This window comes from Taurulus bubalis, assembly GCF_910589615.1.
Source record: "Taurulus bubalis genome assembly, chromosome: 4".
Classification (NCBI taxonomy): Eukaryota; Metazoa; Chordata; class Actinopteri; order Perciformes; family Cottidae; genus Taurulus; species Taurulus bubalis.
The window spans coordinates 17,892,416-17,952,039 of NC_136592.1; the positions used below are offsets into that span (position 1 = coordinate 17,892,416).

A 59,624-nucleotide genomic window follows, 5' to 3' on the forward strand; every position below is an offset into this window, starting at 1 on the left:
AAAAATAATCAATTATTTTATTCTTCTCATGATAATAAAAATGTGAGTGGTGCTGATGAAAGCTCAAGCAAACAGGCTTAACAAAAGTGTAATATTATCATTTGATAAACTAATAGCAGAAACCACACTGTACGGCAGTCAACATTGAAACGTATCGATAATAACTAACTTCCCAGCAGATGGCGCACATGCTATTTGGAAACGTAGCTCGTTGTTTTTACATAATCTTATGGTAAAAAGCAATATCCATTACTTCCCAGTTTCACTCGAACAATTTTCACTGAAACATTTCAAGGGCTTACCTAAATTGTTTGCCCTAATTACTAATGATATATTTTTATTTTTATTTTGTGTTGCTCTGTCAGAGCTCTGTACTCAAGGGGGATGCTTAAAGATCCCGAGGTATGTTACAATTCAGTTTACTGTTTTGCCAACAGTAACAATAGCATCACAATACAAGTTGTTCTGCATAATCACTTAAAGCATTGTCGTAACAGTTTTACAAATGGCCAATATGAAGCAAGTGTGTATAAATGTGTACATGCAGTTGCCTGAACACATACAAAAAGAAACACAGGCTAACATTTGAAAATCAAAGTGCTATAAACTTGTAAATGGATTAATTGACATAACATAAAATTAAGTACAAACATTTTCTCTAAGTCAGTTTCTCTTAGTATCGCAACAGAACATGTGCGATATTGGTGCCAATATATCAGAAATAGAGCGCCAGCAGAGGCATTATCATAATATATACTGAGATAATGCATATTGGGATGTATTGGAATAATCTATTTGTCTGGGAGAAAGCTTAAAACTCGATGTGGGTGTCAATTCCACCTTATAGTGCACAATCCATGCAAGTATACTGTTCTTTAACTAAATAAAAAAACATGTATGTACAGTAAATATAGTATAAAGCAAATCAAGGCATTACAGGAACCCAGGTTTGATGGTAAAATCATGGCATATGACCATATTCATGTTGGGTTTTCATGTTTCAGAAGTTGTAGTTTAACAGGGTATATTACACATAAAAACAAAGACAGACAATGCAATTTCTGGGCATAACTATAAATGAATATTGCCCTCTAGTAAAATGAAGTCAAGTAAAATGTACATTTGACTCAACAAAGTCTTTATGTGCACATTGCTGCACATAAAGAAAATTAGCACAACATCAGTTTGGACAGCCTATTAAAAATAGGAAAGAAAGGGCAGATAAGCTAATAATGTATGAATTACATTGAATAATGTCCTAATATAATTTTACAAGGTCATACACTTGGCAAGCCTACACAAGAGCCACAAGGCTTCTCACATAAATAAGAGTGGTGTGCACGGCACAGCCAAACAAGTTCAATTCAATTCAATTCAGTTTATTTTGTATGCTGACGGTTCTTTCTGACCTTTCTATGTGACCAATGTTTAGACCTCGTATAGGTTTTTGAGATGATTGCCACAACTAATTAAGCAAGTTTTGTTGAAAATGTAATATTTTAAAAACAAAATAAAAATGTGCAGTGACTCAGAGTTCTACTTCTTTTGTTTCATCAGATACTGTTACACACAGTCGGAGGAAGATGCTAAGAATAAGATTGAAGCTGTGTGGCAGGAAGAGAGTCGCCTCAACAGGTACAGTGTCACAATGTATCCCCTCATTTTCAATGATTTACTGTTTGAAGAGAGATCAGCCTAGTCATATCCTCATTTCTGATGTCTATTATATTGTCTTCATCACATTCCTAAACCTGTTTTCCTAAAATAATTGTCATTGATTCGACCCTATCAAGTTTCTTATTTTCTTGAAGAATCTCAACTTGAAATATACTGTACATTGCTTATCTGACTCTGTATCATGCAGGTACATGCTGTACAACAAGTTAACCAAGGTGCTGTCTGCAGAGTACCTGTGGTCAGACTACGATTCAATACCAGCAGACATTAAAGTCATCAGGATCTCCCAGTTGGTCAAGAACTATGAAGAAGTGCGGCCCAATGGTGGACACTGATGTCCAGTCAATGACATTCAGAGAAAAAAAAATTACATAAAAAAAAAAACATAAAAAGATGATAGCTGGGGATAGGGTTGCTTTATCTTTTCACTAATGTGTATACTTAAAGGTGTGCATTCATTATTAAATCAAAATAAGTGGATTTCAATATTGATCTCTGCGGGTATATATAATCAATTTTGTGGCCAGCAAATTAATTTATAAACCAAACCACAGATCATTTTTGGTGGCAGATGAAGTTGGACCAAGGTAAATTGAACTGCAGATATTACAATGTGCTTTGTATTGTGGCGTTCTTCACCTCACCTGGCCTTGTCAGTTTTTTAGACATATACTCTGGACTTTGATGGTAAACTTTGTGCAACAACACTGTTGTTTTAGTGCACCTACATATATTTTGCTGGGATTTACAGTATATTGCCTATTATTGTTATGTTCATATTTGTAGGGCATTGCGTTGTGTGTATTGTATTATGGGTTGAATTACATTTTCCTTGAAAAAAAATAATGTGGGTTTTCTTCACTTGGTGACAAATGATTATGTTGTGGTTTGTGGGGTGAAGATCAATGTAATTCAGTTCCTAATCATTCTGAGTACATTTCAAATGTACATATCTAAATGAAATGGCTCCAAGACCCTGCTTGTATCATTTAATTACATACAATTAAGGGTCTGTTGTATTTTTTACTTTGTTGTAAAGGAAGTAAGTTACAAATCAACAACATTGGGACCCTTCTGCATATCACAGTAGCTCTCAATGTTAAGCAGGGTTTCATTAGCAAAATGTGCACTTGTCTTTACAACTGTTTTACTGTCCTACAGTGCCCCAGGAAACGATGAAAGTACTTTTGTATTTTTTTTTATTCAGTCTGTATATTTAATATTCTTCTTTACTGTTTTTTATTGTTTTCTATTACTAATTATTTCTATTACTTGATTTTTTATCTTTTATTCACTTGTGAGCAATGCTGCTGTAATCCTGTAATTTCCCCACTGCGGGACTAATAAAGGATTCTCTTATCTTATCTTATCTTATCTTATCGTAACCTTGTATAATAAGTTGTGGACAGAAGGTAGCATACCAGCAAGGTGGAAGGAGGCTGTTATTGTCCCTATAAAAAAGCCAGGGAAAGATGCGAGTGACCCATCAAATTATAGACCAATTGCCCTAACATCACATATATGTAAATTTATGGAGCGGATGGTAAATGAAAGATTAATGCATTTTGTAGAGAAACAACAGTTACTGGTAGGGTGCCAGAGTGGATTTAAGAAAGGTAGGGGAACCGTAGATTCAATTTTATGTCTAGAAGATAAGGTAAGAAAGGCGCAGGTTAATAAGGAAACTGTGGCAGCAGTGTTTTTTTTATGTAGAAAAGGCTTTTGACATGCTATGGAGGGAAGGTCTTTTGATAAAAATGCATTTAATGGGAATTAGGGGGAAATTAGGGGTTTAATTGGGTAAGGGACTTTTTAAATAAAAGAACTATCCAGGTAAAAGTAGGAACTGAAAGGTCAAAGAGATATGAGGTAGACAATGGGACACCACAAGAAAGTGTGGTAAATCCTATTTTATTTTCCATAGCAATAAATGACATCGTTGGAGCAGTCTCACCAGATATGGGGAGGTCGTTATTTTCGATGATGGGGCCTTATGGAAAAAAGGTAGAAACTTGGAACATATTGTTCAGAAACTACAGGAAGGGATAAAACAAGTTGAATTATGGGGGAAGAAATGTGGATTTAAATCCTCATCGGAAAAAAACTAAGTAATGTTCTTTACAATACGGAGAATTGGGGGAAACTATCAGTTGAATCTTTATGGAAACAAATTAGAAATAGTAGAGTCATTTCGTTTTTTAGGAGTGCACTTTGACAGAAGATTAACATGGAAAGCCCACGTTAAAGGTGTTGGTGATAAGTGTAAAAAAGTTATAAATGTACTGAGATGTCTGGTAGGGTTGGACTGGGGAGCAGAGGTTGCATCCCTAATACACATATACAAAGCTTTAATTAAAGCCAGATTAGATTATGGTGGTATGGTTCAGCATCACAAACTACACTTAAACAGCTGGATGTTATTTTCTGTAGGTGCAGTAAGAACATCACCGGTGTGCGCCATCCAAGTAGAAACAGGAGAAATGCCATTATGTCTTCGCAGAAAACAACTGTTAGTTAATTATTGGGTAAATTTGCGAGGTCATGAAGACAATCATCCAACAAAAAAAGTACTAAAAGCATGTTGGGAAAGGCAAACAGTACCAAAGACAAGTTTTGGCTGCATAGGAGAAGCAGCAGCAAGAAGCTTAAGAGTCTCTGACATAGAGCTTATCCCTACTGTCGTTTGGCCAATAACTCCTGTGTCTGTACTTAAATAACTAGAGGTGAACATGGAGTTGCTGCAAGTTAAAGTAAAACGAAAGAACGCTGATCTAGTGAATGAGTTCTATGAATACGCATATGAAAAATACGCAGAACATGTGCGTGTTTTTACAGATGGATCAAAGTATTTAAACGCACGTTGAATTGTCTGGCTGTGTACACAGTTGAGTTATATGCAATTGTTTAGGCCTTAGAATGGCCTTAGAGTTGAACAGTGCGAGCCAGGGAAAGTCCTTATTTGTAGTGACTCCATGTCTGGACTCGCTAGTATGAAGGCGGGTAGGTCCATTACTCGGCCAGATTCGATCTATAAAATAATGTCTTTGCACTCAAGAGCGGTAGAACGAGGCACTGAAATTATATTTATATGCGTACCGGCTCATGACGGTATCAGAGGAAATGAGAAAGTGGACAAACTAGCTAAGCAAGCATTAAAGGAAAACCAAGTACACGTATATAGTAAGCTATCCAAAGCAGAGGGGAAGAGCATCTTGATGGAAGGAAGAGAGCTGGGGAATGTAATAGAGTGGGGAACAAGTAAGGCGGGAAGAAGGTGCTTGATAAACTTTTTGCGAGCAACAGGACTGATGGGGAGGATGTAGGAGTTGGGAACCGAGAGATGGCAGTAGTGCAACAGAAGGATGCAAGCTGCCGTTAAAGCTCACCGAAGAAGAAGAAGACTGTCCTACAGTAGCCTAGTAGCTTGAGTAGTACAGGCCCAATCTCAATCTCCACCCTTACGGACTCACGGACATTGAGGCACGCTCCCGCGAAGTCCTTGAGGGTTTAGGGGTGTCCCATTGTCACATCGTAGAGTGCTTGAGGGCTCTCTGGCAGACATTTTGAGCCCTTTTCGAACTCTTTGCCTAAGGCAATTACCCACAGTTCATTGCAATGTGACGTTAAACAAGCAGTTCTCAATGGAAGCATGAAGACGTACAAAAATAAAAGGTAAACAAAGAGACACGTGAGCGTTCAGTCCGATAAAATACATTTATACTACATTATGGATTAAAGATGGAACATACAAACACATAAAAACAGAGGAATGCAAACAGAAAATATATATATAAATATTTTTTTACATTCATCAAACATGTCGTTTTGACAAAAACGAGTAAATAGATCATTTAAAATGACTTCAAATCAGTGAATAAAAAGTATAAAATAAATATACAATTGTACACAACATTGTTTTATGTCGTCACATGATATGTTGCAGCAAAGTGCTGCCATTCATATTCACACCAGTTCAAGCCCTCACAGCCTCTCACACGCAGCCATTTAGCAGTTGACGTCAGTAAATCGTCAGTAAAGTTTGAGGGTTTAGGGGGAGATTGAGATTGGGCCATAGAGTAGAAGCAGTAGACTGGGCCGACTGAGGTTGCGCTCCATAATTGCGACAGTGTCGTAAAGCGCCAATGTTATGGTCGGAAATTAGAACCGGGGTCGTCCTCTGAGCTGAGTTTTCAGTCGCCCTTCAACGGAGAAAGAGTGCTTTTCTTGGCCATAACAGACACCAGCCCACCGTTAAACCATGGCAGGGACAATTGCACGGAAAGCTATTGACCATCTGAAGAGCAAAGAGTTCAGGGAATATTTGACAAGGTATGTAAATATGAAAACTGTTAGATTTTCCATTAGCACTTATGCTAAAGTGACGATTGCTAGTTAGCGTTATTTAGCTATCTAATGGTTACAGCCGGTTGAATGTACTGTCCCGATTGGTTCAGACAACGTTTTAATACAATCCAATGACTATTTTAAGAAATGTGTTTGTTACTATTTGTTTCTCTCATTTCTTCGCTTGATTTCAAGGACAATTGTGGTTTCTGTCACATAACGTTAGAAAGTAACCCTCAGTTAGCTTGTGTCTCCACTTTATGAGGTTGGGTGTTGATAAGGATGTTTATTGTCATGAAAAGATACAACACAATTGAGTTGGCGACTCAGTCAGTTCAGTTCAGCAGCAACAAGGTAAAAAGACATCACTGATTCAAAGCAAGATATTTAATACATATATAAGACATTCAATATATATATATATATATATATATATATATATATATATATATATATATATATATATAAAGATAAAACACAGGCACCAACGGCTTTAAAGTGACCAGGGCGCTTTGTTTAGTGTGTCGTTTTATTGCTTATTTTTTATTTCTCTGCAGCATTGTCCGGTGTAATGGAGAGAAAACTGTAGATTAACTCCTTTTAAAGAAAATGTCTGTTTTAACTACACGGGACATATGCTATCAGTTGTTGAAACAACCCCAAACAATCTGACAACCTTGACAGTGGATTGCCAATTTGCGAGCGTCTCTGAAAGTGTGACAACAACTACTTTGCCTCTAACAAATACATTCAACAGGGTTGTGCTTTGAAGTTGTGGCCAGGCTCAAATCTGAATTTAGAGATAAAAGGCAAGCAGAGATAGCTGCTTTTATACTTTTTGACATGTTGTCAAAACGTTGGTTAATATGTACATGATGCCTGGGTGGTGTGTGCACTTGCCACAGATTACCAGCATGCTTGTAATGTAGAGTAAAGTTTATATTATGACACAGTGACGCAAGGAGCCATCTTTGTTTACATTTGTAACATACTGAAAGTCAATCAAGTAGAGAGTCAAACATGCACTGTAGATATGGTGAGGAATTATGTGTAGCCTTTAGCAGCAGCTCTGGGGTTTCGTTGGCTTTCTGACACAACAAGGAGTTTGTTGTGGTCTTTTGTCATCAAGGAGAGAATCAGTAATCAATGAGTTTACCTTTGACTTGTGTCATAGGCTCTGTGGGCAACAGTTAACTGTAGGTACTCTAGGTACTGAAATGTTTCCTATTTCATTATGACCTAAATTAGTAATGTGCAACCAAAGCAAGATGAAGCAGGTGATGTTACTTCCTGCAGGACCTGAACTCTTTAAAATGTACTGAAACAGACCCATGCTCTTAGTTGGCTGCAGCTTGAGGTCATATCAGTATGTTTAATCTGTATGTTCTTTTCTCTTCTATGTGGCCCTGGAAAAAAAAAATGTTTAACAGCACGGTAAGTTTGTCATATTTGTTTCTATCTGTCTCTTCTCATCCATGACTGCCTGTTGGTTACCCAATATGGGTGTATCATTTTTACCTCTTTAGTGACTGACATGATTTTCTCATTTCTATTTCTGACATCAGTACTTTTTAGAATTTATATTTTTTGGGGGATTCATAATACAGATTTGACCATTTAAGTATGTATTCATGTGATTATAATTATATAGTTCTGTTTTACTGTTCAACCATCTTAAGATATTGCCCAAACCATAAATAGTCTATGGTTCAAATTGTATTTTATCCCTTTGTGTGTATCTGCACAGCATTTCTGGGGTCCTGTAGCAAACTGGGGGCTTCCCATAGCCGCCATCACAGATATGAAGAAGAGCCCTGAGATTATCAGTGGCAGGATGACCTTTGGTAAGACACGGACACATGTGCTGATTAACCCAGATGTACACATGAAGGGTTCACACAATACCCCCATTCATTTCTGGTAACTTTTCTAGGGTTAGGTTTGTCATTTCCACTTTTCTGTAAAGTAAACTACAGCCGCAATTTTTGTTAGTCACTTTAGATTCATTGATATTATTATGTTTCAACTATTTATCTGTAATGGTTTAACCCCCCATTGAGATGCTTAATATAATATAAGTAACAGGTTCATAAGAAGTCAGTGCTGTAATAAACTATGAACTGTGTGTTTTATCCTTTCTCTCAGCTCTGTCCTGCTATTCACTGCTCTTCATGAGGTTCGCTTACAAGGTACAGCCACGCAACTGGCTACTGTTTGCTTGCCATTTGACCAATGAGTCAGCACAGCTAATCCAGGGAGCTCGTCTCATCAAATACAAGTAAGCAATATTCTATGATGTGATTTTCTGTTGTCAGTGTAAACAAATCAGGTGTCATGAAATACTTTGACAAAGTGTTCACAACTTCTCAGCTGTATTGGATTCATGTCCTGGTCCACAATAAACCTGTCCCTAGAGAAACTTCACTCTGTTGGTCATAATTTCACTTCAGCGTCTGTGAAAGATTTAAGATATATAAGTGATGTTACGTAGGTTAGCTGGCTACTAGCTTCAAGCTTGTGTGTGTGTGTGTGTTGTGTGTTGTGTGTGTGTGGGGGGGTTTGGATCATGATGTAATTTTTTTTTGCCTATTGTTTGACATAAGGAACAAAAAAAGTAGTTTATTTCGAGCTATTTTCAACCTGGTCTTCATTTTTGCCTCCATGGCTTTTGACCGAGATCACTATTTTACCAATGACTTAATGAAAGAGTTTGGATCAAGAGCAATGTTATCAAAGTGAAACTCAGAGTGACAATCTGTCAGCACTTGGTATGATGACGATGTAGGTTTGTAAACAACTATTTCTATGTTACTACAGCATGGAGAAGAAGAAGCAGCAATCTTAGTGGCAGAGTGCAGCAGATGCAGAACGTCCACTGCAGAGTGGCACCATGCTGCTTCAACAGCCACCTAAACCTGGACATCAAAACTAATCCATACAAACATCTTATCTAATCTTTTAGACTGTGGCACTTGCACCATTTCTTAACCTATTGTCACCATGATTGATCATCTTCATGAATTTTTCAGTCACTTTTCCTACACGAAAAAAGATGATGCTTTTCCTCCCAAGAATTTAGGTCAACTGCTATGTGTTTTTTTTGCAACATTCAATTTCAACACTGTGATACACAAAAATGTGATGTGGGTGAATGTACACTTGGCTAACTAGCCTGACAGTTCACTGCCTTGCACACTGGCTGTTGGACATTTTCAGCTAAGCAATCTTTATTTGTCAATCATCTCATTTTAGGTCATCAGCATTATTATTTGTATTACTTTCTTACCTGCTTAGTAATTTAAATATTAATGTTATTTAATGTAATGTTATTAACCTTTACTTAAACAGGGAGGACACAAAGAGAGCTACGCTTTAGTGTGTTGTGCAAAATGTTATACTTCACAATAAAAAACGATGTGTCTAGAGGACCCAATTTGGCATGGTTTTATGAAAGTATAATAAATAAGACAAGCTGCTTCTGTCAGTGCTGACCAAACATGTACTGTGTGTTGTTATCATATGTAGTTCACATTAATTTATTGCCATTGTATAATTCATATTATTTTTCCCTGATTTAATGATTTGATTATATGGGTTTGTTCAAATAAACTGGCTATTAGGAACTTGAACATAATGAAGTGATTTATTTGTAAAGATTGTTTAACATGAAGTTCAGTGTTGCTTTTGCAGTTATCATTTGAATCTTGTCTTAAAGTCCTGTTCCATAGTTATTGATCGGGATCAGGGGACCTTTACAATGTCAGATATTAAACTATGATCATGTCAAGGAGGACTCTGCTCCATGCTTAGACTCAACACTTTGCTTTTCATCGTAATGCCCTGTTAAATTAATACTAAACACATCTTATCAATAAAGTTAGAAAGTACACCCCAGCTTAAGTTTTTATGTGAAAAGGTAGCTTCAAGCTGGATGAATATATTTAAAAAAATGTCAATCAACATTGTCTCAACCAATTGTGGAAGCAGTAGATTATTAAATAAAGTAGTGTAAAAAGTACCGATAATAATAAAAATTCTTATCCTGCAATTTTACTCAACTAAAAGTACAGAGGTGTTATCAGCAAATGCAAAATGATCTTGTATAAGTAGAATTGTTATTTTGTAATTAAAGTTAGGGTGGAGTATACTGTATAAAGTATAAGTGGACAACACTAGCTAAAAGAAAAAATGTAGTTTACTAAAACGTACATATGTGTTTTCCTTCCATACCTGTGTACATATCTACTCGCAGATACTATAGGCTTCGGACTCGTTCGCACATCAAGATCCCTCCTCTGTTATTTAGCCCACTCGCTCCACACAGACCCAAAACCTCGTCACTGCCAGTCAGCTAACCGCAAGGCAGACTTCATCTCTGGCTTCGCTATCAAGCAATCGCTGGACTTCCTGGCTCTCACTAAGACTTGGATCACACAAGACAACACATCTACCCCTGCTGCCCTCTCCTCTGCCTTCTCCTTTAGCCACACACCTCGGCCCACTGGAATTAGATGTCCTCCTATCAAACTTCCCAGAACCCCCCTCTTACGACACGAAAGGTCCGCAAGTCCTCTCCGGCTCCGTGGCTGTCTGACTCGGTGCGTGCCGAGAGAATCGAGTATCGGAAAGGAAATGGAGAAAGTCCAAACATGCCGATGACCTGCTCGCCTATCACTCCCTTCTCTCCTCCTTCTCTGCCTCTCTGCGACTGCCTGTTCTACCAATCCAGAATTGAATCCCCTTTTTCTAACCCCAAAAAACTCTTCTCTATCTTCTCCAACCTCCTTGACCCCACCCTTCTACCAAGCCACTTTGTTGACTACTTTACAAAAAAGATAGATGACATACGGTCTTCATTTACTAATCCATCTTCTAAAACTACACCTCCATTAACTTCATCCCCTTTGCTTTCCTCTTTCCCGCACCTGTCTCCTTGGTAACCTCTCCCCGCCCAACCACCTGCCCCCTTGACCTCATCCCATCTCACATTCTCCAGTCTATTGCTCCTGACCTTCTTCCCTTTCTCACCCATCTTATCAACACCTCCCTCTCAACTGGCTGTTTCCCTAACTCTCTGAAGGAGGCAAGAGTTAACCCTCTCCTGAAGAAACCCACTCTCAACCTGTCTGAAGTCAACAACTACAGACCTGTCTCTCTCCTTCTCTTTCTTTCCAAAACTCTGGAGCGAGCTATCTTTAACCAAGTCTCCTCCTTTCTCCACCAAAACAACCTTCTGGACCCTCACCAGTATGGATTCAAGGCAGGCCACTCAACAGAGACTGCCGTCATCGCTGTCTCTGAGCAGCTTCACACTGCTAGAGCAGCCTCTCTCTCTCTTCTGTCCTTATCCTTCTAGACCTTTCAGCTGCCTTTGCCACAGTGAATCACCAGATCCTTCTTTCCTCCCTCCAGGACCTTGGTATCACAGGCACTGCGCTCTCCCTCTTCTCATCCTACCTCAACGACCGCACCTACCGGGTAACTTGGAGAGGATCTGTGTCTGAACCTTGTCCTCTCACTACTGGGGTCCCTCAGGGCTCCGTCCTGGGTCCTCTCCTCTGTTCTCTGTACACCAACTCTCTTGGCTCTGTTTTCCGCTCGCATGGCTTTTTCTACCATAGCTATGCCGATGACACCCAATTGATCCTCTCGTTTCCCCAGTCGGAAAGACAGGTAGCAGCGCGAATCTCTGCCTGTCTGACTGACATCTCTCAGTGGATGTCCGCACACCACCTGAAAATTAACCCTGACAAAACTGAACTTCTTTTCCTTTCAGGAAAAGGCTCTCCCACCCACGACCTCACTTTTACCTTCAACAACTCAGTGTTGGCACCGACCCCGACTGCCAGGAATCTCAGTGTGACACTCGACAGTCAACTCTCCCTGACTGCCAACATTACCTCAACAACACGTTCCTGTAGGTTCATGCTGTACAACATCAGGAGAATACGTCCCCTCTCACCCAGAAGGCGGCACAGGTTCTCGTACAGGCTCTGATCATCTCGAGCCTTGACTACTGTAACTCCAGAACATGGTAAAACCGTACACCCCAGCTCGTTCGCTCCGCTCGGCTTCTGCCAATCGGCTTGTAGCGCCATCACTGCGAGCTAAACACTCAACAAAGTCACGACTGTTTGCTGTCCTGGCTCCTCAATGGTGGAATGAGCTCCCCATTGACATCAGGACAGCAGAAAGTCTCTACATTTTTCGTCGCAAACTAAAAACACATCTTTTTCAACTACACCTTGAATAAGGAAGGTAGCGCCGTAGTAGCAGTTTAGTAGCACTTTAATGGAACTTATTGATAGCACTTTGTGGTTTAACTTTATTGAAGAAATTGTACTTTCTTGATTCTTGTTGTTCTGAGTTTGTACTCAGGGTTGAATTGCACTTATTGTAAGTCGCTTTGGATCAAAGTGTCAGCTAAATGAAATGTAATGTAATGTAATGCACCTATTTTTTCTCTGAAATGTAGCAAGTACCCCACAATTGTACTTCAATATATATAATATTATTAAGTAGACAATTACTATTACATTATACCATGGTCATAACGGATACCATAAAGACGCACAAATAATGAAGTCAATTTAATTGAAAATACATTTTAGACAACCTAAGTACTTCCGGTAGATGGCGGTAATGCAACAAAAAGAACCCGGCTGTGAGAGTTGGGGTTAAACGACAAAGAAGAAGACCAACATGGCGTCTGTGAGCAGCGATGAGTGGAGAGCTGTTTGCGACAAATTCACCAACGCCCAGAATCTCACTGTTGTAGAATCACGAAATGACCCTGAAAACGACCCGTTCCGCTCCAAATACAAGGCCAGGGAGCTCCTCCGGGAGATCTACTGCACGCTCAAGAGCTTCGAAGCCGGCGAAGAGGAGAGCGGCGCAGAGAGCGGCGAACAGCGGCCGACGGAGCCTACGGTGGACGGGCAGAGGGATGACGGGTACGGCCATGGCTTCAGCGGGGACTCGCCGGCCGGGCTGCGGGCCGCTAAACTCGGGGCGGTTGAGTACTATCTGGGCGTCAACCATGTTGACACAGAGGAGCTGTCCGCCGGGCAGGAACATCTGATGACCTGCATGAAGCTGCTTGAGAGGTGCAGTGTGTCGTCGGAGAATGTGTCGCTGTTCATCCATGTCAGGGTAACGTTCACGTGTCAAACGACACTTCTTAATAGCAATAATGTGGGAAAAATACAATGGACTCTGAACGAGTTGCTAGAGATGAACCATAATAAACCACAATACATGTCATGATTCATAACACAATTTAAAGAGCGTTGTAGGCCTGTGGAAATTCTGTTTACATCCTTTCCCCTTTTAGATACATTACCGTTGTATTATCCTAGTATTGATAACCCCCCCTCCCCCATCAGAATTATTAACAGAATCACAGCCCATCAGATTAATAATTATACTATAATACTGTTATATTCAATATACTGCAGTAGATGCTCAAATGATGCTGACCACTTGCAAATATTTTTGGCTGGTTGTGTTATCAGAACCAGTTGGGTATCCTGTGGGCAGGGCGGGATGAGACTGAGACGGCACAGGGTTTCCTTGAAACAGCAGAATCCATCTACCAACGTTATATGAAGGAGGTAAGGTCGGTTTCCACTGTTGACTTGAAGCTGCTATTACATCGACTGATTTATGACAGGGCGGGAGAGACTACTAAAAGAAGCCCATCACTGCTACGCAACTGTTTACCTCTGACAAGTTGTAGTTTCTTGCAATAGTTAGAGGACAAGATTATGGAGCCATGGTTGTTGTGTTTTTTCAGGACGGGAGTCCACCTACTGATATGACAGATTACTTCACTACTGAGGAGAACCTGCTGACACATCAGGAAAGGACCAAGAGGTAACTTGTAAACTCCACCATCCCCATAAAGAAGGCCCACATATACATTTACAGACTTCCCACCTGTTTATATTAATACTATTGTCCCAAAGTTTGCATGATTGTGATCTTTCATTCAGCAAACCCTGGGTTGGATTGTTATCTTTGTTCGTTATGCTCTGTTCCATGTATCATTTCTCCCTTTCACTCTTTCTTTCAAACTTTCCTTGCTCAGGTTTGAGTTGGCCTACACTCACACCATGTATTACCTTGCTCAAGTCTATAAAAACCTTGGTGAGTCTGACCTGGTTTCAATCAAATAGCACAACAGTACGTATGTATTGGCTTGTGTAAATGAAATGTTTAAAAGCAAATGTACTCCATAATCTTTATAGACGGGGAACTTCAAATATATTTATAATCCATTGACATTCATTTGATCTAATGAGTAGATTTAGAAGTTGCATCATATCGATTAACGTTTTAGGCATTTCTGAAGTGTGCCTCCGAAATTGATTCATAATAATTTATGTGAGTATAACTAAGCTGATTCTTGTTATATTAATGTTTTGCTTTTCTTGATAATAATAATAATTGGTGTTTTGTCTTCCAGGTGAAACTGAGCGTGCTGCCACCTACTGCCACAGCACCCTGCAGAGACAGTTAAAGTTAAATCAGTTCAGTCCAATGGAGTGGGCTCTGAATGCTGCCACACTATCACAGTATTACATCACTAAGGTAGGGCACATATACATTTATAAAAAACAATTTATTTAAAATCTGACATCTTAAAGGATTTTGTATGTTATCATCCAAAATGTTGTAATCTATCTAAAGAAATACATATATTTTGCCTTACTTTTACAGATTTGTTATCATTTTTTTAGACTTGACATGGAGTCATCTGAGTTTGATTATTTATTTTTTGTAAGATCTGTTGTGTAAGTGTTGGCTTGTTATTTCTAGGGCCGATACATGGAAGGCAGACATTGCCTCTCAGCAGCTACTGTCATATCAGATTTGGCAGGAGAGGTTCCTTCTGAGGCCGCAGCACAAGAGAGTGAGTGTACATCTGAATCTTTCATTAATACACATATAAAAATAAGCACATTAGCTACTTATCGTAACTCCTTTCATATAGTTTGAATTAACTATAATGAGTCAGGCGGGAGTGAACAAAACTGTCGAGCAAAACCAATCGTAACTACCTTCCTCAGTCATTACCTTCCTTCCTCTCTCTGACTCCTTCACTCCCTCTCACTTCATCCATATGTATAAACCATTCCTTCCCTCCCCTCCAGCATATCCTAACATCTTTTTCTCCCTTTGTGGGACTCAGGTGAGACGGAGAGTGAACGTAGGGAGCAGCTCAGACAGAAGAGAGCAGAAATTGCAAGATGTTGGATCAAATATTGTCTCAACGTCCTGCAGGACTCTAAGAAGCTGCTAGAGGTACAGCATGATTGTATGTGTGTAGTTACTCTTATGTGGCATAACATATTTGAACTCAAGTCCACACATCTCATATGAACAGTAACAGCCAAGTTTGCACCAAAAATATAGCACCAGAGACGAAATAATTTTAAGGATTAGCACTTAAACTTTTTTCTCTTAGTTTAGATCCACCCAATTGTATTGAGAGTGTCTTAAAATCTGCGTCCACGTGTTTGTGACCAGGACAGCATTGGGGAGCTCGACACTGATCGTCAAGAAGAGTTGAAGATGACGAGGAGACGTGAGGAAGAAGAGGAAGAGAAGGGCAGGAAGAGCGCTCTGCTGTTTGGCTCTGAGGACACCTTCGACTCCATTGCCAGTCTGGAAGAGAAGGTCTATAAACTTTAATTTTTTTGTCTCTTACATTTTTTAATCATTTCAATATATTAACATTAAACATAAATACAAAAATTAGGTTTGTCAGACAATAATAAAGTACAGAAAAGAAGAAAACAACACAGCAGACAAACAAACATAACTAAAATAAAATAAAAATACAATCACTCCGACACCCCTTTGTTATAATGTTATACTGTTAAGCGTTATCATAAATTACCATTATCTCTCTGTCAAAAACAGCATTAATGCTTCCATTTATTAATGTTGCTACTAGCTATTTATTTAATCTCATGTATTAGCAATTGAAGATTTTATGTGATTGTATCACATCATCTAAAATTCAGACTACAAATCTAGATTCAAGATTGTTGTATCTTCAGTAGGGATGGGTATCGTTTGGGTTTTTTCCGATACCGGTGCCTGAACCGATACTGCGAGTGTGCTCTGATCCGCGCTATTTTAATAATCGTTTTTAGCGTGCAGGCACCGTGCTACCTTTTTAGTATCTATATACCGTTCAACTTTACAGAGTAGTGTAAAAAAGTATTTAAATCGGCTCAGGCACCGGAAGGAAGCACCGAAATCTGCGTTGCTTTTCGGTCCGGTAGGTACCGGACGTGTTCTCGGTACCCAACCCTAATCTTCAGAGGGCGCCATAAATACTCAACCTATTGTATCAGATGAGATTAAACTCTCTGCTTTTTATTTTCCAGGTGCGCTGTTTGCTACCACTGGACTTCACTGAGGCCAGAGCTGTTTTTCTGGTGGGACAGAATTATGTCACACAGGTATGCACAACACACACACGCTCACACACACGCTCACACACACGCTCACACACATGCTCACACACACATGCTCACACACACACGCTCTCACACACGCACACGCCCACACATCCTTCCTATTTTTTCTTCATCCAGACAGGCTTCCATCGAAAACAAATACCCTTAGGGCTGAACCCACACTGTTTAGTTCTTAAACTGCTAAACATGGTAAACTGTTTCCATCCTTTCACTCACTCTTGCAGGCCAAGGACTATTTTCAGATGGATGGCTATGTGACGGACCACATAGAGATCTTGCAGGATCATAGTGCTCTGTTCCGGGCCCTGGCTTTCTTTGAAGAGGATCTGGAGCGACGCTGCAAAATGCACAAACGCAGAGTTGACATGCTCGAGCCAATCTGCAGTGGTACTGCACTAACTTTGTTCTTAAGTTTCTCTTTTTTTGTCTATTTGAATATTTAAAAATATATAAATATATTACAGTATGAAAAGATCAAAGAAAACAGCTGTCAACTTGTTCAACCTGAATGTCCATGCAAGGTGACATAATTAAATCAGACTTTCTCCGTTTCTCCCGACAGACTTGAATGCCCAGTACTACCTAATGATCCGGAGACAGATGATGTTTGAGTTGGCTGAGATCTACAATGAAATGATGGACTTGAAACTGTCACTGGCCAATAGACAAGCTGATACCGAGTCTCTAGATAGCCACACCATTAAGAAATTCAACCATCTCTGCTCTGCCTCTGCCAAGTGAGTGTGTGTGTGTGTGTGTGTGTGTGTGTGTGTGTGGGGACAACCCATATGTTTCTGTGCATCTACATTTATTCAATCACTATTTGAAGTCTTCTGTTCTCCTCTCCAGATACTTCCAGATGTTCATCGACTCTCTGCGTTCTCCAGAGGGGAAGATTCCAGAGCACCTGGAGGAGGAGGTGCTCAGACCGGCTCTGGTGGCCCGCTTCAGAGTGGCCCGACTCCACAGCCGCCTGATCAGCTCTTCACCCTCTGCTCAGCTGGAAAACCTTGGCAAATCTCTGGAACACTACAAGTAAGAATAGATATCTGTTACCTTATGGTGATATATCCAAACACTTTGCATATTAAGAAATGTGCTCTTAACAGGAGTAGTCTATGCAATGACTAGGTAAGTAATACGTTGGCGTTAAAGTTGGAGGGTGGAACGTTTGCCATTTAAAGTAAATCAATTAGCACAGGATGACTTGAAGAGGCTGCTCCTGGGAGTGGGGAGATGTGGTGAACTCACCTACAGGCAGACATTCAATTCAGTTTCATACAAGTTTGCCTCGGAGGGCTTTACAATCTGTACACATAACATCCCTTTCCTATGACCTCACATCGGATCAGGAAAAACTCCCCCAATAAAAGTAGTAAAAACCCTTTCACAGGGGGAAAAAAAATGGGAAGAAACCTGAGGGAGAGCAACAGAGGAGGATCCTTCTCCCCGGATGGACAGAAGCAATAGATGTCATGTGGCCAGAATGAATAATGTAACGGAGTTACAGCACATTCAATGAATACGACGAAATTATGCATTTTATGAGTAGGCATGGGCCATGATCCAGATAGCCATGATCCATGACGACATGAGACATTCACCAGCGCGGGAAAGTTGCCACAGACTCCAGACACCTCAACTCCAACATACTGTGAGAACTACAGAGAGGGTTCCCTGGTAGCAATAGGAGTAATCCGCATTCTGCGAACTGGTTTGGGAAAGGCTTGATTGTAAAAGCCACCCATTTATATGTAAAAGTCCTGCACTCCAGCTTTAATGTAGTAGCACAGGGACAAATTAAAGACAGATGTATAAGGTTGATAAGATAATCTTTTATTAGTCCTGCAGTGGGGAAACGTCCAGGTTTACAGCAGCAAAGTGCATAAGGAATGTATAAGATGTAAGGATTGTATTGAAAGACATTGAAATTAGTGAACCTGGAGGTGTGCTTTACAGTTTACATGCTCCTAGTTGCAATGTTGTTCATCTGTATAATGTATTGACCATCACTTGTCTAGATACGTGGTGCAGTACTGTGAGGCCCACCCTGAGGCAGCAGCCGCTGTGGAGACAGAGCTGGAGCTGAGTACGGAGATGGTCGGCCTGCTCCCTCTCCAAATCAACCGCCTCAAAGCAAAGATGGTTGTAAACAGTTGAAGGACGTCACTGTTTTCTGAATGACGGCTCTCTTATGTTGAATCCATCCAAATGAACCAGTCAATCTAAATTTACCACCTTTTATAATCCGTGGACACTCACAATTGGAGAAACTGGATGGCAAACTTATGTCTTTTTTTGTGCAGTGGGTATGTTGCTTACACAAGACCGTTGAACCCATTACATGCTGTACATGTGTGCTTTCCTCTGTGAAGTAAAATGTGTGGTCAATTAATTTTCATTCAAATAGCACAGTAAATATACTCTCTTCAAAATGTATATGAAAATATATTTCTCATAGTACTAAGAAATAATTGAAAATGGTTCAACACTTTGAATTGATTGTGAATTGACATATACCTGTTTTCTTCTCAACCAGAATGGTGTGAAGAAATCTAGGTCTATCACTAAAATGTCAGATGCTCCCTTTGCAAGAAAGAAGTAGCTGCTTGGAATGAGACAGTCACCTCAACATATACGTGCATAACAGATTTGTATTTAATTTTATTACATTTTATTTTCTGTCACTATCTTCAGTGACCCTAGTCTCATTCATACTTGTTTTCTATTGTTAATCATATTGGTTTTCATTTACTGTGGCTTTATTTTGTGTCAAGCACTTCAGCACATTAAAATTCAGTTTATTCAGCTACTTTATGTCTCTGATGGTAAAACAAATGGTATGACCGATGGTGCACCCATGGTTATTCTAACCATAGTGATAACAATAGGTAGCCAAAAGTACAGATAGTTGAGTTGACTCGGTTTGTACTACAGACAGGTTGTGAGGTCGCGGAACAGAGGATGTTCTATGTGTACAGATTGTAACGCCCTCTGAGGCTAATTTGTGATTTTGGGTGTTACAAAATACATTTTAATTGAAATTTGTTGTTGCACCTTAAAACTGAGATGTGTGTTCTGAAAATCTTCAGAAAAAAACGTCCCAGTGACAGACATCAAGTGGATTTAACAATGTTGGTTTATGAATAATCTGCATGATGCCAGCCTCGTCCAGTTGAACCTCTGTATTGTCTTGCTGTCTCTTAGGGATCACAATGTCATCCTGATTTATGTACAGCAGATACTGTATGTAACAGAAATAAACCAATGACCTAATAGACACTTATGTCACGATAAATAACAACATTTGCTTTTTTTTTTACTTGAAAAGAGAAGCTGAGTGTAAAATGGGTCCTCAGCCTTTTTTCTGGGATATCTCCATATCACGGAAGTAACACGTTTATTTAATGACTGGGATCCGAAGTCAAAGGCTGAAATTATCTGTTTGGGGCTCAAATGAGCTCAAGAACCCTTTTCCACAAATTACTTATCAAGAGAAATGTCTAAAAGGGTGTCTATTAACATCAAATTAAACTGACTGAGACATTGTGATGATTTTCTGTAAAAGTTACAGTATATTACAGCTTGCACCTTTTTGTCCATTATGTTTTTATTTTGTTTGTCTCCTACAGTCGTGTCCTGGATGTTTCCCATATTGATAGTGTTTTGTGCATTTATCTAGGTTGAGTAAACGACATACACATGTAACTGGCAGAGATAAAATTACATTTCATAATCATAGTAAAAAGTCCTAAGAAAAGAAACTCAATTGCGTTCCATGGGATGCCCCTGATTTATCAGAATTTATATTATTGAGTGTCTGCAACTTTTAATATTGAGTTCTATGTTTTTGAAAGGGGAAGTACAACAATGCTCAGATCTGTGGGCCAATGCATAAAAAAAGTGAGAGAAAGTCACATGTGATGGGGAAACAAGAAGCAGATGCTCCCAAACATGACACCCATGCTCACTTTCAGCCTTACAGTGGTTTCTCCATCGAAACAGAAACGTTTGACCAAAGTTCAAGAGAACTGACATCAGTTTTTAATTCATTTTGTAGTGTTTTTTAAGCTTGGTTTGTCACATTTAGACTCGCACATCTATGTAAGGTGAATTGTTTATGTGTAAATTACAATGCATAAAATATGATAATTAATAAGGGATATTATTATGAGGGATTTGTAATTGTATGCATATGAAGGTCACTTTATTACTGTGTAATGATGTCCATGTGTACATTGCAATGCTTAAGATAGATTATTGTTCATCAGGTCACAGAGTCACTAGTTTACTGAGGTCACATGAACTCTGTGCTGCAGAGTGCAGAGGTCATTTACACACAGACAGTGGTTGAGGGTTTTACAAAGGAGCATTTGGTCTTAAGGAACAAAGAGAATGGACCACCTGTGGTTCGTCCTGTGGTTTATGACACGCGATAAGGAACTGGAGGGGGATTCGAGCCAGCCGAGATGAAAGGTTTCTGGGGAAGGATGACTGTAGGCTGAAGTAAGATTCTCATAAGTTGTAACGTATAGAACTGAATAACAATTCCTTCTAGGTCAAATATTGCGTTAGCAAACACAGGAGGGCGGAGTGAGGACTTCAGGTACCGGAAAACATGAACATGAACACGAAGAGAGACTCCGCCCCTGTGGGACTTTAAGCCAATCGCATGCCGTAGAACTAACCAATGAGTGGCCTTAAGCTCTGTGAGTGAGATAAACTAACACACGAGACTGGATCTTGAACCACGAAGGCGGCAGCTAACTGAGGGACAGACTGTGAATCTGTGAGCAAGAGAGGGCCTCAAGCGAGAATACATACGCTGTTTTTGTGATGAACCTTTTATTAAATACTTTTTAATTATACCTCATCGAATTCTGGACTATTACTTCCCATGATCACCCGGGATTTAAAGAATACATTCTCAATTTCATAAAATCATTTATACGAACAGACCCCGCCTACATATACACACAAACACGGAAAGCAAGTCAAAATATTTATTGTAACTAAAATTGTTATTTATTTATGTTGGTTATAAAACATTGTGGCAACAAAAGAACCCATGCCAACGCATCAGAACCTGCAATTCCTGCTTTCATTCATGATCCCAATAACCTTTCTGATGCTTGTCAAAACGTGTATTGGCATACCTGCTCAGCACAAGACACTTGAAACAAATGGGCTGTGAATTATTTTCCAGTAGTCTAAGTTGTCTTGGCAAAGAAAGAGAGCTTACTGGAAGAACCACCCTTACGCAGAACACATACACAGATTCACGGTACATTCATATTGGCATAATAGTCTGACTATGTAAACTGATACAAAAAGTTTTTTGTCGGATTCATTTTGATCAAGAGCCAAGAATAACTGCAGATGTGCAGAATAATAAAACTACTTGCATTTTGTGTGGTTATGCTTTGGCTCTGGTTGATTAATTCATAAATATAAATCATTTTAAATACGTGAATGTCTGATCCCATTGGGTGAATTTAAATGTTAAATGTTGGTCTTTTTTAGAGAAATGTGATTGTTTTTTCTGTACTACTCACGCTTCTCTCTCAGAGTAGATCTTGATCTCTGTGAGGTTACCTTGTTAAATAGTTCAATCAGGATATATTGAAAATAATCATGCAGTAAAAGGAATATATTCCCTTCACAGTTCCCACAAAAAATAAAAGTTGCAAAGCGGTTGGCTTGCTACCATTTGTAGAGCTTTTTTGCGTATATGTGGGGAAAAAAGTGCTCTATCTCAGACAACATAATGTGACACGGGTCAGAATGGAAACCAAGCTATCTATGAAAGCTGACTCCTGATTGATGCAGTGACTTACTGGCTGCTGCATGGAAACACAAACATGTATCAAACATGATAGTTCAGATATAAGTGATTGTCTAGGCTAGTGCTTCCGTATGCTTGGAAGTTGTAGAGGAGAGACAAGAAGAGAAGCTTGTGTACGTACAGTACATGTGCTCATAAATATGTCATATTATACGTACGCGCGCGCGTGCGTGTATGCTACTTTCAGTATTCTGTCAAATATTAGTTGAGTTCTTGTACACCACAGATGATTCTGTGGGCTGAATACTGCTTTCCTCTCATTGACTTGTTGTGGTCTTCTTACCCATCTTCTTCCTCCTCCTCATTTTCCCTCCTCATGTCTTTGTATTGTCTGTGTCAGATATGAAGGAAATAATACCCATAGGGAGAAAGAGAACTGTTTGTTTCAGCTGACACATTGGTACGACGATGCCGGAAGTGGTAACATCAGTCGCTGTTATTTTCCTTCAGGAAATGACACTATGGCCTGACCAGCCACGCCTCTACACACGCACGACACGCATGCATGCACACGCACACGCACACACACACACACACACACACACACACACACACGCACGAGACAAGTCCATAACATTGCTTTTTAGATTAACATACATGCACGCACACACACACACACACACACACACACACACACACACACACACACACACGATACATTAGTTTGTACAATAAACTGTGGTTTATGATGTTTGGATGGCCTTCTTTTGCTTCAGTCTGACCTCTTGATCTCTGTGTGTGTGTGTGTGTGTGTGTGTGTGTGTGTGTGTGTGTGTGTGTGTGTGTGTGTGTGTGTGTGTGTGTGTGTGTGTGTGCATGTATGTGTGTGTGCAGGGTGAACAGCTCCTTCAAGTTCCACACAACCAGCACAAGGAAGGAAATAAATTGTAAAAGAGTATTAAGAGGGGATTTCTTTTAAACGAGACGATGGAGAATTACCCAAAGAATCCGGTTTTGACTGGTTTTCTTCTATGCTTCTCTCTTAAAAGTAGTGCTAACTGAGTGTTTGTTCTGCTTGTGTAGCGGAAGAAACATTGGGTTGTGTAGCATCACTACAACATGTGATGATCATGACTGTGAAGATCAGTGAGATGGCGTCATGTGATATTAAACTACAAATGTGACATTTACCACATAACCACAGAAGTTATTAGCTCAGTTCCTCCCATCGTTCATCAAATAACTGATGAAACAACAGTCATCAACAGTTACTCCATATCAAGTGTTCATGGACGTAATCCTGAGAAGCCTTCAGCAGGTGCATCAAAATAAATGCATGTGATGCAGCCAAACTTCTGCTAAAACCTTGAACTTTGTTTTACATTTAAATGTAGTTTAGACTAAATGTCTCAACATGTCATGCAACAGAAAGATGAGTGTGACAGTAGGTTGTATTAATTGTACATTTCAATGTAATGTTATGGTCCAGCTTTTCTAAAAAGAAAATTAATATTTCATTCAATATAAAAGTGAAATTTTCAATGAAGGGTATGAAGAAGCAGATACAGAAATGACATAATACACAATATATGTAGCCTATGTATACAACAGGGATTTGTTTTCTATACCACTTTGAAGTAATAAAATAACATCCCGTTTTTGTTTTGCTGTCTATCCATTTTCATTCTGATCACATAACTCTCTTCATGATATGCCAACTACACACCACAAACCATGGTTTATGCAACATACTGAACAGGTCACAAGCTAATTGAGAATATGGTTTACTTTTTCAAATACCTTGGCTTTATTTGATCAACTAAAAGAAAGTCCAGCCCTGCAGAGCTTTTCTTGTGCCCTTTGATGTATTTTACTCTTTTTCTTAAAGATAATAAAATCCTAATCCTAATCAAAGTCTGTGTTTTAAAATATTGATATATTTCCAAAATCACCTGCATTAGAAATATTGGACATTTATTTTCTTATTCTGATATAATTCGACAGTAGAGAAATAGCTGCTCATAGTCCCAAAAGTGGATTTCTGAGTCTCCTGACCCACGGTTTCATGGTGTCATCTGTGAAACCCTGACACACTAAATTATTTTTATCCTATAAACTAACCATCATTGACACGCCCTTAAAATCCCATTACATCACATATGAACATGAGTTCAAACTTCCAGCTGAGTATAACTTCTGAATCATCATTGAGTTGATCTGAAGAATACGTTCATCTGCCTAAAGCACCGGGACATACCAGGTGTTCAAAACTTGAAATGTTTCAACTTGTGTTTACCAGCACAGTCTAACGTCATCATCTGTATATTATTGGAATACATAGCATTTCAAGAGTAAACAACATTGTAATGTGGTCGGGAGGAGCTAATTTAACTGACTTACACACTGCTTAGGCAGTTTAATCAAAAAAATACCTCATATTTTCTAAAAAAGAAATTGCAAAGAAACTATTATCTCTAGCTGGCAGATAAATGCATAGTGGTAGAGTAAAAAGTACATTTCTAGGTAGTAGAAAATGCAAATACTAAGGTACCTCCAAACTGTAATGAAGTCCAGAACTGCATAAATACACTTGATTCAATCAACTACTAACAAACACTAGCATGCAGGCATAAATGTGTAAGACATGTTGAGACATAAAAAATACACAATGGAAAATCAGGAGCAGACACATGAAAGCATGCACTAAAGTAAAATATATTACACCCAACACTGATAGACACAAGGCCCACCCCCCCACCCCGGCCGCGCCTCCGTATGCCCACAGACCAGCCTCTCTCCCCCCCATATTATTATTATTAGCTTAATTTTCATTGGTTGCTGGTTGCTGGATTACATTTCACCCAGATATAACAGATCCGTTTTTCTGATTGGCTATTCGTGTAGCCCATTTCTTTTTTTTGATTGGCTGATGAGTCCAGGGGATTCGGGGGAGACGCGCTTGATTCCTCCATGGTGAGGGCAGCGCGACCAGGTCATGTTTGCGCGCTGCGGCACATTAAATAGCCTAGAGGTTTTTTTCAGCGTGAGAAATACGATGTGTGGCGGGAGGGCGTGACTTAAGACCGAAATGCGTGACAGTCACGCTCAATGCGTGACACTTGAGAGCCCTGTAGACACCAGCCAAACAAGTACAGAGAGGACACTGCAGTGGTAGCGTGCTACAGGTTGCACAGGAGATTGGTCCGTTGCTGTGGAGTTTGGGCTTTGTTTGTTTTAATCACAGCGGTTTAAGTTTCACTCTAGGCTCCCCTTATTAGAGGACCCTAAGATCCCACAGAGTAATACTGCACATCTTTAGAAAGATTACGACCTAAAGCATCTAAATAAGGCAATAATAATCACAATAAACACAAGCAATGATATGTTAGGAAGCATATTCAGTCCAAAAACTTGTCTTATGGTTCAGAAATTGAAACATGACCTACTTAAGCTTTTCCTTGGTCCCACCATGACAAACAACATATGTAAATTACCTTCTAGTTTTGCATGTGCTGTCTGACACGCTTTCAGAAGAGTCTGAGGACCAATGAGATTGCAGGATCTCGGAATGTCCAAAAAAAGCACAATTTTTTTTTTAATTATTCAAACTTAACAATCTTTTTTTATTATTATATAAATCCACACGTCTCACAGCGGTTACGGTACTTTGGCAATTTAAATGAATTAAATCGGAACTGTGGATGAGGAGATAGCACAGTTTTAGTTTTTTTTAAACAACTCATTTTCAGGAGACAGGAAAAAAGAGCTATGGTTAAAGCCTGCAGTGACTCCAGATTTGAGTACATTCCCACATAATAATTTATTTTCCTTGTGTGTTGATGCGGTTGTTTATTGCTGCTGCATTATTGTATTTCCCTCATTGTTTTCTCTTTCGACTTGTGAAACCAGAAGAAATCACATTTAAGCTGGTTAAAACTGCAAGTAAAATAGACCCCCCCTCTCCCTCTCTCTCTCTCTCTCTCTCTCTCTCTCTCTCCCTCTCTCCCTCTCTCTCTCTCTCTCCATCTCTCTCTCCCTCTCCATCTCTTCCTCTTTCTCCATTTCTCTCTCCATCTCCCTCTCCATCTCTCTCTCTCCATCTCCATCTTTTTTCGGCATGTTACTCTTGGACTGGTTCTCTCCTCTGACGTCGCCATGCAGGTCTGGAGGTGGAGCACACGGACTAATGGATGATTGACAATGTGACGGCCTTCAGCCGGTTCTGGGCTGTGGGGGTTATCTGCTGTGTGGGGAGGAGGGGAGCTGATTGATCATGTAGTTATATTTGTTTCATTTACACACACACACACACACACGCACACGCACACACGAAACAAGTCCATAACATTGCTCTTTAGATTAACTAAAGAGAGCTACAAAAGAATGAATTGAACTGAATTGAATTGCATTCTTTAAAAAACAGAATTTTTCGTTTTCTTATCTCACTACAAAACGAGTCCGCAGCCAATTAACACAAATTGTCGCTTCCTCTCGATCGTTAATCAGTTACACAGATTGCATCTTCTGGTATTTCCGAAGTGTGCAGTTACGAAAACTCCGACCTGATATCTGATATTTTGAGGCTGCTAATGCAAAAGTTTCCACAGAGGATGTTCAGCCTCTTATTCTTCTTCACGAGAAGACTTCAGGAAACCATGACGCACTCGATGGGCTGAGCTCTTTTAGGGGGAGTTGTGCTGTCTGAGTTTACAGTTCACACTTAATCTTCACCACCAGCACAAGAAGCTTCAACTTGGGAAGGAACACCTTTATATTTCTTTGGTGTTATTGTTCAGGAAAGACAACGCTGAAGATGAAACTGATCCTGTTCTTCATTATCTCCTGCCTCGCCGTACATAACGGACAGGGTAAGTTCAATGTTATTGTAAACTATACTTTGTGACTCTCGTGACGGAGGTACAGATCGCATGCAGACTTGAAGTCGGCTTTATGTGGACAGTTCGTAGTGGGCACGTCAACATCCTGACAGCTTTAGTGCTTCCCTCACACAATTAGCGCATGTGGTCCAAACTGGGGTCTGGCGGCAGTCAGACGTCGTTGATTGATAAGTAAATTCGGAACAATTCCAAATATTTGATTCACTGTGTCAGCAGAACGGAGTTACCGTAAGTACATGACTCATATGTCAACGTCAGGTTTCTCTGTCCTCAATGCTGAGCTGTAGTATTCAGAAAAAAACAACTCTAAAGTTAAACTATTTGTTTCACAACATAACATGTGACGATGAGGAAAACATGTTGAGGTTTGTGAGGGAAAAACTGTCGGAGCTCCTGTCTGATCGAGATCGTATTAAATCGAAGTAAAGAAGTTTCATTTTCCGAGTGAAGTTTCTGTCTTGTGTAGCAACAGGGGCTTTTTGGACTCTCATTTCCATGACACAAGTAGTGTGGCTTTTGAGGAAGGAAACTGCATTGTGAATAATTGTTAATAATACAAATCCTTTGATATACTTACATTTAATTATATCTGATTCGACTAATTGCTTTTAAATAAATAAATAAACTATAAACTATAAACAGTCCATTTAAGTATGTATTAACCCTCAATATCCAATGTATTCGGCCATTTATGGGGACATGTGTTTTCCATATATTTTGTACCACTAATCTAAAAAGAAAAACACCTGTTACTTCGGCCTCTTGTAATTATCGGATTTTGCCAATTACTGTAGACCTAAATAATCAATTTAGTCAGTTTTAATGTAATAAATATCTATATTATTTATGAATTGTATCAATGCCAAGAGCCCGACAGTGTGGGCAAAACAGGAAATATGCCAAAGCAAATGAAATCCACAAATAAATGCTCAACATTAGTCATCAAACAGTCAAGATCCCCCGGTCAGATGATTATGAAACCTTTGATAGCTTTTGGCTGATTTCTTTACTAATCCTATTGGTGAAAAATAATAATGCTTTTAGCATCAGATGATCTTCATGGTCAACTTGCGGCAATGTGTTGAGAAAAAAAGCTGTGGCGCTGTTAGTTCCTATTCTTACTACTGAAGAAAATAAACCATGCTGAAGTCCATTAGGCCAACCGTCACTTACTCTGTTGTAGAATAATGTTGTAATCTCGTAAAACTCTTCAAACATGGAACTAAACCGTAATTGTCACAGTGAACTGTTCCAGATGAGCAACCTGATGTTGCCCAAGAAGAGCACTTTGACGAAAAGTAAATTGTTGCATAAAATGTTGCATAAAAAACACAAATTGAACATTAAAACCCTCTCTCTAGGAGCACCAAGAACTGCTGTGTATAAGTTTGTGAAATGTAACCCCGAGGGCGACCAGGCCAACTGTGTGACCCAACAAAGTCCAAAAATGGCATGGAGTCCAGACCTACCAGCCAAACTGCCTGCTTCAACTGCGCGCTATCTGTAAGTATTCATGTGTTGTGACGCATTGTGAGAGTGTCTTTGTAGCAGTGAGTTCACTTTGATGTTAACATTTGTCTGGAAAACCATCGCTGTGATAATATAGCATACTTGATATGAGTTGTCATATAAATGCAGACATCAAGTATTAAAATGCTGATGATGCATTGGATCTGTTATCTCGGCTAACAGAACTACAACAACACAAGCTCTGTCTATCTCTGGGTGTATGCAGGTCTTTTGTGTGTGTGTGTGTGTGTGTGTGTGTGTGTGTGTGTGTGTGTGTGTGTGTGTTTAGCACATATGGTGTTTTAATGCGTGTGACTGCTGAGGAAGTCTGTATTTCAATCTTGGTCTCAGACCTGTTTCTTCTTTTATGGTTCCTCTTATATCAATCAGTTAATGACCAAATGTTTTTAAAAAAAGGAAACTTTTTTCAAATGAAAACCACAGATTATATTTCATTCAGCTGCAGTACAGCTACAATGTTGTTGAAATCACACAGTGCGTTTTGAATAGATTAAATCAGCTGTCTGCTGTCTGTGTATGCGACTCCGCTGAGCTATACCTTCATGATTACCTGGTCTAATCAATATAATTGGTTAAAAGTACAGCTGAAACTTGCTTGTTACACTTCTATCAACAATTCTATAATTGATTTTGGATCGGAGACTTAAAGGGGCCAAAAAGGCAAGGAGTATAGAGACGACAGATGGTAGCAAACATAAAGGATACAGAGTGAATAATAATGGATAACTTTGAAAATGAAGATTATTCTTAAGGATGTTTTGCGTTTTTAGCCCGAGTCTTATCTGGCCTCCTATATCAGCTTGCACCAGGACGTCAGCAGCAGCCCTCCCTCTTGCAGCTCGCCTTGAACAGGAAGTCAGAGGGAAGTGTTGAGAGGAAGTGGGCTGTGACGTCTGGTGTGCTGCTGCTTCTGGTCTATTGTTTTCTATCAGTATGTGTGCCACACTATACTCATGTGTGAAAAGTACCAGATTGCATGTAAACAGAATACAGTAATTCAACTGGGAATTGGAAACATTTTTTTTTGGCTGGTTTATTTCAAGTTGATGCTCTTCCAAAAAGGAACAGCATCAAACTTTCAAACTGTCTTTTTTCCTTAAAACCATTAGAAGTTGCAGGTTATGATGCTTAGAGTATTGGGTCTTGATGGGTTTTGATGTTTAATCCATACAACTGTGTAAATGGCCTGTTTTTACTTACTTTAGCTAATTAGATTTATATTTGTCAAAGTTATTCAAGACAAGTACATTTTATTGATTATTATTATATGTGTATTATTATTGTTATTGATTACAACAGAAGTTACTGTGCTGACCCGTTTAATATAGAGCTGTACCCAACATTTCTCATGAGCAAGTAACAACTTCAACATGAACAAGCCCTTCTTCACTCGAACATGTGTTTGGTTGTTGTCACTGTAGAATTATGTGTGTACAATTGCGCAGCATGGACAGACTTCTAAAAACAGACCTGCCAAACTCCATCAACATTTTTCAATATCTGACATTGTGTTTCTCAGAGAGGCAGAGCCTGAGGCGGCTGAGAGTCCACCAAGGCAGGAGGAAGTGGAATTAGAGATGTATGAGGATGAAAAGCCGATGAAAAGTGAAGAGGGGGAGTCACCTGCAGAGACGGACGGTTCCGGAGGTTATGAAGGCTCTGCAGATACGATCATGGCAGACTGGGCCTTGGGTGAGACAGGCTCCGGCGAGTCCTGGGCAGAGAAAGATGAGGAGCTATACAAAGGTAACTTTTTGGGAAAAGATTTTGAGTTGCAAGGATTCAATAATTGTCAAGGTCCTCTTTCTTATGCTCCATGTGGTCTGATCTCTCCTTGTTTTTCTGCTTGTAGATGGGGACATGAAGGGCATGAGGCGGTTGTTCCCAAGCAGGTTTCTGGGGGCAAAACCAGCAGAGCAGGAGCTGAGAGAAGACCACCTTCTGCAGCTGTAGATTGTGTCCACTCACCCACTTTAAGAAAAATACACATTGCTAGCATCTGCTTTATTTCCACATTGTCTATTCAAATAGTAAACCTAATATTGCATCACCACCTGGTGGTGGAAAAACATAGTTTTCAGAGATTGACAAATGCCTAATATATATTTTATATTCTTAGTGTTATTGGTGGGTCTTTAGGGGCAAAATAAAAACTGTAAACAATGAAAACATATCTGCCAAAGTAAAAATCAAAAAAGGTCTGCATAAATGATACACACTTTAATTTAGATTAAGTTGACAGTGACTTGTATTTGCGCTTTCTTGTAGAAACGATATGTAAGTTGGAATGTGCTTTTTACTAATTTGTTTTTGTGTTTTTTACTTAAAATTTGAAATAACTGTAATACCAGTGCAATAAGTTGATCCCTTTGTCCATGCATTGCTCACGCTGTGCAGCTGTGGTTCCAACCAGTTTTTGGAGCTATGAGGCATGTGTTCCTATAATACATGATTTATTTATGTTATTTGATCCCTTTGTTTCAAATGTTGTGACAATTTACCCCGGAGGGCTGTGCAACATCTTCTAGGAACTTTTGGTCTGCAAAGTTGAACATGAGAATATTTTAACCCAAACCACTCATGAAAACCACTGTGAGCGGAAACATATTCAAAATACGTATTGTGCATGCATTTCAACATGCTGTGCGTTGGCTAATTTGTATTTGTAACAGTATCAAATGTGTTTTCACTAGACTTTATCAAAACTGTCCTGATATTTGCTCTGCTAACTGTTTAATAAATAACTCCACAGTCAGTTGGGTAGTTTGGGTAGTTTTTGGGTCAAGAGAGTTCACTTTTGACAATCATACTGACAAAGGTAATGAGACATTTTATAAAGAGAATATGTATGTGATGCATTACAAATCCTAAATAATAATAAAACGCATTATATGTTGTTATTATTATCATTACTGATGAATACAAAAGATGAATATGAGAATAGACATTACACACAAAGTCAATACAACTGAACAACAATAGGTTTTGTCTAAATTTAAAGCAATTTTCCAAATGTAACAACAGAATTAAAGCACTTAAAGGATAATTAGTGGAAAGCCATGTCAATGTGTGAGATGTTGTTCAAACAGCATGACCAGACAATGTGAGCCACTTGAATATTGTAATAGTGATCATTTTGTGCACCAGAGAGCCCGGATAAGTTCAACTCTGTACATATTTTGGTCGCAATTGTTTGTATTATCAAATTGAAGGGGCCCCTGTCAAAAAGGTTTGTGTTATGTGTTTATCTTAGAAACAAAAAAAACCTATATCAGACGATATTTTTTCCTCAACTATTAATATTAATGTTTGCCTCGTGGTCGGTCAGGCTCTGATTAAAGGGGCTATTGTCTAATGTAATTCTGTAGATCCCACTAGAATACAGCAACATGACAATGTGATTATGAAGCAACGAGATGAACACAGTAATGAAGTAATTTCAACAAGCAATTGTAATTACAAACTTACTTAATACCTTTTCTTACTAATATAATAATACAATGTGAGTAGCACCCCCTGGTCCCACATGACGGGTCACGTGACGGAGAGCCTCGGTTCTACCTCCTGCTTCAGTGAGACTGGCTACACGGAGCGAGGCTAGCTGTTAGCTTCAACTATCTGTCAGACGGCCGAGATGGTGAGTGTAAAGAAAGGGGTCAGCTGTTCGGACTCCACTGAAATTAACTGGGCGAATGAACCATAAAATAGTCACACAGACCCGCAAATGCTCCTTGACAGCAACTATTTGACGTGTAAACGGGCAGGAAAGCTAACTAGATGGGCTAGTCGACCGAGCCTCAGTTCGAGGCCGTCTTCGCTTCCTCTCTTGATGTTTTAGTGAGTTAGCAAACGGCCCAGAGGCTTTGGTTCACGATGACAGCCACTAAACGTGTTGGTTAGTCATTTAAATAGTTTCTGTGCTGGTTTATGTTTGGTAACTAAAGCTGAGAGGCTGAGAGACATGTTCGTGTGAGCTAACGTTGCTGGTTTGTTCCCGGGATGTGATGTGAAATATTGTACCGAGTGACACATAAGCATGTTTAACTGCTGCAACAACGCTGACATTACGTTAATGGTTTAATGTTTAATGTTTTAAAGCAAGTGCGGATCGCTTTTTGATTCAATGAGTTTAGGACAATTGCAAGTCGACACCCACTGGCTTTGCACTGTTGCTGTGTTTACCATGTCGTTTGCTCTTTTGTAGCTCATGTGGTTGATTTAAGAGATTCTTCTTGGATTCCTCCATATTATCTATGCATCTTTTTTAGGGGATACAGTGGTTAAAAAGCATTACACCAGTTTCTCCTGATATCTTGATGATTGGGCTGATTCCTCCAGATTTGCTGCATGCTGAAGCATGTTTATGTGACTCTTTGCCAGCTCAGAGGAAAATAATGTGGCTGTGCAGTCGGTGATAAGTGATTGAGTTAGTGTGGCAATAACAGATAGGGAGTAGCTGTGCGGGATTTACATGGTTACAACCTCAGACTGTGATTGTGAGTCCCATTCACGTGCACATATATGATAACTTAGTGGTGGTGTGTTTGTGATTATTGCAGATAGATATTTGGCATTGTCTGTTATCAGAGTCCGTAGAGATGTTCGTTAACAACCTCCAATATCCTTGTCTCCATCCGTCTAGTTTTAAAGTGCCTGTAAACTAGAATGCATTCTCGGACCTGTCACGATCATCTATAATGTCAGATGGAAAATTGTATTTCAGATAACCGCATATCATGGTGATTTATAGATTTTTCAGTCTTTGCTCTGAATTTGCCTTTTTTTTTTTCTTTTGTTAAATTGTCAGTTCTAGACATCTTTTGACCTGCAGCATTTTAAGAAAGATAAACCTTGAAGATTGAAAAAAAAAAGACATCAACATTGTGCAGTTAATGTTTTTCTAGTTGATAGCCAGAATGGTCTGTCCACAATACCTCCTTATTTGCTCTGAATAAAGTCTGAATCAACACATTATTCTGACATCACTAGTTAGTCCACCTTTAACAAGTTGACTTTTGCATTTCTTAAACTGTTTGTTTGTTTTTGTCTGTAATACACTGTTTTCTATGCCATTCATTGTGTTTTCAGAGTTTCCTAGGAGGTTTGTTTGGGCCGGTATGTGAGATAGACGTACTGCTGAATGATGCAGAGAACAGAAAGACAGCTGAGTTGAAGACAGAAGATGGGAAAGTGGAGAAACACTACCTGTTCTACGACGGAGAGTCTGTGTCTGGCAAGGTAAACTGAGTTGACATTATTTATACAGTGGGATTCAGAGCGCAAGGTCCCGTAAGGCATTCCTACACAAAGCATGATTTAAATTTGCTGTCTTTTATTTATCAGTTAACAGTACTCCGTAGGCAAATAATGGACTTCTCGAACACACCACAGTCTATTCTGGGATCCTCTCTTTACCTGAGCCTAGTTGGAAATGAAGGTTCTATTGATGTGTTTGAAAGATTTGCTCTGACCTGAAGTGGATCATCTATGTTTAGGAGCCACAAATGTTTCAGCTGATTCATAAGCTTTATTAACCAATATTGTAGCATCCAATATATCTGTAATAACAAGGGATATCTTAGTTTTTTTTCCTTTAAGCGTCAAATGTATTGATACATTGGTAATGTGTCAAACTGTCATTGTGACAACATATTTTTGGTTCATATGACACTTGATCTACTCGGGAATGTTCTCCCCAGGTAAATCTAAATGTAAAGCAGGGAGGAAAACGACTGGAGCATCAGGGCATCCGCATCGAGTTTGTTGGACAAATAGGTAAGCGTGATTAAAGTACACTGTATGGAGATTTTAATGAGCGTACTCAACTCTTTTATTGCTTAAATTAAACACTTCTAAATGCGCCTTGAATGCATCGCTTTATAGCTAGAAAAAAAAAGTACCTTTCAACTGTACGCTGCTGGCTTTCCCATGTGGCTAAAAGGTTTAGCAGAGCATGTGGTAGTCATGTGCCGCCTGCCACAGTGGAGCTAAACCCTCCTCCAACAGGAGGAGAAGGAGGAATGACAGCAGTGTGTTTTAAGAGCATGGAATCAAAAGTCAACTTATGTGTAGTGCCTTTCTTGAATTATACACTATCACTCTAAATCCACTCTGCTGTATTTCAGAGCTGTTCTCTGATAAGAGCAACACCCATGAATTTGTGGACTTGGTGAAAGAGTTGGCTCTACCTGGAGAACTCACCCAGAACAGGAGCTATGATTTTGAGTTCATGCAGGTGGAGAAGCCCTATGAGTCGTATACTGGAGCAAATGTCAGGCTAAGGTAGGTTTATTACACAGCTTGACATCAGATTAATGGCAGGTTCTCATATTCCTCTTGTGCTGTTACACCACTATAGGGTGGATAGTTACAGGGTAAGTTATATACATATATATACACATATATGTATATACATATATTTATATATATGTGTATATATGTATATATAGTGTGTGTCGTATCGGCAGGGTGTCAGTTTACCTCTTAATAAATAATTTAAATAGCCTATTTGTACCTAAATAGCGTATCCCATCTTCTGTGTTCTAACAGGATATGACCTGACACCCACATACATACGTATATTGCTGATATTGGTAGTAGTGCTCAAGTCAACACTGTAATATGTGATTTTTAGTTCTGAAAACTTTCATGATCAATTAGTCAATCCAAATTAATTGAACTAATTGATAAAACATTTTAGTTTCTCAGAAACAGCCCAACTCTGATAACAGTACATGAAATATTAATACAAACTTTTGATACAGTGGGGAATTATCTTTGGATGACGACATGTTCTTCTCACAGGTATTTCCTCAGGGTGACAATAGTTCGTCGTCTGTCTGACTTAGTGAAGGAATACGAGCTGATTGTCCACCAGTTAGCCAGCTACCCAGATGTCAACAACTCGATCAAGATGGAGGTCGGCATAGAAGACTGTCTGCACATTGAGTTTGAATACAATAAATCCAAGTAAGACCAGTGTAGTTTTTCTGGTGAAAACTTATTTGCCTCCACAGCAAAACACAAAACCAAATGAGACCCGTGTTCATGTCCGTTTGAGCAGCTTCTCTCGATGTGTTTCTTTGTTAGATACCACCTCAAGGATGTGATTGTTGGGAAGATCTACTTCCTGCTGGTCAGGATCAAGATCCAACACATGGAGCTACAGCTCATCAAGAAGGAGTTAACAGGCATAGGTAAGAGTCCAGGGAAACCATGTGTGAAACCAAAAGAAATCTGACACATGGTGGGTACATGCGAATGGACAGCAACATGACTCTGTGCTAACGTTGGAGTTCATCCCCTCTACCTATACAATGCTGTAGTTGGTTAATTAGGTCCCAATAAGAACAGAAACGTCCGTCAGCTCTGCTCCACTTTCCATATTTTATCACTTATTGTCATTTTTGTGCTATGTTTTAGGTCCCAGTACTACCACAGAGACGGAGACGGTTGCAAAGTATGAAATCATGGATGGAGCTCCAGTTAAAGGAGAATCAATTCCCATCAGACTCTTCCTGGCAGGTAAGTTGTTTGCTTTTTCTTCTTTTTCTCCTTCATCTTCTCTTGCGGTTATATATATATATATATATATATATATATATATATATATATATATATTTATTTATTTATATATATATATATATATATATATATATATATATATAAACTGACACCCTGCCGATACGACACACACACACTATATATACATACATATACACATATATGTATACACATATATGTATATACATATATGTATATATATATATGTGTATATAGTGTGTGTGTGTCGTATCGGCAGGGTGTCAGTTTACCTCTTAATAAATAATTTAAATAGCCTATTTGTACCTAAATAGCGTATCCCATCTTCTGTGTTCTAACAGGATATGACCTGACACCCACCATGAGGGATGTCAACAAGAAGTTCTCTGTACGCTACTTCCTTAATCTGGTGCTGGTAGATGAAGAGGACAGGAGATACTTTAAACAACAGGTAACACACTAAAAACAAATAAAAAAAGACGATTATACAATGTTGTGTCTTTCTACTTTGAAGTTTAAATTTAAGCTGTATGAATTAGATCTTCTTGTTCATGGAGTACAGCTATATTTCATAAACCAGCAGAATTTGTTTTAAATTATATTTGGATGGATTTAATCTTACCTACACAGGTGTAGATTGTCTCCTTGACTACTTTGTGGATTGTATTACTTGTATCAATACAATATGTGTCTTTGTGCTTTACTACTAATTTGTAGTAACTGTTCCCCAAGAAGCCTAGCAATTGCCAAAAAAGGCAGTGAAGAAGACCACAACTACCAAGCCGACATAGATGTAAACAATGCAGATTTTTTAGTATTTAATATATCCTCTCTGCAGATGCTTTATGAGGAAGGTTATGTTCGATACAATGAGTTTTTGTGAGAAACGCTGAATATCTAGGTGCCACTAGATTTTTAATTTGGATAATTTTAAGTAATACAAGTGTTTGTTCATTCATTCTTCTGCCTCTGTCTTTAGGAGATTGTTTTGTGGCGAAAAGCTCCAGAGAAGATAAAGAAAAGAAACTTCCTTCAGCGCTACGAGTCGCCTGAGCCCCGAACCCAGCCAGTGAAAGAAGAGCAGCCAGAGATGTAATTGCAATGCTATGAACTGAAAATACACACAAAAACACACCAACTCTTCACTGCTGAACAGCCAGAGGTGTGAGGGCTGCCCCACTATCTCCCTGGACTGAGAAATGTACACATGAATACACATAACATACGTACATTCAGACATGCCCATCACTACTCCACAGCTTCAGATGTAAGCGGCTCGACCACCTTCACTCTCTCCCCCAGGACTGAAACTCGCATACATTTGCATACAGTCGCACAAGCATACGATCCATGAAGGCTGGAAGCTCAATGTCAAGGTAAGAGTGCAAATCAAACCAGCTAGGCCACCAAGTTAGGAACAGTGAGGCAGCCTGTTTAATCTTGGGGTCTCAGACTGAAAGCATGCACACACAAGTGATGCCATACGGTCTCAATTTGCTGAAAGCATAAAAAGACAGTAGCAAAGACGGAAAAGAGGAGATGGCCACAGACGACCACCACACCAGTTATCCCTTTGTTCTGCAGCAGGAGCTTCTTTTGTTTGCATATTTGGACAGCACTTATCCTGGACTTTCTCTGGCATCCGAAGCCCCCCATCTTACAAAATGTCAAAAGTCTGAATGAAATAGCCAGTGATTTAAAGTATTCAAGACGTGGGGATCAGCCTGAATGAAGGACACGAGAGGCTAAGCGATGAGTCAACACGTGCTCTGTGACATTTGTCTGTCTACGATGATGCCGCTGTTTTCTCGTTCATCCATCTAGCTGAGAAATTAAGAGTTTCACAGTTGTTAAGTATGTTGTAACAGCCCACTGGCTCATTCTTCCATGCAAATGTCTGTTTAGTGCAACAAATGTCCATCTTAACATGAATTGAATCTTATATTTCATTTTCAAATGTGGCTGTTTTGTAAAAATGAAAACATTTTCCACTCCTCATGTTTTCAGTTTTCAACAACATTTCATTCCATTCAAGCGATGTTTGATTCAAGATGGACATTATCTTTTCAGTGTCATTTATTTTATAAAATAATTTAACTAAATATAAATAATTTAACACTGCAATTAATGATTCATTGCAGTATTCATTCTTCGGCACATTCTTGATTGATTTTTTTATTCTGTAAAATGTCAGAAGAAAAAGTGACATAGGTCCATCACAGTAAGCCCAGCGGCTGAGGTGGCATCTATGTCTTTTTGTCTGAGAAACAGTCCAAATGTGAGAAACACAGCAAATGCTCAGACTGGAGAAGCTTCAACTAATGAATTAAACATCAAAATGGGTTTTTAGTTTATTTACAAATTAACTAATTGTTGTTGGTCTGATATCATACATATCAAGATTCTTGAGCTCAATATGACTTTTTAGTCTCATGTTAAGATGAATAATTGATGCCGTTTTCACTGATGAGGTCTGTCTGGTTACTACAGGATTGCCTCCAAACTGATTTGGAGGTTCACTCTATGGTGCAGGGCCTTATGTTTGCTCTTTAAAGTGCTGTTTATTTATGACGAATCTCGTAGATTAGAAATCATTGTTTGTTTTTCCCTAAAATATTTTAAAGTTCACCTAAATCACAAAAAAACATTATTTTCCAAGCTAGATATGTGAATTATCTGGATTAATTTGGAGTTAGATTGAATTGCCTTGTGCACTACAAATTTCATTTATTTGACGTCCATTCTATTGGGGTGGAGAGAGAGAGAGATTACAAAACCTGGACACATTCAATCTTTCTGGCTATAAGATATACTTTTTTGGGGGATAAAATATGTTTATTTGGGTTAACTGAACCCTTAAACTCCCTCAGTTGACTCACATCAGTTGATTTTCTTCGATATCTTAAAAAGGTTCAAAATGTATGAAGTTGTCCGGCTTCTTGGACCTGAAAATGTCTGTCCGTCACCACCACATGAGTCGCGGTTTCTCTTTTTTATTTTCAATTATTCAATAGAAAAAATGAAATGATGCCAGCCATGATCAGCAGACTGTAGATTCACAATCAGTTTCTGTCTTGTGGCAGCATTTTTCAGCCTGTTGGTGTGGTATAAGTAGGTATACTAATGTTTTAAAAAAATGGCTCACGTCTGCTGTTGTTAGTGCTGGAAGGGATGCTGTATCGATATACTGTAGAATGCAACAATATTCCACTGTGACGCTCAGACCGGCAGTTTAGGTCCTGCTTTAAAGACACGTACGCTCACTCAGTTTGGGAATGTTAGCGGACTTGTGTGTTGGTTAAATTTGCCCTTACGCTCTGATCTGTGGCCAGTTTTGCACTTTCCCCTTATGCTTAACTTTGTTTCAAAGGAGCATAAAAGCTGAAACGAAACATCATTCACGGACAACTTGACCTCAGAGATCTCATGTGTCTATATTTGAAATTATACCGACATTTATACATCACTACTTGTTTTTATTGGACTCGTTAAGATGTACGATATTTGGTTGCTTTTTGTCTGCCGAACAACTAATGCTGTTATGTTTCATTTCATAAACCTCTGAACACTCGCATCTACAGTTCAGATGTATTTGTTCCGTTGCAATATGGTTTTCTTTTGTTTGGTAACTGTGTAATTTATTTTCAGGTAAAGCTGTCTTTCTGTCTGAGACATTTTCTCTTTCTAAACACTGTACAGGTAGGGTTTGTTTGGTGTACTTTTAATACCTCCCAAGGTAATGAAGAAACACTAAAAGGCCAAAATGCTCTGCCTTTGTCTTATCTACTGCATGTTAATCTTTACACAATGTCTAATCATGCCATCATTGTGCGTGTGTGTATGTGTGTGTATGATATGTGTATATACACTAAACCCAAATATATAGCCAAAATGAATCGTGAATAAAGCAAATTTATACAGAATATCTTTCCAACAACACTTGTTCTTGAGCAACCTATGATTATAAGAGTTCAGTTCTTTTTTGTAAAAGAATACATCTCATCATGTTTTGTGCAAAGAGTTAATTCATCCAACAAGAAGTCTGTGAGAATAATACCAAAGGCCAGTCACACACATTTAATACGATCATTTACATTTGTCTGTGTAAGGCTTTTTCAATTGATTTCCACCTGGGGAAAGTGAGTGGTTTCAGAGAGACTTTAATTGCTATGTATTCAAAAACATTGCAGATAGTAGTAACAGCTTTGATAAGCAATGTTCAGTGAGAGCTGGTGTTGGGGTGAATTTGGAGTTATGCCATCAGGATATCTCTAATTCTGGCCACGGCCTGCTAATAAACAAAAGCAATAGATACATTTAGAAAATAACAACGTTTATATTCCTTTGTCTTGAATTATATTAGAGAGAAATATATGGAATGATGGACACTAACTTTCCTCATGGCTTTTTATTAACAAGCCTTATCTAATTTACCAGACATATACTGGACTACAAGTCTGCCTCCTTTCTATTTTGGAAACAAGTAGAAAGTCCTTTCTGAAGAGTTTACGCAAGTCGTTCACCTTCAAAGATCGGTTTGGTGATGAGTGTTCAAAGAGACTCTGTAAACGGGATATCATTTAGACGGCGAGGCAATGATCAGTGTTGCATATACGATCTTCTGGTTCAGCTATAGGGAAGTCCTTTCTATGCCTGTTTATATTGTTTATTACTTTGATACACCGTATTCTAAAATAAAAATAGATTTTAGGTCATACTATGTTATCGAATAACTTCGGATCATTTTAACAAGTAGCTGTCAATATATTTTTTAATAAAATGTATGTAATTGCTTAATATCAACACAGGCACATTTGTGGACAGCTATACAGCGACTGGTCCTGTCCCACGTTGAACTAGCAGGAAGAGAGTAATGTTGACCGTCCTCTGGTGAAGTTGGTGCTGTGTAACTCACACATGTAGACCTGCTGAGCAGCATGGAGCCACAGTAGCACACGTTTTGTACGTAGCCCGCAGGAGGTGCCTACACCTGGGGTACAAACTACTCGCAGCGATGTCAGTAAACCGGTGTATGTATTTGTTTTCTCGACTTCAACGCCACATTAGGACCCGGACTACCCGCACCACTGCTGGCACCTGTCATGCGTCTTCTGGGTCTGGTTTCTTGCACAAACAACCTCAGGCGGGCTCGGTGGTCTGCAGCAGACACGTTTCATCTAACAGCTCTTGTCAAAAACCTCCAGACACTTCTCTGTTTGTCCCCATCTCTCTGAAGACGGACTCCTCGGCAGATGGAGGTGTGGGATTGGAGCTGACGCAACCACTCGATAAAGGTGAGTAAATCTATACTGGAGCAGGTCTTTACTTTTAGTGTCAGTGGCCTATAGGCTTGTGGAATTGTTCATCAATTCAGACAACGAGGTGGTAATTAACATGTGCTGTGGCTTTTCTGTGTGGCAAGACTATCTGAGATATCTCCAATGAACAGTATTTTAAACAGTGTGTGTATTATTGTCTGTGTTAATAATAGACTTAAAAGTTATTTTCTGATTGTTTCTCTGCTTCAGTTGAACTGCTGAAAGTTCTGAATCGGTTTTATAAGAAGAAGGAGATGCAGAAGCTGGCAGCAGACCATGGCCTGGATGGTGAGCCATTTTAATATACTGTCTTTTCACAAATTACAATATATTGTAACGGCATTGTACATTTTTCACTATAGCATGCAGTTAGAATCAGACTGTCGGGGCTCAACGTCAGTCTTTACTAAGGTTGTTTTATGCACCATCGCGTCACACTTTGTTGTTGTTGTGAAATAAATGTATTTGCACTTCTTTGGCCTGATACATGTTTTCATCATCCAGAACTTTATTATGTTAAAAGCATAAAATCTTCATAGAAAAGTATGACGAATAAACTCAATTTGTTTTTCAATTATACGTGAAGTGAAGACTTTCTTGTTGTTGGTCACACATGCTGCCCTGATCTTGTGAAGTTTTGTCAGACTAATGAGAACAGAAATCTAACCTGCATGGTGTGCCTTATGTGTCTTTTGTGTGTATATACAGCTCGTCTGTTCCACCAGGCCTTCATTAGCTTCAGGAAGTTAGTCCTGGAAGTCACATCACTCCCCGCCGATCTGCACATCATCCTTAGTGACATCTGCTCTGGAGCAGGTTTGTTGTTTTTTTAATTAAACCTCAAGATGGAGTTGTGTCGAGATTATATTAATACATTTATTAAATTCAAACAATAAAACACTTTAACGTCTGCTGTTATACAGGTCATGTTGATGACGTCTACCCGTACTTTATGCGTCATGCCAAGAAAATCTTTCCAATGCTGGACTGTATGGATGACCTGAGAAAGATCTCGGACCTCAGAGTCCCTGCTAACTGGTATGTATCATGGAGCCTGACTCAGGAATGTCACAGCAATGGCCTATTCATGTGTAGTAATATGCACAATATTACTTTGTGGTTACATTATGTATGTGTTGGTGTGTGTGTTCTTCAGGTACCCTGAGGCTCGTGCCATCCAAAGGAAGGTGATTTTCCATGCTGGTCCCACTAACAGTGGTAAAACCTACCACGCCATCCAGCGCTACCTGGCTGCTAAATCGGGAGTTTACTGTGGACCCCTGAAATTACTGGCCCACGAGATCTTTGAAAAGAGCAACAACGCCGTACGTGTTTGTCATCTTCTATCATTTAACGGTTTTGGGGAGTACTACTACACAAGTGAAAAAAAAGTCTTAAATCTGAGAAAGAACAATGTCTTTTATCTCACTGTCTATTTTATCTGTGTACTTTTAAAGATTACGTTGTTTATTTCTTGCTCACCACACCGTACTGTTGACTGGTCCTGTGTTTGTATTTCCAGGGTGTTCCATGTGACTTGGTTACTGGAGAGGAGAGGACCTTCATGGACTCAGACGGTCGAGCATCTGGTCATGTGGCCTGTACCATTGAGATGTGTAGTGTCACCACACCTTGTAAGTAAACCTAACGCGTACAAACATTTCTGTTTTAATAGCATATATATATATATAACAAGAAAACTCAACACCTCTCTGTTGGACATCACATTAAGTTGTATCAGCTAAATCAAAAAAATTACGCTTAACTGCTGTCTCTTTCTAAAAGGTGAACTCTCTTAAACACAAAAAAAGTGTGCAAGTTGTGATTTTTTTTTTATTTTTATTAAATTAATTCCAATTAACCACTATCCATAAATGAATGCATTAATATGTATTTGCATTAATATGTATTTGTTGTTGTCAGGTAGCAGACATTTTAAGTCACAAAAACACACCTACTGATATTTTTGATTGGTCACTAGAACCCACTGTTTCTCTTGTCAGGCCATGCAGAAGTTTAGGCACTGCTGGAAATGATGTTTGTGTTCATTGATAAACAAAGAGATGGAATCACCGAGACTATTGAGCCCAAGGTTTGTTTTTCTTTTTGTATGTCTGTCTTCAGATGAGGTGGCTGTAATCGATGAAATTCAAATGATCAGAGATCCATCTAGAGGCTGGGCCTGGACCAGAGCACTGCTGGGTTTGTAACACACATAATTAAAAAACATAATCAGTCAAATAAACACACACACACACACACCCTGTTGAGGAGCTAATATTTCTCTATCTCACCTTATGATTTACTTGGCCTAAGACTGAACGAATGAGTATCATCTAAAACTTTCATTTACCATTCAGTCAATAAAGCTCACACTAAATATTTGCAATTGCAATAGTAACATTCATGATAATGAATCAATGAAAACAATTCAGAATCTCTTGTTTATGGCACACACACAACATGTATACAAGCACACCTCTAACAAACCTAAAGTACGCAGATTTTGCATGTTTGCTTTGTACCTTTTTTGAGTTTTACCATTTATTGACGTTTCCAACTTCAGCGGCTGACATCTTTGTATTTGTTTAGGTCTCTGTGCAGAAGAGATCCATGTGTGCGGTGAACCCGCAGCCATAGACTTTATCAGAGAGCTGATGTACACCACTGGAGAGGAGATGGAGGTGAGACTGTAATATGTGGTGCAGCTGGAAGAGAAGAGTCTCATCTCAGTACTGTTAATCACTGGTTTCTTTTAATCATTGTGTTTGGGTAAACGCTCTCTCGCCTCTCTGTGCCCCTCCACTCCTCCCTCTCTCTTAAGGTCAACACCTACAAGCGGTTAACTCCCTTCTCAATCCTGGATCAAGCCGTGGAAACATTAGACAACTTGAGACAAGGAGATTGCATCGTTTGCTTCAGTAAAAATGACATCTACTCCATAAGCAGACAGATTGAGGCCAGAGGACTGGAATGTGCTGTAATTTATGGGAGTTTACCCCCAGGTTAGTTTGTGAGTAGTTTTTAAAAGGATACTAAGATAAAGGTATGTTTATGTGTAAGACAAATACCTAATATGTTGATGGGGTCCTCAGTAGGGTTGGGTACCGACACGTCCAACACGTCCGGTACCTACCGGACCGAAAAGCAACGAAGATTTCGGTGCTTCCTTCCGGTGCCTGAGCCGATTTAAATACTTTTTTTTTTACACTACTCTGTAAAGTTGCACGGTATATAGATACTAAAAAGGTAGCACGGTGCCCGCACGCTAAAAACGATTATTAAAATAGCGCGGATCAGAGCACACTCGCTGCTCTGCTCTCTGTCTGCCTGCATGCAGAGCGGGGCTCGAGGGGGCGGGGCTTCCAGCGCTCACACACACAGTGCGCGCACACAGAGATCGCTGGAGACACGAGCACGAGCTTTTGAACGTCCGTCCTCGGCTTGATGGAACAAATCTCTCCAGTTGATATTAATGATGACGTGTAGTCCAGTAAAGCAGCAGTTTTAGGATCCAACAGTGTCTGAGTTCTGTTGCACACGGTCCCATCAGGCCACCTGATTGGACTGGTGCCTGTTCTTTTTTTAAATATATATTTTTATAGTTTGAAGTTAAAAGGTTTGAAGCTGTAGTTTGAAGTGTGTTTTGTATGTACTTTTTTATTTATATCTATAGTATACTTTAAACAGTTAATAATATTGTTCAATTTGAAGAAAAAAAATTGGCAATAAAAAAGTATCGGTTCAGGCACCGTTTAGGCACCGGTATCGGTTTAGCACCGGTATCGGAAAAAAACAAACGATACCCATCCCTATACATAACTGTCCACATTGTAAAAATGTGTATTGGCTTATAAACTGTTGTCCAAAAACATCATAAAAATCAAAGAAACCATTGTTTGAGCCTTTTGTGTGATGGAGACTTCTGTATAGCTCCAGACTTTGAAACGGAGACCAAGCGTTGTTGTTCTGTTATTTACAGGCACCAAGCTGTCGCAGGCCAAGAAGTTCAATGATCCTGATGACCCCTGCAAGATACTGGTTGCTACAGATGCTATTGGCATGGGCCTCAACCTGTAAGTACCATCATGCAAACTGTAACACTGTTAAGATATTTCCCTTTTCTTCAACAAGATTAAAAAAAGGCAAGTAATCAAATTATATATATTTTAAGCTTTCTGTATTCCACATTCTATGCAGATGTTATATAAACCTCCATGTTGTATGTTTAGCTAAAATGGTCATTGGGAAACATTTAACAGTCAGTTATTTTATTGTTTGCTGGCATGTTTAGAAAGTCAGAAATGATTTAACCTACACATCGGGGCTTTAACGAGACTTTAAGCTTTATGAAGGCGGTGTAATAGTGACATTATGATTTAAGAAAATGTAGAGATTCCATCCACTCACGATTATCCATTTTTATGCCTTTCTTTGTTTCTCACTTTAGGAGTATAAGACGTGTAATCTTCAACAGTCTGATAAAGCCGAATGTTAATGAGAAAGGGGAGAAACAGATGGAGACCATCAGCACATCACAAGCTCTGCAGATATCTGGCCGCGCAGGGAGGTCAGTTTCATTTTCACCCATATTATGTTAAAGGTGGGAGAGAAGATACCACACACACACACACACACACAGAAAAAGACACACACAGAGAGAAAAAGACACACACAGAGAGAGACACACAGAGAGAGGAAAAAGACACACACGCGTGCACGCACAGAGAGAGACACACAGAGAAAGGGACACACAAACAGGCACACGCACAGACAGAGAGAGACAAACACACACAGCAAAGTACTCAAAACTATTCTTGTGGTAGTTCCCTGCAGTTATGCGTCTCCCGCACCACATTTTTGCCAAGTTGACACACACACACACACACACACACACACACACACACACACACACACACACACAGTCACAAGGTCAAGTCAATACCCACGTCGCTGTCGTGGCTGATAACAAGTCATTTTGTTTCTTTTAAGTAGGTTCTGAAACCCATCTCCTCTGTCACATTATCAGGTTTGCCTCCAAGTTTAAAATGGGAGAAGTTACCACCATGCACAGAGATGATCTGCCTGTTCTGAAGGAAATACTCAGCCACTCTGTTGACCCCATAGAGGTGATCATTTGTACACAAGCCTAAAATCGAACACACGCTCTTCGGTAAAGGTATCAGTAGGATATGGATCAAAACGTAAGTATTTTAATTTGTGTAATTTATGTCTCCTCCTCTGTCTCAGACTGCGGGTCTCCATCCTACAGCAGAGCAGATAGAGATGTTTGCCTATCATTTACCTGATGCTACACTGTCTAACCTTGTCGTGAGTATAGCCCTCTATTCATCCACTTGTTCTCCTACCTACTCAGACCTTTTCTGTCAAATGAGTATTCCTCTCTGGGTGGGTACAGCCTGATTTCTTTTAGGCGCTCATTTGAACGGCTGCCGCATTAATTTTGGGAGGGACTGTTGTTATTGTGTGAACTTCTTAGTCCTAAAGTTTAGTTGAGATGTAAAACGGTAAAGTCAAGTAACATCTTCCTGAAGACATTTTGGAATGATGAATGCGTTGAGTGACACAGCACATTATCCTACCGGGAGAACCGGATCAAAACTGGGCTGCACATTAAGAGATGTACATGGTCATAAAGAATGCAAATAAGTGCCGAGAAGATACCACTAAATGATGACCGTTAAGACAGGCGCTCAAGTCCAGGTGAAGTTGCACTCTAAAGATCATTTAGTTTGGTTTATTACATGCACGCTGTGGCCTCATCTTCTCATCCTGACACATTTTGTGACTCCTCTTTTAAGGACATATTTGTCAGCCTCTCTCAGGTGGACGGTATGTATTTTGTCTGCAACATTGACGACTTCAAGTTTCTGGCTGATATGATTCAGCATATTCCACTGAACCTGAGGTCACGCTACGTTTTCTGCACTGCTCCAATCAACAAGAAACAACCTTTTGTATGCACCTCCTTCCTAAAGGTAAGGATTGGAAGAAGGCATGAAAGAAAGGAGCATATGTGCTTCAGTTAAGCTTGACTGAGAAAAATGTCAATTGTTTCACAATATTCTAATGTTTGGACAGATCAGTCAAGTAACTTGACGTTACATTGTTCTCTGCATGGAGTAACGTTGAACTCCAAGTGGGACTTACAGCTTTGTTGCAGTGATTTGAATCTTGTTGTTTCTGTTAGTTTGCCCGTCAGTTCAGTCGAGACGAACCCCTGACATTTGACTGGGTAGGTCGCCACGTCAACTGGCCTCTATCTGCACCCAAAAACATAAAAGACCTGGTTCACTTGGAAGCTGTTCATGATGTGTTAGATCTGTACCTCTGGTTAAGGTAACGTTATGTTTTTAACACTTCTTCTTCTTATTATTATTCTTCTTGTCATTTAAATGGGTTTATTATGGGAAGTTGTTGTTTTGAAGTAATCATCTATTGGTTGTGTGTGAAAACATGGTGCAGTGAATTTAACTTGACCTTAATTGATGAAACGGAGCTAATCATCATGGTCATGTTTCGTCTTCTTTACAGTATAACATTGTATTTTTGTCTGTCTCTGCAGCTACCGTTTCATGGACATGTTCCCAGACACAGCCTTGGTTCGGGAAACCCAGCAGGAACTTGATGATATCATACAACAGGGCGTTCGAAATATCACCCGTCTCATCAGAGCCACTAACCCAACCATCACTGACCCCCTGCAGACACAAGGCAGCATGGGTGGACAAGCAGGTGGTAATAATGCTAGTGCCAGCAGCAATCATTTGACCAACAGCAGAGGTCAAAGGGCACGAAGCGGCTCAGGAGAGATGGACAGCTCTCTAGCTAGTCGCCTGGTGAGAGACGGGCTGTTGACTCCTGATCTGCTCCGGCAGCTTCAGAGGGAGTGGTCTAAAGATCAAAAGCAGGAATTCACCAATCAGGATGCACTTGATACAGAGCTTCACAATAATAATAACAAAGGGAAAAGGAAAAAGAAAAAGAAATGAAAGAAACACACGTGGTCAACACTTGAGATTGATAACTGATACAAGCCTTGGATCACATCTGGTGGTTTGTTTTTAGTCCTGGACGGCTTGTAAAAACACCAAAATGGCTTTTGAACACGAGTAGTGTTTGATTATGGTCATTGGACATGGACTGAGATTTACATCCCAGTACTGGGTCATTAAACGTTTCCATCTGAATTTCTTGTTTTTATTGTGCTAAAATCTCACATTGTATTCTTCTGTTTCAGTGGGAGCATTAATTGACATGGAAACTCATTTAAATCTGTCAAATTAGCCCAATGACAAACTTTACAGCCCTCACTTGGATTTGGAGACAAAAAATAGACATCCTGCCTGAACTACATGCCCACAGTTGTAATTTACAGACTGACGAGCAACATTATGGTTTCCCACAATGTTTCAGTGCAGAGTCACTCTGTTGAAAATACTAATTTACAAGCATTGTGACCAGGACACACTTTAACATGCACGGTTTGTGTGTGTTTTTCAGGTCAGGAATCGGTTTGCTTTCATCTTGCTCAGTGTACTGTAATGTAAATCCTCAGAAAAAGCATGAGTATGTATCCATCTTAATTGGGCCATTACTGTCAGTGAAAGTAATCTGACATGAACTGCAGTTTTGGACAACGTTTTGTATACATAGAATTAAGTGCATCCCTGTTGGCGTCTATATATACAGCTGAGATGCCATATTTTTTCATGTTTGTTTGTATTTTTAAGGGAAAGATGTTAGTCAATAAAAAATTTACTAAATGTATGTTTTAACAGTCTTGATTTCTTATTTATTTTGTATTATACAGCTCACGTCGGGGAGAAACTAAATGATACAAAAACATGATGAAAATCTAAGTGAAGTTAATTTATAGATTAAATAGTTTTGTTTTAAACTGTCAAAGTCATCAACGATGCATCACAAAAGAAAGATGTTGCTCATTTCCTTGACCTTTTGCTGCGTATGTCTTAGGCGAGGTTTCCGCAGATCTTCACTAAAGGTTGATTGTTGGTCACCAGACACACAACTGGAAAAAAAAATAAAAAGATAGGGTTGGGCGAAGAGCCAGAGAGATTGGAGGAAATGATGGGCTCAAGGGGTTTGGCTTGTTGTTAATCATTGAGTTAGAGTGGTGGTTCTTTGCACAGTGATACAAAACAAGACTATCGGGAGGGAAGAAACAGATTTTCTGTATTTCAGTAGTTGGGCACACGAAATGTATTTTCCTCTTTTATTTTATTAACAACCCAACTGGAAGAGTTTTCATGGTGGTTCGTGTTGCAAATCAAGATGTTTGTGGTTCATCTCATTGCCTCTTTCTTCTCCAAACTCCAGGAGGATCCCACAAAGATGGTAAGTGCTTCACCACGACATAAACTAAACTTTTGTTGCAGCAGCAGTAATTCTCTGCATTAAAGAGACTACCTCTACAGACGAGGTATTATGCGATTGCCAATGATTGCTGTCAGATGTTCAAACTGAAATGCAATTTACAAACATAACCAAACCTTTTTTTTTTTAAATACAGAATTTGCTAAACTGCCATGCAAAAAAAGTATTTATGGCCTTGATTCTGACATAATTACTGAAAAAAATTGTATATGGAAATCATGGCAAGTTCAACCAAAAGATTTATTAGACTTCAGTTTTGTTATTAGGAAAAGTTAAATGTGTACTTATTGTACTAATGTAGTCCTGCACCATTCAGTCTAGGACATTGATAATTAATACAAAAAGACAAATCATGACATTTATGATCTTATCCAAAAGAAAAGGCAGCAGTCTGCTCTGTAATAAGATAATCATGGTGTTATCATTCATTATTGTGTCACCATTCATCTCTCCTGAGCAATGATTAACGTCTTTCCCTGGCAGTGTCGCTATACTCCTCTAAGTGCAGATTGGATCAACACACACTCAGGGACAAAGTATTGACACACTCATGGAACACTGCACACATCCACACTCACACACAAAAACTGTGACTTTACCCCCTTAACATGACACAACCGTTATAGATTGGCTGAGTATGCAGGTGGGACTGTGCGTGGAAAGGCTTTTTTGTTGTTGTCATTTCTTCAGAAGATTGGCAGATTTTCTTTCTTTGAATTTTTTTTTTTAAACACTATATTCCTCCACCACGTGTGGCAAAAAAGTCCATAGTCTCCTGTTTCCTCCACATTCAAGTGACACTCCTTGGATCAAGTCACCACAAAATGACCTTTAAGCTTTTGATACAAGCGTTAATTTGAGTTGAGCACATGCTGCAAACAAAACGTGTGACATTATAAAGATAAAAGAAACCAGTGTATTTACTGATAATGGTTAACGCTCCCCATCAAGACCTTCACCACAAATATATACAAAATGTATATAATAAATAACATTGAGTGAGTGTGACGTTGCTCCTCTTTGTTTATTACTTTGTTGGCAAGATAGAAAACAGAATAAATCTATAATTTCTCTTTGCTTCTGTTTGCTTCATTTTTAGGCTGACAGGTTTCTGCACGCCATGCATCTCCATGACGACCAGTTAAGTGACATCTCAACACGTTTCCAAGCTGAAATGAAGAAGGGGCTTTCGGTGGAAAGCAACGCCGCAGCAGCGGTGAAGATGCTGCCAACACACGTCCGCTCTACTCCTGATGGATCGGGTAAATTACATCAATGGTTTCCATACTTTTTCCAAGTTATTTTTAAGGTCAATGCATTCTGAAGAAACATATAATACATACACATTGCAATACAGATCATACCTTTTTGGTATCTCTCCTCCACTGCTGCAGAGAAAGGACAGTTTCTGGTGTTGGATCTGGGAGGATCCAGGTTTAAGGTGCTCCAAGTTAAAGTGAGAGAGGGCATGGGCATTAAGAGGGGAGGAGTGGAGATGGTGGAGAAGAGCTATCCCCTACCCAAAGAGCTACACATCGGGAGTGGAACAGAGGTACGGGGAACATGGACAATAAAATGCAAAAATCAAGGGAAAGTGGGATTCTAGAGGGAACACAAAAGGCATAGGAGCTGCACAAATGTGAAGAGTTTTGGACAAGGATGGGAGCAGCAATAGATAGGAAACATATTTTCAACCTACTTCTTCTTGACTGTCTTCTTGTCTTCTCTACCTCTCGGTCGGACTCTCTCTAGCTATTTGACCATGTGTCAGAGTCTCTGAAGGACTTTCTGCATGAGAAGAACATCAGTTTGGAGAAGAAACATCCTCTAGCCTTTACCTTCTCTTTCCCTTGTGAACAATCCACCTTAAATCAGGTAATGACACTCGACATCCATCTGGTTTTCATGGTCATCACCTGCAGTGTATGTTACTTTTCACTATTATTGTATTAATTTTTCTGTAGGGGTTATTGTTAAACTGGAGTAAGAACTTTAGGGCTCGAGGCCTTCAGGGTAAAGATGTGGTCCAGGCCCTCAGAGGGGCTATCGACAGAACTGGGGTAAGACGCCTGTATTCACGACAGTATACATCTGTACATGACCCATAAACTATTTTTCATTTATAAGACAGGCCATTAAAGGTACTGAGACATGGCTTTTGATGAGAAGTTCATTCTTCTGAATATCTTACCCACTTTCATCACTTAGACACGACTGCACTTCTTCTGAAGCACTTCATTCGGTATATAAACTGTACTGTGGTGGATGTTACCTTATGACCCCTCACACTGCAGGGTATGGATGTAGAGGTGTTAGCCATGGTTAATGACACCGTAGCAACTATGATGACCTGCGGTTTTGATGACCAGTACTGTGAAGTCGGACTCATCGTTGGTGAGTATTCATCTTTAGAGTAGATTTCATCAGATTCATACAATTCACTCAAGGTTGTCGGAATAAACCGGTATTGACAGTAACAGTGATATTTAGAAATGAAATATTGATATAATGGTAATAATACATGTAAATGACATGTAAATGATAGTGACATGTAAATGATCCACCACTCAATCAGACTTTTGCACAAACAATTACCACCAATTCTGTTGCATGTCAATAAGTATATTGTATGTAATGGTTACAGGCTCTATCTCCAACTCCCTACACTCATAATGTATGTGTTATTTGTGTGTTTGTTTGTTTGTGCCATATAAACAGCTATTGTAATGTTTCATCTTTATCTTTGTGTCATTTGTGTCTTCCACAATTATGCTCTCTGTGTATGTACTCTACACAGGGAGGGACAAAAAAGGAACACTGTACAAAATAATGCAGTCCAAGCAAACACCAGTTTTAAAACTATTACAATTTAGCTGAGATATTCCGAAAGACCATACGCATTAGAATGCATATTTACTTTGCAGTTAACATATTTAGGCATGCTATGATGAAATAATAAATGTGTTTAAAAATGTTGTCTCACCTGTAGTTAAACTGCTGCTCCCTCTAGTGTACCACTGTATTAATGCATGTGAGAGGGACTGTTTTGTGTGAATGGTTTTGTGCTGTACATTATAGTTAGATTAGGATTAACAACTTGTTGTGTGTGTAATGTAACCAGAGCAGGTTTGTTTGAATAGCATGAACATGGATGTCCTGTTTGTTTGTGTGTAGGTACGGGCACCAATGCGTGCTACATGGAGGAGCTGCGTCACGTCGACCTGGTGGAGGGAGACGAGGGCAGGATGTGTGTGAACACGGAGTGGGGAGCCTTCGGAGACGACGGGGCGCTGAAGGATTACATCACTGAGTTTGACAGGGATGTGGACGCGGCCTCCAACAACCCTGGAAAACAAATGTGAGAAGAGCAGCTGTGCCTTCTCTCATGATATGACACGTTATATGGCACAGCATGATTGACACCATATCAACATTAAACCCTTCTGTTCCTTTTTTCCTACTTGTAGCCTGGAGAAGATGGTCAGTGGGATGTATCTGGGTGAGTTAGTGAGGCTGGTTGTATTAAAGATGGCTAAACTCAGACTGCTGTTTAATGGACACGTGACTGATGCCCTGAGGACTAAAGGGACAATAACCACTGAACATGTAGCAGCCATGGAGGAGTAAGTTATCTTTCTGTATGTCTGCCTGTCTGTGTCCCACTCTTTCTGTGTAAAACCAAAAGATTACATTCACGTCTGTCTAATTCAGGTACAAAAATGGTCTGATGAACACCAGAAACATTCTCATGGATCTTGATTTGACCCCAACACCTGATGACTGTGTTGCTGTTCAACATGTCAGCACCATAGTATCCTTCAGGTCCTCAAATCTGGTGGCTGCAGGACTTGCTGCCATCTTGACTCGAATTAAGCAAAACAGGAATTTGAGGACATTAAGGATCACTGTCGGTGTGGATGGAACTGTGTACAAGATGCATCCACAGTAGGTCCTTTTTTAAATATTCACCAAAATTGTCTATATGCACATCATGGAGATACAGTACCTTAAATTATTCTCCTCACTAGTCACATTCTAATAGCAGATTACTTGAAATATAATCGGTCACATTGTTATGACCTGTAAAAATAAATATGTAGGTATCTAAATTAAAATATAACTAGAAAATTGTACTTCCTTGATTCTTGTTGTTCTGAGTTTGTACTCAGAACTCAGTACTCATATGAATGCACTTATTGTAAGTTGCTTTTTGATAAAAGCGTCAGCTAAATGAAATATAATGTAATGTAAAAATGCAAGATTAGCCATGAACAGACACAGAGGTGCTCACTCACTCACTCACTCGTTGGATTTACAATACTAGTGATGTCATTGTAGCTGCTACAGATTACCAAGAGCGATTAAACATTAGACTCCTTCCATTTCAGGTATCCTAAACGTCTCCATGAAGTAGTGCAGCGGCTGCTCCCTGAGTGCCATGTCAGGTTTGTCCTCTCAGACAGCGGCAGCAGCAAAGGAGCTGCTTTGGTTTCAGCAGTCGCCCAACGACTGGCATCCCGAAGGCAACAGGTTCGGATGTTGTGTGTGTTTTCTGTAGTGTATGTATTTTGTGTCTTTGCAAGTGTACACATTGAATCCTAATGAATGCTATCATATCTGGGATATAAAGTATCTCTTCCATGTATCGCAGGTGGATGTGATGCTGTCACCCTTCAGACTGAGCCAAGAGCAGCTCCAATTGGTGAAGACCAGGATGAGGATGGGGCTTGAATCAGGGCTGAAGAGCAAAGGCCCCTCTGCTATCAAGATGCTGCCTTCTTTTGTTTACCGTACACCTGATGGCACAGGTCAGAACCCAAAATTAAGCACACAATGAACAATTAAAAGTTGTTTAAAGTTTTTGACTTGAATGCCCATGAAAAAATGTATTTGAATGTAAAACCAGATCATCAGTAAGCTAAGCTAATTATTTGTGTTTTTCAGAGCATGGAAAGTACCTTGCCTTGGATCTGGGAGCAACACACTTCAGAGCGTTGTTGGTGAATTTAAAACAAGGTCTGCAACAGAACTCACGACTTTACCACAAGATCTACCCCATACCACTGGAGATAATGCAGGGAAGTGGAGAGGAGGTAGGCCATTTTGTTGTTGTGTTAGTACTAAATAATCCAGACAGAAGGACTGGCAGTGGTAGGTAGAAAGATACCATGAAACTGGGGCTTAGCCAGTGTAATACTGGTGATGAGAAAAATATTGAATTACTGTGCAAAGAAACACATTTCACACAATTTGACACATCTGATGAAAAGTCCACAATAGTTTTTAAATAAAAAACATTCTTTCTCTCTCCGTCTCTAGTTGTTTGATCTTATAGCGCAGTGTGTAAGTGACTTCCTGGACTACATGGGGATGAAGAATGCTCGTCTTCCTGCATGCTTCGTCTTCTCTTTCCCCTGCGAGCAGACAGCTATTGACACGGTCAGTGTGGACATAAGAGAGTAATTTAATAGCTTTTCAAATCTGTTTTTGTTTTCTGAAAGATACACAATTAAAGACACTAAAAGGAGAAATATCCATTTTGTAACCTTTTTCAACCTTTGTATGTTGCTTAGGGCACATTGGTGAGCTGGACCAAAGGCTTCAATGCCACAGACTGTGAAGGACATGATGTTGTCAGCATGCTAAGGGAAGCCATCAAGAGACGTAATGTAAGAAACAACCATCCATCCATCTATTAGCTTCAGCTTATCCAGGTCCGGGTCGCAACCAGATCATGAATAATTATGATCTGGGTTTTGTCAGATGACGTGACAGATTAATTCTGCAATCTTTCCTATTCGTACATGTTTGTTTATGTAAGATGCACGAAACTTCATCACGAAATAATTAAAATTATGATGAGAAATTAAGTCTAGACTATATTCATATATACTGTAGGGCAGTGTTTTTTTTAAAACTTTTTTCCTGGGGACCCACTTTTTAAACAGCACAGCATTGCAACCCAATTTACCAGGCCTTATTTATAATGTTTGTGTCTCATCAGTAAATCAAGCAGACTGTGCATTAGCCTTTCATATTAGATTCAATGTTATAAGTAGGCTACAGTTATCAGAACCATGCAAACATTCAGGCTCCTTCATATGGCTCAAAGGTGTACTGCAGATATACATGTTAAATAAAAGTATTTTATAAAATAAATTTTGCTAATTTATTTGGCAACCCTAATAAAATCTCTGTGCCAGTCTGTGGGTCCCGACCCAGTTACAGTACATGTAATGGATGGAGTCATGTACTAAATGCCAGTCCCTGTATACTGCTTGTGTGTGTTAGTGTATACACCTGCATGTTTGTACAAATTTGTCAAAGTAAATTTTACTTAAATTGAAAAAAAGTATAAAATATATAACATTTGGTCACAGTCTAAATAAAGTCATGGTGGTGGAAACGGAACTTAAGGAACCGTATGGGCGTGGTCACGCTGTTTTACTCCAATAGATTTCTTTCTGGATATTTTATCCTATACACTCTACTGGCTACGGATAGTAATTAGACTCCAAAATTATGAAATATTACTCCTTTAGAGGAAAATAATAGTAAAAAAAAATTACTTCCCCGTTTTTCCTGTGTACCTATAGGAGTTTGACTTGGATATCGCAGCAGTAGTCAATGACACAGTGGTGACCATGATGAGCTGTGCCTATGAAGACACTCTGTGTGAAATTGGACTGATTGCTGGTATGTAGCCTTGAGAAAGTTTACATTCTTTACAAAGTGATGGTATTTTGACTAGTTGTCAGTCACTTAGTGTGCATTTTCAGTCTTCGGTGTTTGTATTCCAGTTAAGACTCTAAAATGTTATGATTGTGGTCAGTCTTGTAGTTATAATGGTTAAGATAGAAAGACACAAGTACTCAAAATGCACGTTAGTGCGTGTTGCTAAGCACACTGGATTTTTCCCCAAGCACAAGCTACTGACATGACAAACATTTTTCTGAATATTGGAATTGTAATGTTTTGTATATTTCAAATGTGACTCTGTTTCACAGGAACTGGCACTAATGTTTGTTACATGGAGGAGCTGAAGAACATTGAGAAGAATGAAGAAAAGACAGGAAAAATGGAAAGAGGAGAGGGGGCGCCTGAAGAGGAGGATAAGGTCGAAGAAGTCTTATAAACGCTCACAGTGTTTAGTTTGTCAGTGAGCTGTAGTGATGTTAAATTATTCTTTAGATGATAACCCACATATTTAACCCCCTCATTTGTTTCTGCTCTCAGCAGGATGATGGGAGAGAAAGAGAGAGAAGGGAGGTACCAAAGATGTGTATAAATACAGAGTGGGGGGGTTTGGGGGACGATGGCTCTCTTGATGACATCATCACACCTTACGACATTGAGGTTGACCAAAACTCACTGCACCCTGAAAAACAAAGGTTAGAAACACTCGCCGTGTATGTGTGTGTTGACCTGTTGATGCTCCATGCTTGGTCATCAAATGTACACGTATTGAATTTGATGTATTATTGTTTGATCAATGTCATAGGATGTCATAGGATTTCAGGACAGTAACTTATGTATGTCTTTGCATATATACGAGGATATTCTCATACCAAATGTACATTTGTTCTTAAAGTTTCTGTTCATGTGGTTGTGCCTATGTGTTTATGCCATATATTACTTGCATAATTTTCTGAATACTGTATGTGTCTCATGCTTCAATGATTATATGTGTTTTCAATTAAACTGTTTGGAAACTCGGTGAGATGGTCACATGGTTTATGTGGATCTAACGATTTGTGTCTTTGTGATTATGCAGGTTTGAAAAGCTGACGAGTGGGATGTATTTAGGAGAAGTTGTTCGTCAGGTATTATTGGATTTAACCAAAGGAGGTTTGCTCTTTAGAGGACACGTCACTGAAGCTTTAAAAACACCTGGAATATTCCAAACCAAATACCTGTCACAAATTGAGCGGTAGGGGAAACTGTGTGTGTATTTATATACATACTTTTATACTTCTTTTTTTTAGGTGTGTATGACTGTACATTTGGGTTGTATTTTCCTGTAACGTTTGTAACAGTGCTGTCTCCCCCTAGTGACCGCCTGGCTCTACTGCAGGTCAGATCTGCTCTCCAACAGCTGGGGCTTGACAGCACCTGTGATGACAGCATTATTGTCAAAGAGGTAGAAGACAAAAAACGAATGAGCAACACTATGTCACGGTTCTTGATGAACAGCTGTTCAGTGTAGTTTAGACCTAAATGCAATGTAGCCGTCATTAGTATTATGTTAAACTTACCTTTGAAACCAGAAAGAAAATTATAAATATAATATCATCTTTTGCAACTCTTTGACCGAATTATATTATGTCTCAAATGCCAGAGAGACGTTAAGAATTTCAAGTTTTAGACTCAAGAAACCATGTTTTCTGTTGCAACATAATTTTAGGATTGAGTATGATTTATTTTTAATGGTTCAGAAGCGATGTGATATTATCTGGCTCAAACTGTGGCACCAACAGTCTGTTAAGTGTTGCAGTCATGATAAAGGGTTTCCTTGTTATACAGGTATGTGGGGCAGTGTCACGTCGTGCAGCTCAGCTGTGTGGGGCAGGAATGGCGGCTTTGGTCGATAAGATCAGAGAGAACCGGGGACTGGACCATCTGAACATCACCATCGGAGTGGACGGGACACTCTACAAACTACATCCACAGTGAGTTATTTTTATTTGTAATAGTTATGGTGTGCTACAGGAACAAAACTATAATTTAATGATAAAAAAGTCCTCTTTTATTTTGCTTCTTAAAAATTATTTATTATAAAATAAATAGTTTTTTCTTCTTCTATTGCTGTTTCTAGTTTCTCCCGCATCCTCCAAGAGACTGCCAGAGTTTTGGCTCCTCAGTGTAACATGACCTTCTTGCCATCAGAAGAAGGCAGCGGGAAGGGTGCCGCCCTTATTACAGCTTTTGCCAGACAGAAGCTGGAGAAGTAACTGAAAAGAAAGTTCTCCAACAGCTTCGGTTCACTTAACTGCAAGGAGCCTCAAAACATAAAACATGCAGAGCTTTTTACTGCATGGGCCCTCCCAGGCTTCCCACCTATGAAAACAACCATTTGTTGTGCTGCCAAATGGAAAAAAATGGAAGCACTGTTGCCAGATTCAAATCTCATTCTTCAAATTTAAAGAACTGGATTACAATAAACAGATTTTTACAAAAGTTTGTCAACCAGAAAACTCTTATTTGTCCCTCAAACAGCCTTTGTTTTATTGAGAGCTGTGGACCACATCTACATTTCAAAACAAATGTGTGACTGGCCTAGCAAAAATATTTGATTTTTGAGAAATTTTTGGTATGCGAGAGCATCAAGCCAAAGCCCTCTACTTTCCAATAATCACCAAGTCAGCTGTGGTGTCACACCCACAGCTGCAGGGTCACGTGCCAGTGTTAGCTGTGCACTGATTAGACTCTCTACCTTTGATACCAGGACTCAGTACTTCATTTTAGAAGTACTCATATAAAACAATCACACCCTGCTAACTACTCAAGGTTAGCACTATCTGAGATGTTTTTTAAAAGGGATATAAACAGCTGTCATTATGTTCACCATGGTAACTGCAATATTAGAACGATAATAAGCTTCAGTTGTCAAAATGTGATC

General features: G+C 39.4%; 6 protein-coding genes across 6 annotated transcripts; all 6 read left to right on the forward strand.

Moving 5' to 3' along the window:
- Window positions 1-5,886: 5,886 nt before the first annotated feature.
- mpc1 (mitochondrial pyruvate carrier 1) lies at window positions 5,887-9,644 on the forward strand. The gene is made up of 4 exons (XM_079216746.1): window positions 5,887-6,010; window positions 7,769-7,865; window positions 8,167-8,299; window positions 8,839-9,644. The coding sequence occupies exons 1-4, from the start codon at window positions 5,936-5,938 to the stop codon at window positions 8,864-8,866; spliced, it is 333 nt and encodes a 110-aa protein (XP_079072872.1). The 5' UTR covers window positions 5,887-5,935; the 3' UTR covers window positions 8,867-9,644.
- Window positions 9,645-12,717: 3,073 nt separating this feature from the next.
- kifbp (kinesin family binding protein) lies at window positions 12,718-19,994 on the forward strand. The gene is made up of 13 exons (XM_079216476.1): window positions 12,718-13,173; window positions 13,536-13,634; window positions 13,817-13,896; window positions 14,111-14,169; window positions 14,489-14,613; window positions 14,842-14,935; window positions 15,215-15,327; window positions 15,553-15,702; window positions 16,422-16,496; window positions 16,739-16,901; window positions 17,077-17,251; window positions 17,364-17,549; window positions 18,536-19,994. Exons 1-13 carry the CDS (start codon window positions 12,724-12,726, stop codon window positions 18,672-18,674), a joined length of 1,908 nt encoding a protein of 635 aa, XP_079072602.1. The 5' UTR covers window positions 12,718-12,723; the 3' UTR covers window positions 18,675-19,994.
- Window positions 19,995-27,046: 7,052 nt separating this feature from the next.
- srgn (serglycin) lies at window positions 27,047-31,482 on the forward strand. Its single transcript, XM_079217387.1, has 4 exons — window positions 27,047-27,167; window positions 28,559-28,700; window positions 30,247-30,473; window positions 30,580-31,482. The coding sequence occupies exons 1-4, from the start codon at window positions 27,113-27,115 to the stop codon at window positions 30,678-30,680; spliced, it is 525 nt and encodes a 174-aa protein (XP_079073513.1). The 5' UTR covers window positions 27,047-27,112; the 3' UTR covers window positions 30,681-31,482.
- A 3,410-nt stretch (window positions 31,483-34,892) lies between these two features.
- Window positions 34,893-38,437, forward strand: vps26a (VPS26, retromer complex component A). The gene is made up of 6 exons (XM_079216911.1): window positions 34,893-35,009; window positions 35,532-35,696; window positions 35,817-35,923; window positions 36,150-36,251; window positions 36,611-36,720; window positions 37,249-38,437. Exons 1-6 carry the CDS (start codon window positions 34,957-34,959, stop codon window positions 37,363-37,365), a joined length of 654 nt encoding a protein of 217 aa, XP_079073037.1. The 5' UTR covers window positions 34,893-34,956; the 3' UTR covers window positions 37,366-38,437.
- Window positions 38,438-41,283: 2,846 nt separating this feature from the next.
- Window positions 41,284-49,341, forward strand: supv3l1 (SUV3-like helicase; the record flags this gene model as incomplete). The annotated part of the gene is made up of 16 exons (XM_079217011.1): window positions 41,284-41,563; window positions 41,798-41,875; window positions 42,296-42,403; window positions 42,511-42,625; window positions 42,744-42,912; window positions 43,110-43,221; window positions 43,712-43,789; window positions 44,180-44,271; window positions 44,412-44,592; window positions 45,570-45,663; window positions 46,038-46,157; window positions 46,617-46,716; window positions 46,838-46,918; window positions 47,410-47,586; window positions 47,799-47,947; window positions 48,174-49,341. 16 exons carry the CDS (start codon window positions 41,284-41,286, stop codon window positions 48,598-48,600), a joined length of 2,361 nt encoding a protein of 786 aa, XP_079073137.1. The 3' UTR covers window positions 48,601-49,341.
- A 562-nt stretch (window positions 49,342-49,903) lies between these two features.
- Window positions 49,904-58,956, forward strand: LOC306735973 (hexokinase HKDC1-like; the record flags this gene model as incomplete). The annotated part of the gene is made up of 21 exons (XM_079217545.1): window positions 49,904-49,966; window positions 51,105-51,267; window positions 51,400-51,557; window positions 51,758-51,880; window positions 51,970-52,065; window positions 52,300-52,399; window positions 53,180-53,363; window positions 53,473-53,628; window positions 53,717-53,950; window positions 54,394-54,535; window positions 54,657-54,813; window positions 54,950-55,098; window positions 55,325-55,444; window positions 55,579-55,674; window positions 56,602-56,701; window positions 57,013-57,122; window positions 57,242-57,396; window positions 57,780-57,935; window positions 58,058-58,145; window positions 58,529-58,674; window positions 58,821-58,956. The coding sequence occupies 21 exons, from the start codon at window positions 49,904-49,906 to the stop codon at window positions 58,954-58,956; spliced, it is 2,832 nt and encodes a 943-aa protein (XP_079073671.1).
- Between the last annotated feature and the right edge of the window lie 668 nt (window positions 58,957-59,624).

Excerpts from the sequence above, each read along its gene's own strand:
- mpc1 (XM_079216746.1), top strand. The coding sequence starts at position 5,936 with ATGGCAGGGACAATTGCACGGAAAGCTATTGACCATCTGAAGAGCAAA. Across the intron at positions 6,011-7,768 it reads GGGAATATTTGACAAGGTAT|CATTTCTGGGGTCCTGTAGC; the intron begins GTAAATATGAAA and ends GTATCTGCACAG. Across the intron at positions 7,866-8,166 it reads CAGTGGCAGGATGACCTTTG|CTCTGTCCTGCTATTCACTG; the intron begins GTAAGACACGGA and ends CCTTTCTCTCAG.
- kifbp (XM_079216476.1), top strand. The coding sequence starts at position 12,724 with ATGGCGTCTGTGAGCAGCGATGAGTGGAGAGCTGTTTGCGACAAATTC. Across the intron at positions 14,614-14,841 it reads CACAGTATTACATCACTAAG|GGCCGATACATGGAAGGCAG; the intron begins GTAGGGCACATA and ends TGTTATTTCTAG. Across the intron at positions 17,550-18,535 it reads AAATCTCTGGAACACTACAA|ATACGTGGTGCAGTACTGTG; the intron begins GTAAGAATAGAT and ends TCACTTGTCTAG.
- srgn (XM_079217387.1), top strand. The coding sequence starts at position 27,113 with ATGAAACTGATCCTGTTCTTCATTATCTCCTGCCTCGCCGTACATAAC. Across the intron at positions 27,168-28,558 it reads CGCCGTACATAACGGACAGG|GAGCACCAAGAACTGCTGTG; the intron begins GTAAGTTCAATG and ends CCCTCTCTCTAG. Across the intron at positions 28,701-30,246 it reads GCTTCAACTGCGCGCTATCT|AGAGGCAGAGCCTGAGGCGG; the intron begins GTAAGTATTCAT and ends TGTGTTTCTCAG.
- vps26a (XM_079216911.1), top strand. The coding sequence starts at position 34,957 with ATGCAGGTGGAGAAGCCCTATGAGTCGTATACTGGAGCAAATGTCAGG. Across the intron at positions 35,010-35,531 it reads GGAGCAAATGTCAGGCTAAG|GTATTTCCTCAGGGTGACAA; the intron begins GTAGGTTTATTA and ends TTCTTCTCACAG. Across the intron at positions 36,252-36,610 it reads CATCAGACTCTTCCTGGCAG|GATATGACCTGACACCCACC; the intron begins GTAAGTTGTTTG and ends GTGTTCTAACAG.